Genomic DNA, 70,627 nt, shown 5'->3' with positions numbered 1-70,627 from the left:
GTTTGTGAGCAGCAGGTCAAGAAAAGCGCCCCCCCTAGTTGGCTCCTCTAGCACTTGCGCCAGGAAATTGTCCCCTACGCTTTCCAAAAACTTCCTGGATTGTCTATGCACCGCTGTATTGCTCTCCCAGCAGATATCAGGAAAATTAAAGTCACCCATGAGAATCAGGGCATGCGATCTAGTAGCTTCTGTGAGCTGCCGGAAGAAAGCCGCATCTACCTCATCCCCCTGGTCCGGTGGTCTATAGCAGACTCCCACCACTACATCACTCTTGTTGCACACACTTCTAAACTTAATTCAGAGACACTCAGGTTTTTCTGCAGTTTCGTACCGGAGCTCTGAACAGTCATACTGCTCCCTTACATACAGTGCTACTCCCCCACCTTTTCTGCCCTGCCTGTCCTTCCTGAACAGTTTATAACCATCCATGACAGTACTCCAGTCATGTGAGTTATCCCACCAAGTCTCTGTTATTCCGATCACGTCATAGTTCCTTGACATCACCAGGACCTCCAGTTCTCCCTGCTTGTTTCCAAGGCTTTTTGCATTTGTATATAAGCACTTGAGATAACCTTAGTCACAGACACATCCGCACTGGGCTGGGGAGCGCATCTGGGAAGCCTGACAACTCGGGGCCAGTGGCAAGTAGAGGAACTGGCTCTACATATCTACGTCAAATAACTCAGGGCGATCCGCCTCGCCTGCCAAGCTTTTCTGACTCGCTTGCAGGGCCACTACATAGCAGTGTTGATGGACAACACCATGGCTATATTTTATATAAACAAGCAAGGCAGAGCCCGCTCGTCTCCTCTCTGTCAGGAAGCCCTCCTGCTGTGGGATTTTTGCTTAGCCCACTCCATCCTTCTCCAGGCTTCACACCTGCTGGGCGTTCAGAACGTGCTGGCGGACAGTCTGAGCAGACACTTCCTCACACGAGTGGTCAATTCGCCCGGACATCATTCACTCAGTCTTCTGCAGTTGGAGGTTTCCCCACATCAACCTGTTCACCATGCGGGCCAACAGGAAGTGCCCAACCTTTTGCTCCTTCAGCAGTCACAGCCCAGGCTCAGTCGCAGGTGTATTCATGATTCCATGGTCCGGACAGCTGCTATATGCCTTCCCACCATTCCCGCTGATCCACAAAGTGCTTCTCAAAGTCCGCAGGAACAAGGCGGATGTCATTTTGGTGGCCCCAGCCTTTGTCGGTCCAGTGACAGATAAGGCTACCTCTCACTCCTGACCTCATTAAACGGGACCACGGTCGCCTTCTTCACCCAGACCTTCAGTCTCTCCACCTCATGCACTGGAGGACCCGTGGCTGAATCAGGCAGAGCTTGCCTGTTTGGATCCAGTGAGGCAGGTACTTCTGGAAAGCTACAAGCCGTCTACTAGGGCCACACACAGGGTGAAATGGAAGAGGTTCTCCAGCTGGTGCCTAAAGGACCAGCGTCTGGCATTTGGTTCCCTCAAGGTCCACCTTGTGGACATCTTGGCCTTTCACCCAGGCGATTCTGGGTGTTCCGTGTTTGTTCACCCCATTGGGGACGTTTCCTGAAAGGCCTGGAGAAGATACATCCCCCAGTGAAGCCCCCCCATCCTGGTCTGGGATGTTAACCTACTCCTCTCCCGCCTCATGGGCTCTCTCTTTGAGCCTTTAGCTTCTTGCTCACTCCTCTACCTGTCTTGGAAAGTAGCTTTTTTGGTGGCTATCACCTCAGCACGACGCGTGTCTGAGCTGAAGGCCCTCACCTCTGAGCCGCCGTACATGATCTTTCATAAAGACACGGTACAACTTAGACCTCATCCAGCTTTCCTTCCCAAGGTGGTGTCCCTCTTCCATATTAGCCAGGACATCTTCCTGCCAGTCTTTTATCCAAAGCCACACAACAGCCTTCAGGAACAACAGCTGCACTCACTGGATGTTAGGAGAGCATTCGCCTTCTATATCGAGCGCATAAAGCCATTCCGAAAGACAACCCAGTTGTTCATTACTATAGCAGAGCAGATGAAGGGATTGCCAGTCTCGTCCCAGTGTATCTCCTCCTGGATCACAGCTTGTATCCACACCTGTTAGGATTTGGTGAAGGTTCCTCCGCCTGCCATCACAGCTCACTCCACGAGGGCACAGGCCTTGTCGGCAGCCTTTCTAGCCCAAGTATGTCTCCAGGAAATCTGCAGGGCTGCGATGTGGTCTTCTGTGCATACTTTCACGTCACACTATGCCATCATCCACCAGTCTAGAAACGATGCGGCCTTCGGCAGAGCGGTACTTCAGTCGGTAATACCTTGACTCCGACCCCACCTTCTAGGTAAGGCTTGCAAGTCGCCTAACTGGAACTGATATGAGCAAGCACTCGAAGAAGAAAAAACAGTTACTCACCTTTTGTAACTTGTTCTTCGAGATGTGTTGCTCATATCTATTCCATCCCCCCCCACCTCCCTCTCTGTCGGAGTAGCCAGCAAGAAGGAACTGAAGGGGGGTCAGGCCGGCTGGGTCGTATATAGAGCGCCTACCAGCGCCACTCCAGGGAGCTCCACAGCCAGTCCGACGGGTAGCTGCTGGGGAAAAGTTTTCAGACAGTCACACACCTAATTGGAATAGGTATGAGCAACACATCTCAAAGAACAACAGTTACAAAAGGTGAGAAACTGTTTTTTACTGCTTCCTCTTTCTGGTTTTCTGGTGTGGTAGTGTTCTCAAGTATGGTGTTTATAATGTGCATTAAGTAACTTATTCACACATAGGACTGAGGGCTGCAACCACATTTGCTCTCCGGTCCATAACGAAAGCCATCTGGTTGGTAATGCTATGTAAAGCAAATCTTCTGAGTGCTTGAGTAACAGCTGAAGGAATATTCTCTGCAGTTTTTGGTTTCCTGCTCTCAAATTGAGCCACACAAAGCACCTGCTCCGCCATTCTGAACTGTTGTGGCTCTATGTAATGAACAGTTACTCCCAAATACTACTTTCTGTAGTCATCCCTCCACAGATTGAGGGTAACTCCCCCACCCACTGTGCCAAGAATGTTTTCAGCTCTGTGGAGATTTTTCTTTTTTCTTCTGTCACAAGTGCAGCATGCCAGGCTAATGTTGTGGAATGTGGTATTAGCACACATGTATCCATTTGACCATATTTGACACCCATGTTAGTGAAACATTGAGACTATGCAAGGAATCCCTCGCTGCTGACTATCTTGAAAGGTCTTATGTCTGTTTCTATAAACGTAATTAATTCCTGAGTCACAGTTGTCTTCGGGTCTTGTGTGACAGTGGCAGATTTCTTGGTGAATATCTTCAGAAAACTGAATCCTGACTCCGGTCTACGTTTTTATTTAAATAAGTTTGAAGCACCAGTTTTATAGCTAGTAAAAGCACAGACCTTTTTGCATGCAACAGATGAAACATATCCAGCCACAGTATCTCCGTTTTCATTCATAAGAAATCTGAATGTATTCCAAATGGATGATTTGCCTTTCTCCTTTCCCTTCAAACTGTATGCACCAACACTTAGTTTCTTTTGAATTTCTTTCTCTTTTGTCTTTTCAAATACAGAGTTTGGAATCTTTTCTGAGGGCAACTGGCAAGGCAGTGCACAGGAGTGACACAATGATTATTGGAATTTGTGCTGACGAACTGACACCACAATTAAAAAAAAATCAAACTTTCACCAGTATTAGCTGAATCTGAATAAATGGGGTGCATGGTATGTAACACAGGGTGAAAATTGCCATACAGGGTGCATGGTGCACAGTGCAGCATGCAAGTGAATTGCATAAAATGCGTTATACCATGGGGGTTAGGGAGCAGTATATATGGTACAAAGCTGTCTCATTCTCATTTCCCTTACGCAGAAGTGGTGTGGTTGCTGCATGAAATGGGTTTCTAGGTTGTATGTTCCCAGTTGCAGAGCTATGTTGAGATACAGCGAGCATCGCATAATGAGAGGTTTGTACTTCCACCTTCTCTGGAAGTAGGATCCCGAAGGCGGGGAAGCAGCTGGCTGAAGCTATGGCTTCCTGACTCTCTTTGCAGAAGCAGCTACCACCCTCTCCAACTGACCTGATCAGGCAATAATGACGTCTTTTGAGGAGAGGGAGGCAGATGCTTCTGCAGCTATGGCTTCCTGACTTACTTTGTCTCCCCTTTGTATATGGAGGGAGAGGGAGTATAGAGAAACGGGAGGTGATTGATCAAGACAGGCAGCAAAATTCCCCATGCTCCTATCGCCGCAGTTTGAGCAGCCAAGCAGTTTAGGAAACCTCTCCCAACTTCGTGCACCTTGGCTAAAAGTACAGGAATCTTATGTCCTCCTACTGCCAGAAGCTTCACTTCTTGGTCAAGTAACATGTCACTCTTTTGGACCACACTTCCCTTGACCAGAGAGATCTGTGCAAAGATTATTTACTCTGGCAGTTTTAATAAATTTCATATCTACTCCCACAGGGTCAGTCCTCACAAAACTTGTCAAGTGGACTGTAGGTACTGCTGGAGTTTGTGTGTTTAAGGACAGTTGTATTAATATGGGTTGGAGGGGGGTTACTTTCTTTTAGCTTAGGGTATGTCTACACTACGGAATAAGGTCGAATTTATAGAAGTCGGTTTTTTGGAAATCGGTTTTATATATTCGTGTGTGTGTGTCCCCACAGAAAATGCTCTAAGTGCATTAAGTGCATTAACTCGGCGGAGTGCTTCCACAGTACCGAGGCTAGAGTCAACTTCCGGAGCGTTGCACTGTGGATAGCTATCCCACAGTTCCCGCAGTCTCCGCTGCCCATTGGAATTCTGGGTTGAGATCCCAATGCCTGATGGGGCTAAAACATTGTCGCGGGTGGTTCTGGGTACATAACGTCAGGCCCCCGTTCCCTCCCTCCCTCCGTGAAAGCAAGGGCAGACAATCGTTTCGCTCCTTTTTTCCTGAGTTACCTGTGCAGACGCCATACCACGGCAAGCATGGAGCCCGCTCAGGTAACCATCACCGTATGTCTCCTGGGTGCTGGCAGATGCGGTATGGCTTTGCTACACAGTAGCAGCAACCCCTTGCCTTCTGGCAGCAGACGGTGCAGTACAACTGGTAGTCATCCTCGTCGTGTCCGAGGTGCTCCTGGCCACGTCGGCTGGGAGCGCCTGGGCAGACATGGGCGCAGGGACTAAATTTGGAGTGACTTGACCAGGTCATTCTCTTTAGTGCTGCAGTCAGTCCTATTGAACCGTCTTATGGTGAACAGGCAGGCGATACGGATTGCTAGCAGTTGTACTGTACCATCTTCTGCCAGGCAGGCAAGAGATGAGGATGGCTAGCAGTCGTACTGTACCATCTTCTGCCGAGCAGCCATGAGATGTGGATGGCATGCAGTCCTTCTGCACCGTCTGCTGCCAGCCAAAGATGTAAAAGATAGATGGAGTGGATCAAAACAAGAAATAGACCAGATTTGTTTTGTACGCATTTGCCTCCTCCCCTGTCTAGGGGACTCATTCCTCTAGGTCACACTGCAGTCACTCACAGAGAAGGTGCAGCGAGGTAAATCTAGCCATGTATCAATCAGAGGCCAGGCTAACCTCCTTGTTCCAATAAGAACAATAACTTAGGTGCACCATTTCTTATTGGAACCCTCCGTGAAGTCCTGCCTGAAATACTCCTTGATGTAAAGACACCCCCTTTGTTGATTTTAGCTCCCTGAAGCCAACCCTGTAAGCCGTGTCGTCAGTCGCCCCTCCCTCCGTCAGAGCAACGGCAGACAATCGTTCTGCGCCTTTTTTCTGTGTGGACGCCATACCAAGGCAAGCATGGAGGCCGCTCAGCTCACTTTGGCAATTAGGAGCACATTAAACACCACACGCATTATCCAGCAGTATATGCAGCACCAGAACCTCGCAAAGCGATACCGGGCGAGGAGGCGACATCAGCGCGGTCACGTGAGTGATCAGGACATGGACACAGATTTCTCTGAAAGCATGGGCCCTGCCAATGCATGCATCATGGTGCTAATGGGGCAGGTTCATGCTGTGGAACGCCGATTCTGGGCTCGGGAAACAAGCACAGACTGGTGGGACCACATAGTGTTGCAGGTCTGGGACGATTCCCAGTGGCTGCGAAACTTTCGCATGCGTAAGGGCACTTTCATGGAACTTTGTGACTTGCTTTCCCCTGTCCTGAAGTGCATGAATACCAAGATGAGAGCAGCCCTCACAGTTGAGAAGCGAGTGGCGATAGCCCTGTGGAAGCTTGCAATGCCAGACAGCTACCGGTCAGTTGGGAATCAATTTGGAGTGGGCAAATCTACTGTGGGGGCTGCTGTGATGCAAGTAGCCCACGCAATCAAAGATCTGCTGATATCAAGGGTAGTGACCCTGGGAAATGTGCAGGTCATAGTGGATGGCTTTGCTGCAATGGGATTCCCTAACTGTGGTGGGGCCATAGATGGAACCCATATCCCTATCTTGGCACCGGAGCACCAAGCCGCCGAGTACATAAACCGCAAGGGGTACTTTTCGATAGTGCTGCAAGCTCTGGTGGATCACAAGGGACGTTTCACCAACATCAACGTGGGATGGCCGGGAAAGGTACATGACGCTCGCATCTTCAGGAACTCTGGTCTGTTTCAAAAGCTGCAGGAAGGGACTTTATTCCCAGACCAGAAAATAACTGTTGGGGATGTTGAAATGCCTATATGTATCCTTGGGGACCCAGCCTACCCCTTAATGCCATGGCTCATGAAGCCGTACACAGGCAGCCTGGACAGTAGTCAGGAGCTGTTCAACTACAGGCTGAGCAAGTGCAGAATGGTGGTAGAATGTGCATTTGGACGTTTAAAGGCGCGCTGGCGCAGTTTACTGACTCGCTTAGACCTCAGCAAAACCAATATTCCCACTGTTATTACTGCTTGCTGTGTGCTCCACAATATCTGTGAGAGTAAGGGGGAGATGTTTATGGCGGGGTGGGAGGTTGAGGCAAATCGCCTGGCTGCTGGTTACGCGCAGCCAGACACCAGGGCGGTTAGAAGAGCACAGGAGGGCGCGGTACGCATCAGAGAAGCTTTGAAAACCAGTTTCATGACTGGCCAGGCTACGGTGTGAAAGTTCTGTTTGTTTCTCCTTGATGAAACCCCCAGCCTCTTGGTTCACTCTACTGTCCTGTAAGTAACCACCCGCCCCTCCTCCCTTCAATCACCGCTTGCAGAGGCAATAAAGTCATTGTTGCTTCACATTCATGCATTCTTTATTCATTCCTCACACAAATAGGGGGATGACTACCAAGGTAGCCCAGGAGGGGTGGTGGAGGAGGGAAGGAAAATGCCACACAGCACTTTAAGCACAGCACTTTAAAAGTTTACAACTTTAAAATTTATTGAATGACAGCCTTCTTTTTTTTGGGCAATCCTCTGTGGTGGAGTGGCTGGTTGGCCGGAGGCCCCCGCACCGCGTTCTTGGGCGTCTGGGTGTGGAGGCTATGGAACTTGGGGAGGAGGGCGGTTGGTTACAGAGGGGCTGCAGTGGCAGTCTGTGCTCCAGCTGCCTTTGCTGCAGCTCAACCATACACTGGAGCATACTGGTTTGGTCCTCCAGCAGCCTCAGCATTGAATCCTGCCTCCTCTCATCACGCTGCCGCCACATTTGAGCTTCAGCCCTCTCTTCAGCCCGCCACTTACTCTCTTCAGCCCACCACCTCTCCTCCTGGTCATTTTGTGCTTTCCTGCACTCTGACATTATTTGCCTCCACGCATTCGTCTGTGCTCTGTCAGTGTGGGAGGACAGCATGAGCTCAGAGAACATTTCATCGCGAGTGCGTTTTTTTTTCTTTCTAAGCTTCACTAGGCTCTGGGAAGGAGAAGATCCTGTGATCATTGAAACACATGCAGCTGGTGGAGAAAAAAAAAGGGACAGCGGTATTTAAAAAGACACATTTTATAAAACAGTGGCTACACTCTTTCAGGGTAAACCTTGCTGTTAACATTACATACATAGCACATGTGCTTTCGTTACAAGGTCGCATTTTGCCTCCCCCCACCGTGTGGCTACCCCCTCAACCTTCCCCCCTCCCTGTGGCTAACAGCGGGGAACATTTCTGTTTAGCCACAGGCAAACAGCCCAGCAGGAATGGGCTCCTCTGAATGTCCCCTGAAGAAAAACACTCTATTTCAACCAGGTGACCATGAATTATATCTCACTCTCCTGAGGATAACACAGAGAGATAAAGAACGGATGTTGTTTGAATGCCAGCAAACATACACTGCAATGCTTTGTTCTACAATGATTCCCGAGTACGTGTTACTGGCCTGGAGTGGTAAAGTGTCCTACCATGAAGGACGCAATAAGGCTGCCCTCCCCAGAAACCTTTTGCAAAGGCTTTAGGAGTACATCTAGGAGAACCGCGAATGCCAGGGCAAAGTAATCCTTTCACATGCTTGCTTTTAAACTATGGATAGTATTTTAAAAGGTACACTCACCAGAGGTCCCTTCTCCGCCTGCTGGGTCCAGGAGGCAGCCTTGGGTGGGTTCGGGGAGTACTGGCTCCAGGTCCAGGGTGAGAAACAGTTCCTGGCTGTCGGGAAAACCGGTTTCTCCGCTTGCTTGCTGTGAGCTATCTACAACCTCATCATCATCATCATCTTCTTCGTCCCCAAAACCTGCTTCTGTATTGCCTCCATCTCCATTGAAGGAGTCAAACAACACAGCTGGGGTAGTGGTGGCTGAACCCCCTAAAATGGCATGCAGCTCATCATAGAAGCGGCATGTTTGGGGCTCTGACCCGGAGCGGCCATTTGCCTCTCTGGTTTTCTGGTAGGCTTGCCTCAGCTCCTTCAGTTTCACGCGGCACTGCTTCGGGTCCCTGTTATGGCCTCTGTCCTTCATGCCCTGGGAGATTTTGACAAAGGTTTTGGCATTTCGAAAACTGGAACGGAGTTCTGATAGCACGGATTCCTCTCCCCAAACAGCGATCAGATCCCGTACCTCCCGTTCGGTCCATGCTGGAGCTCTTTTGCGATTCTGGGACTCCATCATGGTCACCTCTGCTGATGAGCTCTGCATGGTCACCTGCAGCTTGCCACGCTGGCCAAACAGGAAATGAGATTTAAAAGTTTGCGGTTCTTTTCCTGTCTACCTGGCCAGTGCATCTGAGTTGAGAGTGCTGTCCAGAGCGGTCACAATGGAGCACTCTGGGATAGCTCCCGGAGGCCAATACCGTCGAATTGTGTCCACAGTACCCCAAATTCGAGCCGGCAAGGTCGATTTAAGTGCTAATCCACTTGTCAGGGGTGGAGTAAGGAAATCGATTTTAAGAGCCCTTTAAGTCGAAATAAAGGGCTTCATTGTGTGGACGGGTGCAGGTTTACATCGATTTAACGCTGCTAAATTCGACCTAAAGTCCTAGTGTAGACCAGGGCCTAGAGCACTGATTTTTCAGGTAGTCAGTGACGTTACATTGGAAACACCTTCTTGGACCCGTCTCCTTTACAGGAAGTTTGTGATGGCGATTTCCAGGAGAGGAATGATTGGTTGGGGGGGGGGGCTGCCCAGGCTCCCAACCACCCTCCTTCCCAGGAATAAAACAGGATCCCCCCTTTACACTGGGTTTGTACCCCTCCTTGTGTGGCTTGCACTCATTGAACATCTGGGCTTGCACAAAGGTATCAGCCAGAACAGCCATAATTTGCACAGAATGTAAAGATTTATCCTATAATATATTCCTAACCACCGTCAAACCCCGTTACCCATTTTCTCATTAGGTCACACATAAGCATATTCACTATGACTTATGCCAGCACTTTCCTTGAGATTCCTAAGTCTCCACTCTGGGGAGATCCACACTGCTGCAATCAATGCAGCAGGGATTGATTTAGCGGGTCTAGTGAAGGCCTGCTAAATCAACGGCAGAGCACTTTCCGGTCAACCCCATATTTCAGCTCTCTGAGAAGAGTAAGGGAAGAGCATCTCCTGTCGATGCAGTACAGTGAAGACACCAGGATAAGTCAACCTAGGCTATGTCAACTCCAGCTATATTATTCATGTAGCTGGAGTAGCATAACTTAAGTCGACTTACCCCCGTGGTGAAGACAAGCTCTAAACTTTACCATACACAGTTCAAGAGTAATTTGAAACCTTTTCAAAACAGCTTTTTAAAATTCAGAATATCTCAAAGCTTCCTCCATCTGCATTTCATTGAACACATTCAAAGCTTTACCAGAGAGTTTTGCAATCAGTGCGGGGATGTCCTTAGAACCTCACATAGACTTTCAAAAGTGGCAAGGTTTTCAGTGGTGTTGCCGGCACCCGGTGCCGAGAGGCTGAACAACAGCTTGAGTGGTTCGTTACCCGGTGTGCTACACCCAATAATCACAATGGGGTGGAGAAGCAGAAAAGTTTATTTGCAGCTGCAAAAAGGTACAGGGAGAATAAAATCTCAAATCCTGCACAACGGAGCAGGAAGTTACACAGGCTTTTATACATCCTTTTTCCCAGCATACTTATCCAATAGCAAGCTGCCCCAAGTATCCATATAGCCAGCCAATCCAGTTCCCAGCTAGTTCCCTGATTCTCTGTATCATTTGTTAAACTATACATAAAGCTGCTTTATTCAGCATTGTTCTTCCATATCTCCCCTGTTTGGCCTTGCTTAGTTTCAGGCAGTCTGACTCTGCAACATATTGTTGCAGATTCTCAGCATAACTGCTGTGTGTGCCTCCAGGCGGGGGGGGCCAAGGACACTTGGGCCTAGTACGCAGAGCTGCTGCGAGTGCCTCCAGGCAGGAGGGGGGCCAAGGACACCTGGGCCTAGTGCGAGGAGGCTTCATCGACACTCGTGGTCTTCCATCCCCTCGAGTTACCTAGTGGCCATGCCCCAGTGTCCCCAACAGTGGTAACAGTCTTCAGTGCAGTCTGTTTCCTTGTATTCAGGGCACAACTTGTCCGAGCTGAGGGTTCCTTGAGTGGAGGGAGAGGCTGGTGATGGTGGGATCTGTCCATTTTTTGCCATCATGTCCAGATTATACTTCCTCTCCTCCTCCTTTACTAGGGTCTCTTTCTCTTTCAGCTCCATGGCTTATAGGTGGACAGCTTACTGCTGCTGCTCTTCTTCTTGCCTTTCTCTGGCTCTTAACTCTGTGTGCCACCTTAGGTGGTTTTCTTTGTCTCTCTTTCTTGTTTGTCCAACCTGCCCAACTGAAGCTTTGCAGTTGTTTTTCTGGGGCTCATATTCATGCCTTCTGCTTCTATTTCTGACCATAAGCAGCAGGTATAATAGGCCAGGGCAGGCTAAGCCTCCTCTGGTTTAGCTGCGGCCAATAGACACTGGTTGCAGGGTTTGCATGGGAAATTTTTGCTTATTTTTATGCCCCTATAGGTTCCAGGGTGGCTGAGGAGGCTGTATATGCTACTCAGCTTCTTGGGTTCATCAGTAATCTCCCTGGACTCAGGTTCTTCAGGAAGAGACGAGCTTTTCCCACAGGGTGGCTTGAGGTTTCAGGAGGGGGGGCACAGTGTGGCTGAGGTGGCTTCAGGATGGTGTAGGGCTTGGGGGTCCTCCGGCCACGAGGGTCTCAGGGCTCAGGTCAGGATGCGGGGGGGAAACTCGGGCAGAAGGGGTGGGGCTGGGGGGCTCCACCCGCCGCCCACGTTTCTGACACTGGTTAGTATGTGTCCACAGCATCCATGTATGCTTTTAGGTCATCTTTGAGCTCACAGATAATTGAATGCAATGCTGAGCTCCATGACAGAGTGTCTGCTACTACCAGATTTTTTCTAGGAATGTATTTATCAATTGGGTTAAATTGCATTAACTTTAGCAATAGACCTTGCCACTTCAGCAGTTGTTTGATCTAGATTTGTTCCACTGATGAGGATTACAAACAGTTGATGGTCTGTTATCGGTATAAACAAATCCAGTCCACACAGATATCCGTAAAAGATCTCACATGCCCGTGCTCTTGCCAGGCACTCCTCTTCCATCTGTGCACGTCGTTTTTCTGCTTCTGTGCAAGAGCAAAATGCAACTGGTTTCCACTCAGAGCCATGTTGTTGTTGTTTAACGAGGCGTTCGCTTGCCCTCGCAACAGATCAGCCAGAGGCCCCTTCTGAGTGCAATTTTTATTTTCAGTGTCAGCTCCCACCACCTTCTGTTTACAGTCTGCTCCAAACCAGCAACCTGGGTGATAGGTAGCTTCTCCAGCCAGCAGGGATGCACAGTCTTTGACTTGGCTCGGCTCGGCTCGGCTCGGCTCGGCTCGGCTCTTTCCTTTCCTTTCCTTTCCTTTCCTTTCCTTTCCTTTCCTTTCTCTCCCCCTCCCCCTTCACTTCCTGCCTGCCTGCCAGCGTTATATAGACCCCGGCTAATAAGGCCCGCAGGTGCTTGTCTTCTAGCAATTAGGTGTGGCATGCTCAGCCATCCCCAGTTAATGTTTCTTAATTGGAGCTGGGCTAAAGGGGCCTGGCTCAGGACCTCCTGGCCAGCACCCTGTTACATGCCTCCCACCTTAAGAACCGCAAGGTCCAGCCGACCTCGGCCCCTCCGCCCGGGGGGCTTCTCCGGGGAAGTTCCCCGCTCTTGGCCAGGCGATCCCCAGCATCCTCTCCTGGGGTTTTCTCCCTCCACCTCCCACAAAACGTACACTGCACGGGGAGTGGCTGCCCCCATAGTTCCGCCTCTGCCCGCAGGTCGTCACACCAGTCGCACCCCAGTAGGCGTCCCATCCCCTGTTCCCTCTTTACTTTTGGTAGGGGGTCAGGATCCATCCCACTGTCCTGTGGGGCCCTCTGAGCCTCAGTTTCCCCCACACCACCGGGGGTCCCATCCCTGGAGAGCGGTATTGTGGGGTGCTCCAATTGTCCCCTCTCCCCTTCCAAGGGGCTCAGGCTGGCTGGCTCGCCCGTACATCCTTCCCATGGGTCTGCTTGCTTTGAGCTCTGTTGTCTGGGGCTTCTCTTCTTTGCTGTTTCTGGGACTTTGCTCATCTTTCCCACTTGGGATCTTCGGTTTAGGGATATCTGCCCCCTCCTTCAGGGCACCCCTCCGCTTCTTTCTAGGTAGTGGGTCCCAGTTCCTACCTAACACCACAGGGTATGGTAGCCCCTCTAGCACCCCAACCTGCTTCCATTTGAAGCGGTCCCTCACTTTGAGGGGCACCTGGGCCACCGGGCAGGATCTCTTGTCCCCATGGATACACTCGAGGGCCATTCTTGCCCCTGCGATCAGCCAGTGCGGCTTTACCAGCCCCCTCTGTACAAGCGAACAGGCTGATGCAGTATCTATCAGCCCTGTTTGGGGGTTCCTCCCAATCCTCACTGGGATGGTGGACAGTTTCTGCCCACCTTTTCATCCCCCAACTTGAGTCCAGCCACAAAACTCAGCCCACCCACACTCCATATCAGGGCCATCACGTTTTGTGTGTCCAGGTCTCCCACACTGCCAGCAAACAAGTTTGGCGGGCCTCTCAGGTGCTCCTTGGGGCTCCCCCTTTCTCTCCGGGCCTTTCCCGGAAAACGGTTCCACCAGTTTCTTCCCTGACTCCTTGTCTTTCCGGGGTTGGTCCTCCCTCTGGGGACCCTCTGCCTCTATATATTCCTCGGTCAACTTGACAGCTGCCTCGAATGTGACAGGCTGGTGATGTTTCACCCAGACGTGTATGTTCTCGGGGAGGCTCTGCAACACTGGCTACCGAAACTACTCCTGCCTGGAAGGTGGCTCTCCTTGGTCTGTGGGGAGAGGAGGCTGTGGGAGACTCAGAGGCGATCATGGAGTCAAATCATTAATGCAGAATCATGCTCTCTCTAGCACTAGGACCACAGTGGCAGGCAGGCACGATGGGCTGCTGCTGGAGGGCAGGGGGTGGAAAAGAGACTTGTGAGGTGCTGTGCAGAGCCAGGGAGGGAGGTGGGGGCAGATGTCAGGTGTCCCCCTCCCCCTGCCATTGTACCGGTCTCTGCTGAGCTGGGGTGGAGGAGAGGGGGACACTAGTTGTCTGTGCACCAGCTTTTACCTCAGGATTGGTTGCTTCTGGCTGCTGTCTGAGCAATGTTCCCTCTAATTTTTTACATGCATGCACAGAATGAATTTTATGTGCACCAATATGGAGGTGATGTGTAGCAGGGGTGGGTCGAGGGGTTCCGAGTGGGGAGAGGGCTCAGGGCAGGGGTGGGCAGAGGATTGGGGTGAGGGCTCTGGCTGGGGGTGCGGGCTCTGGGGTGGGCCCAGAGATGAGAGGCTCAGGGCTGGGGCAGAGAGTTGGAATACGGGGCGTGATGGCTCCAACAGGGGGTGTGGGCTCTGGGGTGGGGCTGGAGATGAAGGGTTTGGGGTGCAGGCTGCCCCGGGGCTGCAGTGGGGAGAAAGGACTCTCCCCAGCCCCCTCTCTCTCTACAGCAGCCCAGGGCCAGAGGAGAGGCTCCTCTCCCCACCTGTTTAGAGGGAACTTAGGTCTGAACTTAGAGACAGCGTGTCGACACACTGACTCCTGGAACACACACTCACATACACCCCCCCATACGCTCTCTCACACTCCCCCAACACACACTGTCTCTGTCTGTCTCTCTCTCACACACACCACCTCTGTGGGGTTCTTGTGTTACTGTTCAGCAGCGTCAGTTTGGTCATGTTACCGAGTGCTACTTGAAAAAGCGATTTTAAATGGGTTATCTTTCACCCCACACATCAGCCCCCGGCTCTGCACAGCACAGCAGTCTCTCTCCCCGCTCTGCCTGCCAGTCTGTGGTTCTGTGTTTCCCTGCGAGTTCCCCCCCCCCACCCCCCACAGCCGCCTCAGCCTCAGCTCTGCGAGCTCTCCAGGCGGAGGAATGTCAAAGCCAGGCTGCCGCCCCTCCCCCCTTCACGTGCCCCTCCGCAGCAGCGCTCTGCTTGCCACTGTTCCCTAGAGCAGCGGAGAACAGGAGGATTCCACGTTCCTGATTTGCTCTTTGCTTCTGGAGCAGAGCAGCACGCTCAGCTGTCAGAAATTCCCCGAGCTGAGACCAAAACAGTGAACAGGCGGTCACGGCGGCATTGTGGAATACTGTCGGCATAACAAATGGCAGCGTCTACCCTGAGGCTTTGTTGCTTTAAGTCTGCCACAAAAAGGCTTTATACTTCTCACCGAGGTGGTTTTATTTTGTTGGCAAACCAGCAGAGTTTTGCCGCCAAACATAGCTTTGTAGTGTGTACGCCTCCCCCGTTTTGTCAGCAAAAGGCGGCTTTTACTGACAAAAATGAGTAGTGTAGACCAGGCCTCAGGGTTTTTGCAGGAACCCTAACTTTTGACTTACCTGGCTGGTGTGAGCTTAAATTCTTTGCATTCATAAAGATTTTGTACGTGTAACTCTAGCCAGGACCTCAGTGAGAGCTGAGCTGGTTTGATGTGCCGGAAGCTACATTCCTTGTTCTTCCTCGTGGTTTTGGTGATCTTTGTATTCCTGCTTTGGGATTGATATTGGAAATGAAAATCAAATGCTTTTCAGAAGCCCACTGTCAGCAAATCACTGGACAATACTTCGTATTTCTCTTTGTTGTACTATAACTGAAGTAAGCAGCAGTGAGGAGTATTCAACTGAATTCACTATCAAAGTTCCCTAGTACTGTATCCTATGTTCCTGCATCTGGGCCTGTGCACTGCTGCTTCACTCTAGGCATCCTGGCACGGTAGCGTAGCTAGGGGGGGAAACAGGGCAGCGGCCCTTCCCCCGTTGAGCACAAGTGGCGCCTTGTGAATGTCTTGGTGCCTTTTCAATTTTCCCCTGTTGAGGGAACGGAGGGAGCGATCCCTCTTACTCACCCGGCAGCGCTCCGGGTCTTCGGCGGCGGGACCTTCACTCACTCCGGGTCTTCGGCAGCACCTCGGCAGCGGGAAGACACCGAGAGTGAGTGAGGGCCTGCCTCCAGAGCGCCGCCAGGTGAGTAAACGCGCCGCAGAGGGTGGCGCCTTTTGTTTTTGGATCTCTCCCCCTGTTCTCTCCACCTGGCTACGTGGCTGTCCAGACATCTATCTCCTGCTCCAGCCCCTGTGCGATCTTCAAACCAGGGGAATATAGGTGTTTGCTTGCCGAGCTTGCAAGCGGGGCCTGATCCAGTAGCCAAGCTCAGAAGCCATCTACCAGATCGGGCCATGTTCAAAATGAAGATGATGGTGCTGCCACAACTGCTGCCATTATGACTTTTAGCCCAATGGTTGGAGCACTCTGCTAGGATGTGGGAGACCAAGGTTCAATTTCCCCCACCCAGCTTGAAGAAAGGATTTGAACATGCGTCTCCCACAGCTCAGGAGAGCGAACTAATGAGTGGGCTGGGGGATGGACTGATGTGAGGCTTCCTCTGTCTCTCCTGTTGAAGCTGTTCCACTCTTGATAAATACATAAATGGGCATTGGGCCAAACACAATGAGCAAGAATGACACTGCAGCCTGGTGGTTTGGGCAACCATCTGGGAGACCAATGACTCCCCGTGGGAGTTAGGCACCCTAGGTACTTTTGAAAATCCCACTAGGCATCTGTCTGCATCTTTAATTGCCTAAATACTGTTGTCCCTTTTTGACCCGAGTGCTAAGTCATAGACTGGGGCAATACAAACCGGTGCCAGTCAGGGATTCCTTTGATGCAGTTTTGTTTGCTCACAAGTAAGTGCAAAGTCTTGTGTCTCTGAACGCAGAGGAAATGAAATAGCAGGAAACAGCCTCTTTTGCCCAAAGCCCTGAGAGCCCTCTTTCCATCTGCACCTTTCACTCAAAAAAAATCTCTCCCCAGGTTTCTTTCAGGCTCAGCTACTGTGCTTTCAGCTGCTCCTCCCAGCTCTCTGTCTCTCCCCCTCTGGTCTTGTCCTCTGGTTCCCTCACTCCCTCCTACCCCCCAGAGGCCTGGTATACCCTACAAAGTTAGATCTAATTAATGTGCCTCGCGTCAGCCTAGTTGTGCACGTATCTACACTTACATTTGTCTCCCATCGATGCAAGCGCCGTGTTACAGTGGTGCAGTAACACTACTTCCCTGAACGGCATTTAGCCATAGCTGATGTACTGAGGTTGACACAGTGTGAGTGTAGACCTTGCGTTAAGCAGCTGTCTCACAATGCCTAGCACTGGCTGATCTTTTCACAGTTGCTAACTCCACTGCCCAGTGGTCGTGAAGACCGGAACTGCCTCCTCTTGAAAACCCCGCAAATTTTTGAAATGCCTTTCCCTGATTACCCAGCATAGTGACCTCACCTAGCAGGTCTCCATTGTTTTGTGCAACTACTCAGCCAACAAGGCTGGCTACAGGCTCAAGGTGCACTCTAGCCTGGAGCAGACAGGAGATATTGGCTCTCCTGGGCCTGGGGGGAGAAGAGGCTGTGCAAGCACAGACAGTTATGGACCAGCCATAGAAATGTGGACATCTATGAGCAGTTTGCACAGGGGAGGCAAGAGAAGGGGGAAGACTGGGACCAGCCGTAGTGCCACTTGAAAGCAAAGGAACTACATCAGGCATACTAGTAGGCCAGACATGCTACCAGTTGATCCAATGCTGAGCTACAGACCTGTCACTTTTACAATGAGCTGCATGCCATCCTCAGCGGAGACTCCACCATGCCCCTGCACACCACCATGGATACCACTGAGGAGTCTGAGTCACAGGCCCCTGGGATGAACTGAGAAGATGGAGGAGGGAGGAATAGGAGGAGGAGGGAGGGCATGCCAATGTAAGATCCATCTATGCTGCAAGCCAGGACCCACCACAGTCCGGTCCGTCCTAAGAGTTGAGCATAGACAAGCCCTATGCAGGGGAAGGAATCATAGAATATCAGGGTTGGAAGGGACCTCAGGAGGTCACCCAGTCCAACCCCCTGCTCAAAGCAGGACCAATCCCCTTCCCCAATCCCCCAAGGAACCTTGAGTAAGTATGTAAATTTACTTCCCATTACAGTGATGGAGCCTCCAAGTTAACAGGACACAGCTATCGACTTTGCATTAATTTACTCACACAGGAAGAGGTAGCGGTACAACTGAGGCCTGGTCTACACTGGAGAGGAGATCGATCTAAGTTACGCAACTTCAGGAAGTCGATGTACTTTGATCTACTTACCACGGTGTCTTCACTGTGGTAGGTTGACTGCTGGCGCTCCCCCATCGACTCCGCCTATGCTTCTCGCTCCGGTGGAGTTGACGGGAGAGCGCTCGGCGGTCAATGTATCGCATCTTCACTAGATGTGATAAATTGACCCCCGCTGGATTGATCCTTCCGGAGGTAAGTGTAGACATGCCCTAAGAGAGGTGGAGTTGCTATCTGGTTTGCATTTCCCTGTAGAATTAGGCAGAGGAGGACCATGCAGAGCAGTTTGTTTATGTACCTGTACATGTCCCTTGAATCCTCCTGAGAGATCTCAATGATCTGCAATCCTGTCTTGAAGGTTTCTAGGGATGGCAGCCTTATTTCTTCCGCCACAGTAGGACACTTTCCCACACCAGTTAGCGATAGGTAAGAGCCATTGCAGCACACAGGCTAGTAGAATATGGGCCTAGGCAGCTTTGAGATGCCAGCAGCAGCTTTGCTCTTTCTGCCTTTGTTACTGTGATAAATAAAGTGGTGGGGTAGCTCCCTTTGATGGACACCCAGCCAGCCAGTTAGCTGTAAAATCCCTCTTGGTAGCTGTTCTTTACTTGCTTTACCTGTAAAGGGATAAAAAATCCCCCAGGTAAAGAAAGAAAACAAACACACAAACCTTTGGGTCCAGGAAGGAGCACTTGGGTACCCTCAAGCCCTTTCACCCCAGGGAATAGCTGAGAAAAAAAACAAAGGAAATTAACTGTGGCTACCAGCTAATCAAACAACATGCACAAACCTCTTAGGACACCAAAAACACAATCCTGTTCTTAAAAAAAGGTAAATTTTATTAAAAGCAAAAAAGAAAAAAAATACATCTGGAACTTAGGCTTTTTGGTAGATCTTAAAAGAAACAATTGCAAAAAATTAAGCACCCAAAATAGCTTTCTTGGAGGTTCAGCTTAAAGGTTACAAGCAAACAAAAGCATCAGGAGTTAGCACAGAGGAGATCCACAAGCCAAAATAAGAACTAAACCTGATAGCGTCTAACTAAACATTCCCTATCCAAATTATTTCTTCTAGATATGGAAGATACTTTTTCATACCTGGTTCAAACCTTTACACAGCATTCCTGCTTATAGCATTGCTGCTCCATGTTCCTGCAGCCCAGAGACACACGGAAAGTTTCTTTTCTCATTTTAAAAAGTTCTAGCCTTCCCACTGGTTCCTTTAGTCAGGCGCCCACTTTTTTTTTCTTTACCTGGGGGACTTTTTAACCCTTTACAGGTAAAGCAAGTAAAGAACAGCTACCAAGCGGGATTTTACAGCTAACTGGCCGGCTGGGTGTCCATCAAAGGGAGCTACCCCACCACTTCATTTACCACAGTGTCAGTTACCTACCGCTAAAATCACCACTGTCTGTGGAAAATGGTTCCAGTATTCAGTGCCATTGGCCTATGCGCCATAGTTTCATGCAGATAAACAATTCCCTCCTCGTTTCCCTCACCCCTGGTGGGCCATGCTCAGCATGGCTGGTGCAGTGACTGGCACCATGCACAAACACTCCAAGGCAGAAGTGTCAATTAGCATGAGTGGTGCAAAACTTTAGGGGAGCAAGGGAAGGGAGTTCTGAACTTTAACTTCTGCTGTCCTTTGTGACTATAGTGACAATGGTACCTCTGTGTGTTTTTTCTGTACCTGCTGCCATTGTGATCTTGAGGGGTTCCACCTCCACACCCATGGAATACCTGAGCCAGATAAGGAGGAGAAAGAAGAGGACTTGGCATGACATGTTCCAGGAGATTGTGCAAGCCAGTGCTGCATCAGACTGTGAGCAGAGGGCCTGGAGGGTGAACATTGAACACAACCTGGAGAAGGAAAGAGCATACTGGAGCAAGGCCTAGGAGTCCCAGCAAGGAAAGGAGACAGAGATGGACAAGGACATAATGGGGCTTCTCCGGCAGCAAACACAGATGCTGAAGACTCTTGTTGACCTACAGGTTCAATGATACTGGGCTTGCCTCCCACTGCAGTCCATGGAGAACTGCACTGTAGCACCTCCCTACACCCCCCTCAACATTCCATGTGGCATCAGGAGCTGCATCCCTACCCCTGCCACTCCGCACCATGGGGAACTATGAGGACAACCACAGCTTCACACACATTGACCTGTCAGAGTCATGGTTGCTGTATGTGTAGCAAAAATGGACATGAATAATCTTTCCCCTTGTTAAGTTCTCTTCCATTCATTTGTTAAGTTTTAATGTATTTGCTTTTATATTGCAGCATATGTTGTGAACTAGTAAAGATGAGTTATGTTCCAGAAAATAGAACTTTATTGATTAACAAAACCAGAGCAAAAAAAAAAAAAAAAGTGTGCAGAGTTCCTAGTGGTATTGAAAGCACCCACTTACTTGTTATTGTGCACTGTAAAACAAGTCATAGGATCAGTGACAAACAGTGTAATAAACATAAATGTACAAGAAGCACCACACAGTTCCTAACAGGCCCCAAAACAGTAGGGTCAGGCAGAGCAAAGTACACCACAACATTACTGTGGCTCACTATTAAAGTGCTCTTTTAAGGTCTCCCTCACCCACATAACTCCATGTTGAGCTCTTTTAATAGCCCTTGTGTCCGGCTGTTCAAACTCAGCAGACAGCTGCTCCACCTCCACCCCAGCAGAAACTTTTCCCCCTTTGCCTCACAGATATTGTGCATGACACAGCAGGCATCTATAACCACTGGAATATTTTTCTCCCAGAGATCCAATCTTGTGAGTAAACAACACGATCGTCCCTTTAATCTACCAAAAGCATGTTCAAAACTGTCATTCTGCACCTGCTGAGCTGATAGTTGACTCTTTCCTTGCTGCTTTCAGGGTGGCCTGTGTACAGCTTCAGGGGCAAGGGGTAGGCTGGGTCCCCCAGGATCACTACTGGCATTTTGACATCACCATTGGTAATCCGCCAGCTGAGAGAGAAAGTTCCCGCTTGCAGTTTTCTGAACAGTCCTGTGTTCTTAAAGATGCGAGCATCATGCACCTTCCCAGATCAACCAACACTGATATTGGTGAAGCATCCCCAGTATCAACCAACATTTGCATAACCATAGAAAAATAGCCCCTTCTGTTGATGTACTCTGTGGCAAGGGGGTCTGGTGCCAAAATAGGGATATGTGTGCCATCTGTCAACCCACCACAGTGCAGGAACCCCTTTGCTGCAAATACATTTACTGTTTCCTGTACATGACTGAGAGTCACAGTCCTGTGTAGCAGGAAATAATTAATGGCTCTACACACTTGCATGACTGAGGATTTTCCAACTTTGAAATGATTTCCCATTGATGGTAGCAAGCTGGCATTGCAAGTTTCCACAGTCTGATCACCACTTGCTTCTTCACTGTCAGGGCAGCTCTCATTCTGGTGTCCCTGTGCTGGAGGGCTGGGGTAAGCTTGGCACATAGATCCAGGAATGTGGCCTTTTGCATCCAAAAGTTCTGTAGCCACTGCTTTTCATCTCAAACCTACATTATGAGGTGATCCCGTCAGTCAGTGCTTGTTTCTTGGGTCCAGAAATGGCAGCTGCTCCACAAACACCACCACCAATCTTGAACCGATTTTCACTGTATCCTACAGCAATCTGTCCTCCAAGAAATCGTCATGGTCCCTGCTGATTCATTTTTTCTTATGGCTCTGCAAATACCAGAGGATTGTGTGCCCTCTGCTTGCTATGTTCATGACAACAGTGGAGAGCTGTGTGGGTTCCATGCTTCCATCAGAGATGGACAATGAGGAGGGCCGCATGAGTACATGGGATTTTTTTAAAAAGGCACAAAAATTCCGGACTGTGGATGATATTACGGGGTGGAGAAAGTTGCATGCTGGAAAGTTGACCCCTTGCTCCTAGTCATCTCTGTGCACCTCATTGCTGCCCTACCACACACTGCCAAAACTTCCCAGAAAAGTGTGCAGCACACTGTGCCCTGACACAAGCGCTCCTGGTGAGTGTGTCCAGCACTGACGCAAGGAGCCAAGTGTACTCGGGCACCAGCTTTAGGGCATCTCTACACTTGCAGCAAGTGTGGTGAGGATGCTTTATGCCATAAAAACCCACCCCTGCGAACGGCATAAGCTATGTCGGCGGGAGAAGCTCTCCTGCCAACATAGCACTGTGCACACTAGCGCTTATGTCGGTGTAACTTATGTCACGCAGGGAGGTGGAATATTCACCCCTCTGAGCGACATAAGTTTTGCCGACACAGGCGGTCGTGTAGACATAGCCTTGTACTAGCTGTGGTGGCTTTATGCTGATGTACCTTGCAAAGCTTGTAGTGTAGACATGGCCACAGACACATAAGCTTACTCAAAACAACGCTCAGCCAAAACTACTAGGCGGGGTGACACAAACCCTTTGGCCTAGGTGGGGCTTACGTTTACAGTTATGTTAGCTGAAGGGTGAGTTCACACCTACCAATCTCCATGGGGTTTTAACTTAACCCATATCAAGATCGCTCCCAGCTCATAACAAGATCTTTAAATCTGGTGTTGAGCCACTTTTGAAGATGTTACTCTAAATCCTATTTTCAAAAGTCACTTAAGCACCTAAACCCCACTGATTTAGGGGCCACAGAGCCATCCAAGAGCTGGAGCACAGAGATGCTCTGGCCACCCCCATTTCCAAACCCAGCCATACCCCCTACCCAAGCGGCTGCAAGGTGGAGTGTCAATGCTCTTGTGTGAGCTCTGCTCTACACAAGGATTCCCCTGTGATGGGGGATGTCCAACAGGGCAGCTCCTCCAGGCTTGCAGCTCCTTTGTGCCAGCAGAGCAGTGCAAAGGGACCCGAAAGGCTCCAGAATCGGAAGGGCAGACCAAATAAGCAGTGATGTGTTTACTTCCTGTTTCAAACTCACAATTTTAAGCCAGCCTGATGATTTGGGAGTGGAGTGCAATTCACGACTTTGGAAGGCATGTGTTTGGTAACACCGCTTGTATGGCTCTCCCACACTGTCCTCACCACAATTCCCGCCTCTCTGCCCGCCCTTACCATGATGATCTGTGACACCCGTGGGCTGATGAGCTTCCCATGGTTTGTCACAGAACAGCTCTCCCTTGTGGCTAAACCAGTGGCGGATTACCATATGGGCCGACGGGGACCGTGCCCAGAGGCCGTAGCCAATTCGGGGGCCCCGCAGGAGTGGCTGGAACTCTGGCCCCACCCCCTGCTCCTCCTCTCTCCCCCTCCCCGCTCCTCCTCTTCTCCCTGAGGCCCCGCCTCCAGCCCAGCGGGAAGCCTGTGGAAGGGTGGTGAGCAATTCCCCCCACCCCCAGGCACAGCTGGCTGAAAGCTGCTATCTCAAGCCTGAGTGGCCTGAGTGCCCCCCATGCCGGACCAAGGGCTCCCCCTGCTCAGCATGGTGCAGCACTGGACCGAGGGGCCCCCCATGCGGGGCTGGAGCGAGCCCCTCTCCCCACCCCCAGCCCGTGCAGTACAGAGCTCACCTGAGCCCCTCTCTCTTTCCAACTCCCCTCCCCGGCGTGGAGCGGCTCTGAGACCCTTCTCCCTTTCCCCCTCCTCCCCCAAGCTCCTTTTTGGCAAAACAGGTCATTTGTCCCGTTTGCTCTTGATAACTGGTGGTAGCCGCCTCTAGCCTAAACTTGCACAGTTGTCAGCCCAGCAGCTGGCTCAGTAATGGAGCTCAGAGCTCTACTTGTCAGGAGAGTTTGCCTGCCAGTTTCCCCCTCTCCCTGCCCTCTCCTCCCCCCGATGTTTTAGGTGGGGGGGGGACGGGACAGGGAGAAGGGGAAAGTGGGAAGCACACTCCCCTGACAAGTGCTATGGGCATAGATGACCTGTTGATGATAGTGTGGGGGCATAACCCCAGAGCAGCTGGAGTCCTGCCCCCTCACCCTCCTGGCAGCCCTCCCCCTTCCAGAAAGCAGCTCCCCCCCCAGGAAAGCAGCGGCACCTCAGTCTAGCTCCCAGTTGTTCTTCTGCCTCTCCAGGCAAAGTTAAAGCTGGGTTGCCTCCCAGGTGCTCCTCCACCCCTGCCTCTCCTTGCCTGGGGCAGCTCACTGGCTCAGCTGCAGTGCAGGGAGTAGGCCCGGACGCACCATGTGATCGAGCAATCTGGGAGGGCGTGAGACCCTGATTTCCCTCCCCCCACCAGCATTGCCTCTGGCTATGGGAAATGCACAGCTAGGCCATTCAAACCACCTCAGCTCTGCCCTCTAGTCACTCAGTTGGATCATTAGAATGAGCCTGGCATTTCAGGGTTTGCAGTCCCAAAGCAGATTAAACTGATTTTTAAGAGTGATTCAAGGTTCCTTTTTCTTTCTCACCTTGTGTAACTACAGGGTAGAGTGAAGATTGTTTGGGGGCCCTAGCTGTGTCCTTCTGATCTAAATATGTTTGGTTTTCTTTTAAATGCAACCTTAACTCAGAATTGCTTGGCTTTATAATGCTTGTTTTTCGGATAATCACTCTATCCCTGTGAAGCTTTCCCCCTTAAATTATGCATACACACTTCCCTTTAGCATAACTAACTCTTAGCATAGCTTTTGTTTGAGACTATGACTCAGAGGTGCATTCATGGTGCCAATACCTGCTAGGGTAATCATTACCGGAGCTACCGATGTTCATGCTCAAGGCAGGAGCAGATTGCTAGCGAGGGGTCAGGGTGCATTATGGGGCTTTCTCTCCCCCTCTGAAGCATCCAGCACGGCTACTGTCAAGCATAGGGTACTCTACTAAACAGACCAATAGGCTGATCCAGTGTGTAAGCAAGTGGGAGACTACACTAGGTGGACCATTGCTCTAGGTCAGTGACCCATGTGCTGTGTGGGGATAGCTAAGCTGTAGTCCTGGGGAATTGGTTAATGTGTTACAGACTGTTAATGTGTGAAATTGTTGGCAGCTTCCGGTCTCCATCCCACCCTGTTACCCTCCCTCTGTGCCTGGGCAGGGAGGCAAAGGCCGGGTTATCTCTGAGAGGTGATTGCCCAACCTCTCTCTGGCCCCATTTGCCTGCATTAGGCCTGGAGAGGTCTGTGCGTGGGAGAGAGCAAGCAGATGTGTGGGGGTGGGATCTCTGAGGAAGGAAGGGGGCTCAACAGAGAGCCCCATTCTCAAACCAAGCAGGGACTGTTCTCACCCTCCTTATACAAATCGGGCTCAGGCCCATCCCCCATTGCTTCCCATAAAACATCTCGACCGCTGCACCCCCAATTTGAAGGAGCATCTTCCTCTTCCCACAGCACCTCGTCTAGCATTGGCTCTGGGTAAGTGGCCAGCCCCGCATGCTGAGCTCCATCAGAAAGGAGATTCTCATTGCCACTGCTCACTCTGCCATCTCCGCATTTCCCCCCACCTTCCTTTCTGTCCCCCTCCCCCATCAGACAGAGCCTACTTCACCCCCTTCCCCTAGTTTGTCAGGGACTGGCTAGATCCTTCTCTGTGCCCTGATTCAGAGCTGTTGGCTCTGGCTCCTCCTCACGTTCCTCTTCTCATTTCCCAGATGGTGATGGTCTTGGCCCTCTGCCCTTATCTTGCCCTCCGGGGGCTGTTTGCAGAGAGAGGTTTAAATGGGCGGACCCAATGGACAGCCCGGGTGCAGGGAGCCAGAGGACAAGGCTGTGTGTCTGCCTCACTCACCGTCCTCACTCTGCACCATGGGGAAGGACAGGCTGCCCGGAGGCCCGAACATCTTCCTCCTGCTCCTCTTCCTCCTCCCTGGAGACACGTCGCCCACCACCGAACCGTAAGCTGCACACGCAGAGAGGGCTCGTGCTGTTTTTGGGGAATCAGGAATCCTGGGTTTTATTCCTGGCTCTGCCACTGACTGACTCTATCACCTTGGGGAAGTCACTGCACCGTTCTGTGCTTCTGTCCTCCCATCACTAACATGGGGATGTATGTGTGAGGATGGGGGGGGGGGGGGGGGCTGAATTTGTTAATGCCTGTAAGGTGCTTTGAGATCCCTGGATGGCTGGCAGCAGGTCAGTGCATTATATTGTGTTTTCTCTCTCTCTCTCTCTCATTGCCCATGCATTCCCTCCCACTTGTTAATAGATAAAAGTGAGTGGTTCTGCCACAAGGGAGACTCTCACCTGGGGCTTTGACAATACTGCTCCCTCCCCTGGTGCAAGAAAATCACTGGGGGCAACTGCAAAGCAGCTGTCAGGTTTTAACAAACACGGATAAAGACGGCAGCTAGGCGGTCAGTGCTTCCTCTGTGCAAACAGATTGAAGGAGATAACAGTGCTGCTAGCACTGACCCCAGGTCCCTCTCAGATACATACAAGCCCCCCCTTTCCCCCCCCCCCCACATACCAGCCAGCAGAGAGATCTCTGAGGGCTAATGCTCTGTGCTGATATGCAAGGGCTCCATTCCTTGTCACTACTCTTGGGCTGGCAGTCACTGGGAGTACTGGGAAGGCTAAGCCTATTACTGCCCCCTGGAGATTAGTGCTCTCCATTGCCACGTGGGAGAGGCAGGGTTGATTCCCAGGCTCTCTCTGATGTATGTCTACATTACATCTGGGAAGGAGCCTCCCAGGCTGGGTCTACAGACTTGTGTTGTTAGCGTGAGCCCTGCTAGTTCACGAAAACTAGCAGTGTGGACATTGTGACTCAGGCTAGCACTTGGGCTCTCAAGGGTTTGAGCATTGTGGCACCTACTTGTTAACATGCTGCTCTGCCACATGGGAGACCTGGATTCAGGGCTTGTCTACACTTACCGAGCTGCAGCTTTTGCACCACTGTAGGACTTAGTGAAGACGCTACCTATGCCGACGGGAGAACTTCTCTCATTGGCGTTAAGTACTCCACCTCCCCAAGAAGCGGTAGCTATACTGATGGGAGAAACCTTCCCGTTGACATAGCGCTGTCTACACCGGGAGTTAGGTTGTTATAAGTGTGTTGCTCAGTAGTGGGATTTCCCACCCACCCCACTCCCTGAGTGACATAGTTATACTGACATAAGTTTGTAGTATAGACCAGGGCTCAGTGTTTGACCCTGGCAGAGTCCCAGAGCTCTGGCTGAGATGCAAAGAGGTGGGGGAGAAGGAAGAAATTTTGTCCCAGGGAAAACATGTAAAGTGCATTTGCTCTGGTCCTTTCTTAAGATCTATCACCACCTCGTGGCCATTTGCAGTAACTGTACTAAATAACGTGTACTATTTAGTACATAATCTCTGCCACATTGTTTCTAGTATCTATTGCCTTGAAGGTCACGTCTCAGGCTGTTCAAAAGAGCTCTGGACTTAACATTCTGTTATTGTTTACCAATTGGAAAGAGCATTTGTAAATCCTGATTACATTATCTAGCAAATGGGACAGCTGTGGTCATTTCTGGCACTTGTCACTCCTCTCTAATACCCACCCTGCAGTCAGGGTGTGGTGTGGAGTTGCCAATGCCACTGTTGGTGTACCAGGGTAGAGGCAGTGGATCAATGTCAGATGCTAGCATTAACAGCTGTCAGTCTTGTTCCACTTGTCACCTGGGCCCTTCCTCCGACACCAGCACCTCCCTTGGATAATACGTTAGAGACACAAGGGAAAAGTCCTCGTCATTTGGATAAAATATACAGCTCCCGTTGGAAGGCAAAGGCTGAGACCATCAAACTGGTTTGTTTGACCTGTGCCCTTCCCCTTCCCAGGCAGTACATGGTGCTAGTGCCCTTTCTGATCCACACCAACGTTCCTGAAAAGGTCTGTATCCAGCTGACCCACCTGAACGAGTCTGTGACGCTGAGCGCCACGCTGGAATACGCAGGGGCGAACAGGAGCCTGATCGCAGACGTGGTGTCGGAGAAGGACGTGTTCAAGTGCATCCCATTCACGGTGAGTCTCTAACCCCCCACAACGATTATTGTGTGTGTCAACAGTAAAGCAATAAGGATAGTAACCAGAGCGATTAACTCTTGGAGCTCTGGTTGTTTAGCAAGGTTAACTAAGTGGAGCTAGTCTGAGAATAGAGGAGGTTGCCTGGACTGGGGCCTGCCCTGCCGTGTGCTTGACCTGCCCAATTCCCACTCCATATGCAACTCCTTCCCCCACTGCTGGACACCCAGACCCCAAGATCCACCTCTCTGCTGCTGGAAACTTTCTCAGTCCTCCCTGCAAAGTCACTCCCCTTCTTATTCTTAGAAATTCTCTTCAATCCTTTGGAACACCTGGGACGAGATCTCTTGCTCAACACCAGCTGCTACTGCACTGTTGAATTACAGAACGATAGGGTTAGAAGGGACTGCAAGGGTCATCTATCTAACCCCCCACCAAGAGGCAGGATTTGTTGTGTCTAAACCATCCAAGACAGATGCTATCCAGATGACTACTGCAATGGTTTCTAGCCAGTGTGGACAGGAAGCTACAAGGGTTTCAGCGGCCCTGGGCCAGATGACTGTGTGAGTTGTACCCCACGGTGCAGTGCCTCATAAACAGTGGCCAGGCTCTCAGTGGCTCCTCATGTGATAGTTCTCAATGGTGAGAAAGAATCACTGACCTTTTCTCTTCAGGGTCCCACTGATCAGTGGCAGCAGGCATGTGAGGGAGGCAGAAGGACTTTCCGGGAGTGCGATGGTGGGAATGGGGGTACAGGAGGGAGTCGGGGCTGCTGGAGTAGGGGGTGCTATGGGAGAGGTGTGCAGTTCTGGGTGCATGAAAGGTGGACTTTTCTACCTGAAATGATCACTACACACATAGCCAGAGGAGTAGAGGGGAGTTTTGAACAGTGAAAAAACAATAAAAATCATGATTTGCTGTTTGGTTTTTTTGGTCTCACAATTTTGGAACCATCTTGTGATTTTTTGGGGTCTGACACTGATGGTTGATCTCTTGAGGTGGGCAATACTGTAATGCCAACTCAAATGAAAGGGTTATTTAGTAAGGTTGGCAGAAAGGATGCAAATGGCATCAGCATAGTCAGTTACAACCAAAGATGAATGCAGTAATCCTGTATCCTGCTGCCAGCAGCAGTCTGCTCTCTGCTGAATGCTCCTGAGCCTCTCTCAGCTGGCAGTGGCTGTTGCTGCATCCTCAGAAAGCAAGCTGCCTTCCAATCCCCTCATATTATTGGCCAGGAGAGGGGACTGGGTTTGCTCTACCACTCCTGCTGATCTATCTCACCCTTCGGTGGTAGCGGGCAGCCACTCAGCAGGTTCATCTCACTGTACTTACAGCAGCTGCAGTTAAGTACAAATGGCCCTTCAGATCGGACCTCAGATGCTTGGGAATAGCTTGTCTTGTGGGTGTAATAAATGGGTGTATTGTGTGTGATCATGACTCCGACTGGCTACCTCAGGGACTAACACCCTGCTACTAACTGAGAGCTAACAAGAGTACAGGAACATGGCCTTTGGGTCTGATGTTAAATCCCAGCTGATGAATACAGTGTACAGAGCCAGGGTTTGTCACACATGGACTGGAGATTGAGATTTAACGTGAGCGGGGAGTCAATATGTTTAATCTAGAAAAGACACTTCCACAGAGTCAGGATTGCAGTGGATGAATTCATTTAGGGGAACAGTATAACAGGAGGAAGGGGGTTTATTCCCAATCTCTGCGGATGGCAAGAAAAAAGGAAGATACATTTTGGGCTAAGACATGAAGGGGAAATTTGTCAGAGTCAGAGCGACTGGGGTGGAGGAAGCTGATGGAGGCCCTGTTGCTGCAAAGCACCCAGAGCAGCAGGTTAGAGGGGATGTTAGTGGAAGTGTGGAGATAGGGGAGGTCACCGTGGGTGCCCCTGCCCCCTGCTCTAATCCTTGTCACTGCTTTGGTTGGGCCTGTGATGGCTTCCCACAAAGCCCTCATCTCTCAAAGGCAGGTTCAATTAAAGAGGCTGTTGAGGGGAGTCTCTAAGGCAGCGGTTCTTTTACTGTTCTCTAGCTTCCCAAATCTAACAGCTCGGCAGCAGCGTTTCTCACGGTGCTGGTGAAGGGGCCGACGCTGGAGTTCAGGAGCCGGAAATCGGTGCTGGTCAAGAACTCAAAGAGCCTGGTCTTTGTACAGACAGACAAACCCATGTACAAACCGGGACAAACAGGTACAGGGAATCGGGTGGGGAATTGCATTCAGGAAATCCTTCAAAGCCCTTATAAGCCTTGGATCCATGTTGACCTGACATCTGCAGTGCACTGAAGGTGCCAGATCAATAGTCCCTGGAGAATGAAGAATGTTTTTATCCCTTGCATAGGTACAGCTTGGGGAGCACCAATGTAAGCCACACACAAGAGCACATTCTGCCTGCGTGCCTAGAGGGAGTTCAAACTCTGTGGCCTATGCAGTTTTCATCCTCATTACTGAGACCACCAAAGAGGAGATGTCACTCACTGCAATGATGTATTTTTATGACTTGGATACTTGTCCCACTATGAACTAGACCGAGGCCCAATCAACTCACTTCATACAGGTTTCAGAGTAGCAGCCATGTTAGTCTGTATTCGCAAAAAGAAAAGGAGTACTTGTGGCACCTTAGAAACTAACCAATTTATTTGAGCATAAGCTTTCGTGAGCTACAGCTCACTTCATCGGATGCATTCATTTCATACAGGCAATCAAATAGCCTTCAGGATGGAAACTGACTTTGCTCACTATAGATGTGGAGTAAGTGCCATAGAGGTGAAAGAATTCCATAAGTCATGTTGATTGTGCCATCCATCCCCATGACTTGGAGCTGAATTGGAACTGGTACCCTGAAGGTGGAAAACTCTGTACTATTTTCCTTGATCATCCTGAGCCAGTATTCTCAGCCTAAGAGTAATGGCTCAGGACGATCAATCTGGTGCTGGAATGGAGCTGATTTCCTAGGGATTGTCTTTTCTAACATGACCTCGTTATATAGAACGTGACCTTGAGGGACTGTGTTAATTAACATGATGTTACATACAATCAGTGTAGACATAAACAAGCCGTGTTTAACATTGTGTCAGCTGGTCCTGGTGAATCCTACAGTTCCAGGAGCATTTACCCATGACCAGTAGCCACCATGTGAAATATGACTTGTCCATGTCTACACTGACTGCAAAGCTGCTTTTCACATTGTGTTAATTGACATGATTCCTCAAGATCTTGTTCTAACATGACCAAATTTTCTAGTGAACCCAAGTCCATAGAGATGAAAGACTCTATATCCCATTTCCCATCATGCCATATGACGGACATTTCCTGATTTGGTGGCTGAATGTCTCATCATGGAAATCTCTCTGTCTGTCTGTCTGTCTGTCTCTCTCAGTCCTGTTTCGAGTTGTCTATCTGGATGAAAACTTCCATCCTCTGAATAGGCTGGTAAGTATGCTAGGCATTAAGTCATCAGGGTGGGGAAAGGGATGAGAGAAACATCCCTTCGAGAGGAGGTGTCCCCCAGATTAAGGTGGGGCTTTAGTGCCAGAGGTATCCCAGTGCTTTCTGATACTCCAGGACTCCTCCTTTAGGCTACTTCATAAAGTATTCTCATTACAATCTTGGAAAGATTTGGGAATGACGTGACACACAGACAACATCCCGTTAGCCACCTCAGCACTAAGCAAAACTCCCTTGTTACTTGGGTCGTAGGAGCTGCCCTTACCAGATCACTGCAATTGGACCATATATCCTGGTATTCCTCCTCCCTGCTATACCAGTTCACAACCTTGAGTCTACCATGCTGCTATCTTGCCTCCCTGCTAGAGCTGAACAGACCGATAGTCTATCTACTTCAATCCTGTCCTCTGTCTGACTGGGTCCAGTGCCACATGCCTCACAGGAAGCTTTAAAACTCTCACAATGCATCTCATTATGTAGTGCTGTCCCATGGAGGGATGTTTTTTCCAGGGTTTAGCTGGTGATTGGTTTATGCCTAAAGTACGATGATCCATAGCCCTGGTAATTTGTAGCCTAGCTGGTGTCACTCAAGATGCTGTTCTTATGTACATTAATGTCTCTGATCCTTTTCAACACTTGCTAACTTTTCCATCTGGGGTATGAATTCTAAACTCATTCTCCCTTTTGCACTTTTTTCCAGGTTCCACTGGCCTATATCGAGGTAAGTAGAGGAATTTATTTCATGTTCAGAACCATCACATCTCACCATGGGCAGCAATCAGCCCCTGGCTGCCTCAAGCTGCTTCTTGCTGATTTTATTTAGACCCATAATGCTAACTGGAAGAGGGATACGCTTTACCCCCCATAGCGCCAATAATGCATCCAAATACTGCCATGCAACCTTCCTGATATTCCAGTCCTGGGCTCCCCACACAACTCTGCCAATGCTTTTCATTTCTCACCGGCATCACCCTTTGCTGTCCAGATAATCTTGTGGTCTTGACATCTCTAGGACCCCCAGAGGAACCGCCTGTATCAGTGGCAAGAAGTTGAGTTAAAAGGGGGCTTCACCCAGTTCTCCTTCCCCCTCGCTTCCGAGCCCATCCAAGGGACCTACAAAGTGGTGGTGCAAAAGGGCTCTGGGGACAAGGTGCAACACCCCTTTACTGTGAAGGAATATGGTAAGGATGGCTGCTTTCATAGTGTCAAGCCAGTTGCTGGTAGCTGATCCAAGGTGTTGACAATGGAGAATGAAGGCTGGATTGAATGGGTCAGTTGATCTGATAAGCATTTTCTGTTCAGCTGGAATGGGGCAGGGAGGAGTCTGTACTCCCACAGGTTGGGTAGTGCCTTCTTCAGAGTTGTCCTTTACTGCCTATGTTGAGGGTCGAGTACCAGAGAACTCAGTGAATCCTCCACCCCAGCCCTGGATTTCAGGGTGTGAAACCCAGCACCATCAGTACAAGATCTTCACTGCTGGAGTGGTAGACGCCCTGTGATCAGGGTCCCAGTGGGGGCCAGGTGTGGTTACTCAATTAGGGTGAACTGCAAAGAATGGGGCAGACAATCCCCCAAAAGCTGGTGGATATTCCAATACTTAGATTTCCCAAGCCAGTATAAAACAGCTTCTTTATTACTTTACTGGTTACTCAGAAGTCCAAACAACACAGTTCCCTTAAAGTGATCCAGCCTCCGGCCTCCATCCAAGTACCTAAGCCAAATATGATGATTTCTGAAAATCTTATTTCATCATATAAAAGAAAAGGTTCTACCAATCCCAAAGGATCGGACACATTGCCTCCCAGGTTAATGAATGCCTCAGATCTTATCCAAATACATGGTTACAGTCAATTCTTATGAACAAAACTAAAATGTATTAAAAAACAAAAGAGAGAGACTATAGGTTAAAAGATCAATATACATACAGACATGAGTTCAGTTCATTGAGGTTCAGATTCATAGCAGAGATGGTGAGTTTTGTAGTTGCAAAGAGTTCTTTCAGAAATAGTTCATAGGTTATAGTCCAATGTCCAAATATCATATTCAGGGCATACCAGTGTAACTGGGACCTCAGTCTTGCCACTCAAACTTCCCCCAATGAAGTTTAAGCAGATCTGAGATGACAGAATCAGGACCCAAGGATTTTTTTATACAATTTCATGTCCTCTTTGGCAAGTTTGGAGTTGCTTTGGGAACAAAAGGTAATTAGGATGACTTTGAAGGAGGTCCATTACCAGTACTTGGCCATAGAATTAACATAGGGCAATTTGCTTGTTTCTTCACCATTCACACTACATTTCAAAGAGAGATGAATACTGAGATATCCCGTGTTTACAATTCATTTAAATGCTAGGATGTTCTTTTGACCTATGAATGATCAGATTACAGCATAGACAGGGACTGTTGATTACATTACATATGTAAATTCACAAAACCACACATATTATCTCCCCACGTGTCTTTTGAGGGTTATTTATTTTGCGGGATGGTTAACCCTTTCTAGCCATGTGTCACACAGCCACCTTAGAAAGGCTCCAATCAGACAGGGATATGCTGCTCCCCTTTGAGTCAGTGCTGACACCGGTGCAGCAGCCTGGAGCTAGTGGCACTGTGCTGCTGGAGTCCTGAGGTTTCAGATCTGCTATAAGGCCAAGGCCCTGACTCCTCCTGGTTAATAAAAGTCCTGAGGAACTTTCTGCGAGAGCAGGGGTGTTAACCCCATTACCCTGACCTCATTCCAGTTCCATTACCGTTCCACCTCCCTGAAACGCCTTCTGGCGGTCCCACCACAGAAACTGTTCATTGCTCCTCCTAGGACACTGCTGTGTAGTGTGGCTGGCTTGGTGTGTGTGATGCTGCCCTCTAGTGGCTGGCTCACAGTGAAGAAAAAAGGCTTTTTCCCTACCAGCAGCTAGGGGAGATCTCCTTTGGCTAGAGGCGTGTAATTCTGGAACTGAAGAAACCCGGGTTTAGTCTTAGCTCCCTCTGTGCACGTATGCATGTGTGTGATTTATTTAATGAAATATGTCTGTTGTCAGACACCATTGTGGGACAGACTGGCTGCCATGTTCCAGCTCTGAGGCAACTGTATTTTGGTGGCAGGTGAAGTAATCTCCATACTAATATGGCATTAGTTTAAACGGTGCTAAACAACCGTAGCTTCATTGACGTCAGTGGGAGTTGCAGGTGATCAGCACCTCAGAAAATCAGGCTAATGAGAAAGTGCTTTGGGTCTGCTTAAGAAAGAGGCCTTGGTGCAATAACCAGCTCTCCTTATCATGTTACCCCCTTTCCACTGAGTTTGTGGTTCCTTTTGGTCTCTTTTCTGCAGTGCTGCCCAAATTTGAAGTGCTGGTGAAGCTGCCCAAGATGGTCAGCATCCTGGAGGAGAAGTTGAAGGTGACAGTCTGTGGTCTGTGAGTATCATTCTTTCATTCACTCCATTTTTTTGGTGTGTCTCTCAGCCCAGTTGCTAATGAAGCCCTAGCTGGGAGCTGAGATCAATATGCTTTAAAATATTTCTTATTACAGTTTTTGGGACGTATACACAAAGGCCTCATGGCCCAGGACCAAGAAGTGAAATGCTTCCTGTAAGGCCCTGTTTATAATAGGCTCACAAGCTTTTCATCAACTGCTGCTTGGAGCATCTTGAGCTCCACCCCTTGTGGCCATAACACAAGAGCTATCCCAGGTGTTCGGCAGTTGTTGATTGCAATGACTGTGGTGAGGTGTTTGGCTCAGGTCCAGTAGGACTGGTGCTTTTAACAAAGGTTGCTCCATCATTGTTGATGAGGAAACTACAAGGCAACCCTGGTTCAGCTAGTTCACCTAGTGCTGCCCCTCAGTGCAGTGTCTCATGTTTGGCAATGTCCAGAGTTCATGGTGGGCGCTCTGAAATGCACGGCAGAATGCACTGCGCCATTGAATTGCAAGACGTTTGATGTGTAGTAGTTTTGTCAAAATGGACACTATGCAGCATGCAGACAAATGATTCAGCCAAGCATTTCCAGCAGTCGGCATTCTTGCAATGGGTTCTTCAAGACTGAGTTCTGCTCTCGACTATACAAGAAACATGGGAAATTACTTCAGTGACATTGGATGGGATTTACAGAGGGACAGCTGACAGCATTGTTTTGCCCCTCATATAGATGTACACCTTATCTGGCTTTGTTGAGGCCACTCCCAGAACAGTACTTTTATTTCTTGGGCACTCACTATCCAAGTAAAATGGAGGGGACTTAGAGAAGAGTAACACAAATAATGGAGGGGCTGAAAGGATTGACTCATGAGGAAAGACAAAAGAGCTAACAGGCTAAGTCAGCCTGATGTAGGTAGGGCTTACCCCATAGCTGAGTTTGAGACTAAATATGTTAACAAAGCTGTGGCCACCAAGGACTTCCCACTTATCACTAGGCTGCATCCTGGAGAATAAACAGTCCTGCCCTGATCCTTGTGGGGATGGACTAACCATCTCTCCATCTCTTCCATGTCACTAATGGCCTTGGTTTTCTTTTACCCCTCCCTGGTTATAGCTACACCTTTGGAAAGCCAGTCCCTGGCCTTGTGAACTTCCGTGTGTGCCGGAAATATAACCACCCAGGCACCTCCTGTTATGGCGAGGATGCAAAGGCAGTGTGTGAGGAATACTCTGGACAGGTGGGTCATTGCTACTCTGGTGCGTGGAGTGGTGTGAGGGGGCATGGATAATAAAACTATATATGCTATGGGTACAATCCTGCACTGACCGGGAGCTGGACTGGATAGGTTAATGGGGTTTTTTCGCTGAAAACACTGTGGGATACCAGACTAGATGTACCAGTAATAATGGATCTGGACTCCTTGCCATTTCAGTGGCCTGAGGCACTGGTGCACCCCAGTCCCTCTTATTCTCTGCCTGTGGCACATAATAGTCTAGTCTCCTAATTTTGGTTGTCGGGTGAGCATGCAGGTACTGGGTGGTGTTGGCAGCAATGTTGCTGTATATTTCAGAATGTTCATTGTCAGTTTATTTATGGGCTTTCCAAATCTGGGAAAAAAACCCTGAACAGTGAAAATGTGGTGTTTGCCAATTTCTTTTTTCTCAGTTCAGCGGGCAGGAATGGGTTTTCTGAGTATGGTAAACCTTACAAACAGGAGAATGAGAGACAAAGTCCTGAAGAATTTTGTTGTTCTTTGTCCATCAGGCAGACAGCCACGGCTGCATTTCTGAAGTGGTAAAGACCAAGATATTCCAGCTCAGGCGATCTGGGTATGAGGATAAAATCCACGTGGAAGCCAACATTAAAGAGGAGGAGACCGGTATGAATTTTATGGACTTGCTAGGGCTGTGTGGGGAGCCCAGGGCTGGAATAGCTGGGGGCTGAGGGGCATTGGCAGAGAAATGTGGGGAGTCCAGGGCTGGAATAGCAGTGGGCTGCAAGGCATGATTCAGATGTGTTAGTTCATGCCCCCTCTTTGTTTTCTTCTCTTGCAGGGGTGGAGTTAACTGGGACGGGCTCCTGCAAACTCACATCCATCATTAGCAAAGTCACCTTTGAGAAGGTGGACTCCCATTACAAACCTGGGGTCCCCTTCTTTGGGCAGGTAGGGAACCTCTGAAACCACAAGCAGCTAAATGACATGTGAGCATCAAATGAGTGTGCCACAGAATCTGCAGTCACAGGGCGGTGATATCTCCTCTCCTTCTCTGGGAGCTGCTGGATCAGAGCATTTTTAACACCCCGTGCCTTTGCTTCTTCATCACAAGTTCTGGCGCCAGCATCTCTGCAGCATAGGACCTGGGGTTCTGCAAAGCTGGTTATGCTCAAACTGAGCTAGAGTTTACCTATCTCTGTGAGACCCCAGCCACTCTCCCTGACTGTCCTGAGGGCCCAGAGGAAACGCTTGTGGTGGAATTTTCCCTCTGGCCCTTTGCCTACCCCTTTCTGTTCTGAGGATGCCTCCTGCTGGGTTGAGTCAAGGTGCTGCTTTTCTAACTCTCCAGCTGTTTGGGAGACTCGCAGCTCTGGGATGTGTGACCTCTGAGCCCACTGCGCACTCATCTGACCCACAGGGATGAGAAAGATACAGTGAAACTAGATTCTGAGATTGCATTTCCCGCTCTGGGCACAGGGTATATTGTCCTCACCGCAGACACTTTAGTATCCTCTGGCATATTCACTGCCACCTGCTTCCGAGAGTCCCTCAGCAGATTCCCCAACCACAATGTGTTTCACAGCAAGCGCCTTTCATGGTGATGGAGTAAACGGCCAGTAAGATTGTGGGCACCACCTTCCTTGCCTAGTGTAAATATGGAGCATTGGTGTATCTCCTTTAGGTGAAGCTGGTGGATGGGACCAATGCGCCAATCACCAATGAAACAGTCCAGATTTCTGTGGAAGAGAGCGACTATCAAGTCAACTACACGACGGATGATCAGGGGCGAGCACGGTTTGCCCTGGACACATCTAAGTTCAAGTTTGCCTCCATTGGGCTCAGAGTGAGTGGCTGGGGGAGGGTGGGGAGTTACTGATGGGGCTCCAAAGGGAGTATCTGTTAGGATATCTGTTTATATAGCTTTTCTGCTGAAAACAGATATCCCCTCACCCAGGGAGTGTGTGTATATATATCTATATCTCCTTCATATCTGTGAGGTGGCAATAGCCCTGCCATCAGTTGTGTAGCCAAATGTGATAATTGTATTTATCTTATACTTTTGACCATCTCACTCTGCCTGTCAGTCCCCATCCCCGTAGGACTGATTCCAACATTCAAAACCTTTGAGCTGCCATAAAAAAAAAATCAACCTGCCACACAAATGGTTTCTTTGCCCCAAATGTAGAGTTTCCTGCTGAGATTGCATTAGCCTGAGATGCAACATCAGAATAAACAAGGATTAATATGTGGCCTATCTTATTGTCCAAACATATAACAGGTGGAAAATAGACTAGTTCTCCACTATCTCACCCTCAAAGAGGGCACATTCTATGATGCTTGATTTTTTAATTCTCTTGTCCCAAATTAAAAACATTGAAAATGTCCACAATGTACCAGGGACATTTTTGAAATTTTCAGGGATTATAGGGAAAAATTTCAAGAATTTCAAATCAGATAGGGAAAAATAAAGAAAGGCAAGTATATGGGGCAAGCTCAAGGCATTAAACAACTTCCTCCTGCAAATACAAAGTAGTTCTCTCCTCTCTCGGACCAAAATTCTCTCATCTCCAAAACTGCTGTTCAGTTCAGATTTTAAACTCTGTGGGTACAAGGTAAATCTTTCGTAGTTGTCTGTAAAGTTCTTAGCACGCCTTTGGTGCTATACAAATAATATGTCATAAAAATAATGGACTAGCTTTCCCATTGATATCAATGGGAGCTCTGGCTGAGTAAGGCCTTTTGGATTTGTTCTACTACTAAATAAATAAATAATGTGTCTTGTTTCGTACAAGGCAAGGAACCCATGTCCTCTGTGGGTTTGATCCTATGAAATGCTGAGCACCCTGATTTCTTATTGACTCCCTGATGAACAAAGCGCCCCCGCACCTTCCAGAAGCAGGCCATTATTATCTCGCTCCTTTAAACACATGCTGTGAATTTCAATTTCATTTTTTAATGATTTATATAAATATTTTCTCTGTTACCAGGCAACTCATAAAACAGGCACCTACTGTTACGATCGTTCCTGGACCAGTCCTTCATACGAATTGGGCTATTTCAGAGCAAAGCGGTTTTACTCTTCGAGTAACAGCTTTCTCAAAATAGAGCTTGTGTCAGAGACGCTAAGCTGTGGCCATACTCAGGAAGTCCGGGTGCACTATATCCTGAAGCCAGAGGCCGTAGGGGAGCAGAAGGAAATCGTCTTTTACTATTTGGTAAACCTGGACATACTAATCTTTGTCTCCATACAGGTGACACCAACAGATAGGCCCAAGGGCTGCCAGACAATCAGCCTCTGGACAATAATTCTAGGTGGGGCCACAAATTGTGTGTGGCCTGGGGTAAGGACTTGTACCTATGTTACCCATAACCCTTCACACTCTTTTCCTTGGGCTGATGCTCTTTGCTCAGCCCCAATATTGGATACCAATATTTTATGAGGAGAAGAGGAGGAAGTGGGTTCTATTGCCCCTGATTAAACACAAAGAATTCTGCTAGCAGAGATCAACAGAGCAGCTCTGCTGGCTCCAGTCGCCTGAGACCCAAAATTCCTGAAATTCCTCTCACAGGTTCCCCCCTTCTAAGGTCTCTCCTACTCATAATACCCATAACAGGAAGGTTTCTTCTTTCATGCAGGTGATGGCCAAAGGAGGCATTGTGCGAGCAGGGACTCAGGCTCTGGCTGTGGAGCATGGTGATGGTGAGCTCTCACCACCCCTTCCCTTATCTTTGTTCCGGGAGGCTAGGCCACTGTGACTGAAACATAGGCTGCTTCCATATGCAGTGAGAGGATCATCATGTGCCATCCCCTGAGATGGGGGAAAAAAGTGGGGGAGAACGAATTTCTTTCCTCTATAGCCATTCTAGCTCTGCAGCTCTGGCCAAGCTCTAATCACCCCAGCTCCTCACATCTCCTGACTGATATATTCTTTGTCACTCATGTCAGTCGCAGGAGACTCTCATCTTGAGTAATCCAGGCTGGATTTGCTTTAACCCTTGGGTAGAAATCCCATCCACTCTGCATCCTTCCCTCAGCCACCAGGCTCTTACAAAATCCTCCCTTTTATTTTCCAGGGCATGCGGGGCTTCTGGGTTCCTAAGGGACACAGTTAATGATGAAGGTCTAGAAACTAGATTGAGTCTCACCAAACTCATGTGTCCAGTTTGTGCCAAAGCAGGATTTGAATCCAGATTTTGGCAGTAAGAGCTGATGTTCTCATCAGTAAATCAAGATCCATTCCCTATTTTTCCATGTGGTTGGAATCCCAGCTGTAACAAGTTTGGCATGGAGGGAAGCCTAGAGACTCTAGAGAGGTGTGTGGCCCTGGCCTGGAGCCAACTTCCTGTAACTTAGCCTTTCTCTCTTGTTTTATTTGCCAGTTAATGGGACTTTCTCACTGATGCTCCCCGTGGAGTCTGATATTGCTCCCCTTGCACAGATGCTCATATACACCACTTCACCCAGTCAGGAGCCGATTGCTGATTCAGTCAAATTCCAGGTCGAAAATTGCTTTGCCAATAAGGTGGGTGTCTTGATTGAGAAACCCCAATTCACTCCTTGAAGTCACTGATTAGAGAGCAGCAGCAGTTTGTATTTTTTTATTTAGGTTTACGAACATTAAAACAGTCACTTATCAAATGCTCTTGGTGATTTTACCATATATTAAAAATAGCCCTAAGATTAAATGATTTGTGGTATTTCGGACGAGGTGAGGAAGTGGAATAGATTTCATAGCCAAAGGGTCCTCCCAGACAACACACTACCAAGAGCCCCTCCTTGCAAAACAGACAGGGCTCCAGCTCTAGTACCTCCACTGATCTCCACGGTGGCACTGTGGGTGGTGAGGGAGGTGGGTTTGTCAGGTAACCAGGTCATAATCTAGTTACCTTACTACCATCACCTTAAACGCAGCCCAGTAACTGATAGGGAACCAGTGCAGATCATGAAGGACAGGTAACAGCCATACAGCCTCCATTCAGGGGACAGATCTAATTTTTGTTTTATCTTCTGGCTGCTTCCCTCCATCCTACCAGCATCACTTGCATCTCCTCCGTAGTGAGCTCCAGCCAGCCTACCCTTATCCAGGCCACACGCTATATCAAGCAATCAGTAAAGCATTCAGTAGCACTGACTAGATCGGATGAGACAGAGGAGAGCTTGGTGTCCTCAGCCCATTGAAAGACCATAGTCCATGTCCTCCTAATGACCCCATATACTCTTTGAAGAAGAGAGAGGACAAGATGTGCCCTGTGCAACCCCACATGGGAGAGCCCTCAGAGCAGAAGAGCAATTGCCCAAAACTACCCTTGGGGACCCGTCTGAGAGACAGGCATCAAGCCACTGAAGGGCAGCCCCTCCTCTCCTAGGGTTCACAGGAAAATTAATGCCTCTTTGAGATCAGTGGTATCAAAGGTGGTTGATAATATCCGCTTGGACACCTGTACCCAGATCAAAGGTATTTAGGTGCCTAACTTCCATTAATTTCAATAGAAGTTAGGGGTCTAAATACCTTTGAGGATCTGGGCCCTGATCTTTATTCATCATCTGGAGATCATCTACCTAAGCAGTTAGTGCAGTCACTATACCAGATCTAGGTCTGTACCCAGGTTGGCCAGTGTCAAGGGGAGCCAAGGCATCTGGATACTGTGAGAGCTTCTTTCACCACAACCTTCTCAATAATCTTAACCAAAAATGGAAGAATAGGTACTGGCCTCCAGTCAGCCAGATTGTCAGCATCAAGTGACAAGTGAAAGCCACACAGTAGCTTCCTTAAGAGAAGCTGACAGCCTGGGACTGGTTGACAGTTTCCACCAGGCCCCAGCTGTGGCCCCAGTCCTTGCCCTCTGGCCTTCATCAGCCAATGAAGACACGGGTCCATAGCACTGCCTGTGTGCCTCAGTGTATTCCCAATACCTCTAGAATCTCAGTGAGGGTCACTGGCCTAAACTCAGCAAGGGCAGGGCTTAGTGTTTGTCAGGTGATAGAATGAGGAGTGGGCCTTGTTGGAGTGCTCTGGCAATCTCCAGCTGGTGGATGGCTTCTTGGGAGCCATTACCCATCTGCAGCATTCAGGTCCTAGGCTGTTCTTCATTTTACCAGGGCTGCAGTAAAATCAGCTCCCTGATGGCCCACAATCCCTCCTGGTATATCCAGGATGCAGCATAGGCTCTGGGACCAGAGCACAGGTGTGTCCACTGTACAAGCTGAGCCAGCAACTACTTGGGGTAGTGTCATGGTGTTCATGGTAGCCATAAAATCATGAACTGAGTCATCAATGGGAACGGAGAATTTACCAAGCACTGATTGCTCCACTGCCACCTTAGAGAGTAACTGAATGTCAGTAGATAATAATGTATATCTGTGTGGGGAGCCCAGGACTGGAATAGCAGGGGACTGCAGAGCAGAGTTGAGGGGGATTAGCAGAGCTGGGTGAGGTGGTTCCAGGACTGAGCTGTGCTGCGGGGCAGCATGTGAAGGTATCTGAAGAAGTAGCTCCTCTAACACCTTTCCTGGGGTTGCAGGTCAACTTGCATTTCTCACCAGCCGAGGGCCTCCCCGCCTCCGACACTCACCTCCGGGTCGGAGCCTCCCCGGGCTCCCTGTGCGCCGTCCGTGCTGTGGACAAGAGCGTCCTCCTCATGAAGCCAGAAGCTGAGCTCTCGCCCAGCTCTGTAAGTGCCAGCCTGGTCTGTTGATCAGCAGGTGCAAGAGCTGGTCTTCTCTTAGGGGCCATGTAAGAAGAAAATGATGCAGCCTGGTCCAATCAAGACCAGCTCGGTGCTGAGGAGTGGCATCTACTGGAAAAAAAAATCCCTTCTGTCAGTGCAGATATCTTAATGCTGTCCTGCCCTTATCTTATCTTCTTTCAGTTAGGTGAGAAGCAGAGAACTGGGCACCATTTAGACCCCAGGAACTTTTTCAACTCCTTTGGGATGCTGTTATGTCTGGAAACAGCCCTGGTCAATGGGGCTGCAGATTTTCTCCTGTTCAGGGCCTATTCATCCATTTATTTATTTATTTATTTACTGATATTGGTGTAGCGCTTACAGGCCTAGACCAGGTTGTTCCCCATTGTCTCAGGCACTTTATAATTAACAGTCCCTGGCTAAGAAAGAAGGACCATTGATATGAGCACGAGCACCTTTAGCAGATACTTTGATATAGTTGATCATAATAGCCAGGGCAACAAACTGCCCTCAGCCAAAGAAGCAGCTTCCCACATCCCTCTTTCCTGCTCCCTGCTCTGTAGTGTATTTACCGCTCTTGGTTTATTTTCTATCACTTCCACCTTCTCTCTATATATCTGTCTGTCTGTCTGCCTCTGCCTGTCTGTCTCCCCCAGCAGTGTTTCTCAGCACTGATGAGGCCAAGTGACACAGTTCTGTTTGCCCAGGTGTATAACCTGCTGCCAGTGAAGGAACTTCAGGGATATCATCATGGCACAGACGTGCTGCCGATGGATCCCCAGGAGGAGTGCATTGCCGCAGAGAAGATAATTGTGAATGGAGTCACCTATGCTCCAGTGTCAGAGCCAGATGAAGAGGACACTTATAGCATCTTGAAGGTAAAGTCTCCTCATCCTGTCCTTGTGGCTGTGGGGAGATGAGGACATTTAAACCTGCTGTGAGTGGCATGTGGGGCAGGGCTAGCTGCTCTGGAGTGCTGATCACTGATCTATATCTGGAGCAAGTACAATGGTGGTGCAAACTTCCACCATGCACTGTCCCTCATCAATGTGCTTCAGGTCTGACCTGGAAAGATCAGGTATGAGCACCTCTACGGTGAGGCAAATGCTGTCTTCATGGGCATTTCAATCCTTGACCTCTCTTCTGAGGCTGCTAACAGGGGGCGTATTAGTGCTTATGGTGAAGGTGTTCTTTGTGATGTGGGTACCTGCGCCACTAAGAACTGGCCTAATACGCACCAGCTCATTTCACATAACCCAACAAATGACCAGTATATAGGAACGTCTTGGATTCAGGGCTGATTTGAGACTAGACTGGAACTGGTGAACTAGAAGTAAAATAATCCATGTGCCCTTACCATCCCCCAAGACTAACGAATGCCCTCTGAGCTGGAGCTAGATTGGAACCACACATCTAGAGATCAGACTCTGTATTCCATTCCCTGGTTCACCCAGGCCTCAGACCTGGAGTTGGATTGGAAATTGGAACCAGTGCCCTAGAGATAAAAGGACCCTGTATCCTATTCCCTTATCTTTTTGAGCCATCCAGTCCCTCAGACCTGAGACTGTCACCCTGGGCTCTATGGGTAAGGCTAAGATTCCGTAACAGTTATTTTTAATAAAAGACACGGACAGATCACGGGCAATAAAGAAAAATTCACAGAGCCCATGACCTGTCCGTGACTTTACTAAAAATAACCGGTGGGGAGGCAGGGCTAGGTGGGAGGGGGAATGGAGTCCCAGCGACTGCAGTGGGGGTGCAGCCATGGGGGGCACACAGCCCCGCTCTGGAGCTGGCAGCAGCTGCGGGACAGGGGTGCGCAGCTTCTACTGCAGCTCCCACCAAGCCCTGGCTGCAGCGGGGGCATGGAGCGCATGGCCCTGGAAAGCTGCAAGGGGGGTACATGGCCCCTGTTGCAGCCGCCGGGCAGGGGTGCGTGGCCCCGGCTGCAGCCCCCACCAAGCCCGGGACGCCGCAGGGCTGGGGCTGCAGGGTCCTGGTTCCAGCCAGCCCCAGTTGCAGGGCAGGGTCGCACAGTCCCGCCTCCACCTCCTGAAGTGTAGAAATCATGGAGGTCCGGTGAAGTCGTGGAATCCGTGATTGCTGTGACCTCCGTGACTAAATCGTAGCCTTATCTATGCGTGATAGGCTCCATATCCCATCAAGGAAAAGTGTCAAAGTTTCCCCCTTGCTCATTAAACCCCTAGTACTGGTGTATGCTGTGGTGTTATAGCCATGTCGGTTCCAGACCAGGTGAGTAAGGTAATATCTTTTATTGGGCCAACTGGTGTAAGCTCAGAAGCTCGTCTCTCTCTCACCATCAGAAGCTGGTCCAATAAAAGATATCACCTCACCCACCTTGTCTCCCTAATACTGGTGTCAGTTCTGGAATTTCAACCTCAACAAAAATAAATAACAAAATGTATGTTGGGTTTTTCCCTACAGGAAATGGGTTTAAAGGTCTTCACAAACTCCAAGGTGAGAAAGCCACATTACTGCCTCCATTTCCCTCAAGTTGCTTGGGATTACAGAAGTGCTGAAGGACTTAGCAGTGAAATCAGGACACCAGCACAAGGACTCAGGAGAACTGGTAAAGGCCAAAGGCCACGCAAGCATTCTGTTCTGAGCAGAGAGAGCATCTGTGTTTTGGGGTGAACGCTGTTGCTGATCGCTGGCCGCAGGCTAGCTCTAGTGTTGGGACTGGGGTTGTGGATTGAGCATTTGGAAGTTTTTCCCACATCATGAGATGACCATTCCCTCCTGAAGTTTGAGGTTGGGGCACACTTCTCCTGACAGAGTGAGGGGCCTGCTTTGATACCCTCGCCTGGGAGATTAATGGAACCAAATTGTTTCTGGGGGCTCTGAGGGAGAATATTATGCTGCTGGCAGACAAATCTGTGAGTAGCTCGCAGACAATGATCTTCCGTCCTCAGGCATCAGTAGAGGTGTTCCCCAAGCACAGCCTTCTACAGAGTCACCGTTGTCACGCTGTCTGGAGCGGCTCACAACCATCACTGTCTACCTTAAGGCAGATTGTCAGAAAACAGAGCAACATGCCAAACTGTTGGTGTGCTCTATAATTAAATTTCATCAAGCCAGTGACAAATGTGAACTCGTGGATCACTGTACCAGTCTTACCATGGAGTCACAGACAGTCCCCTTAGAGTCTCCAGTTTATCTTGCCACCCAGACAAACTGAACTTTGTGATAAAAAGTCACTTATACCAAAAATCACCTCACATTTTAGGTGGCTTTCAGTCCCAAAAGACCAGTCACTTATCCCTAGATCTTACGTCAAAGATAATGCTGGTAGCCAATTCTATAGTATGCTAACTGAAGGTTTATTGGCTAACAAAAGGAAATGAGAGTTATTGAGAGGTTGAAGCAGATAAAATATATGCATAGGTGAGTCAGTCTGTAATTCCAAATGGTGGCAGTGATGTAATAAACTGCCAGTTTCCCAAGTCTTTTCAGGATCCCCAGATTGTCTCTGGGGATCTCCGCTTCGCATCTGGTACACTTCCCTGTAAGAGTCCAAACAGTCCAGAGATGCAGGATCTTTCCCTGAATCCATACTAACAGCTTCTTCTCACCAAGAACAAGCTGGGAGGGTCACTACCCACGTGGGGTTTTCCTTTGATGACAGAGTGAGGAATGCATTTAGAGTGTTTGCCTCTGATCATCACACACAATGCCCACTTGCTTTGAAACCTGCACTTTTCTGTTAAAGTTCTTCATTTGCATTGCACAAGGCTTCTTTTTTGTTTGATGGGTTATTTAGTTACAGGGTACACATAATGTAAATGTTTGCTATTGCATTATAACGGATGCAGATAAGTGAAAACAAAGCAAGTGACATCCCACTCATTTTCATGAAGTTGAAACACCACATACACTCTGATACATTTAAAAATCGCTTTGTTCTATACGAACACACAAGTGAATTGGCCGGGGGCTCTGGCATGAGCTGGCACCTGGTCTGTCAGGATCACAACCAGGGTTTACGGACGATTAGGGACAATTGAAGTGGGAGGGGAAAATCTTGATGATGGAATTAGTCAGCTTCAGCCTGGGGCTTCTGCCACTGTCTCTTTATGGCACCAATAGCCCTCAGGTTGTAAGACCCTGATAGTGAACCCAGGTCTTTAGGTGGTATCCTTAGCTGCTACCCCTGACCAACAGCTCTAGTGCTAAAGGCCTATAGACCCACAGCAGCCATGCCCTGGTCCTCTGATTGGATGGACAGACAGCACTCCCAGTGAGTACCTGGGCTATTAAAAGCCCCAACAGGTAGAGGAAGCTGTCTGAGCAACAGATCATTGTCTGCTGATTGCTGCCTAGACAGCCTTGCCTGACCCTGCCTGCTGCCTTGCCTGGTCTGGCCTCCCTGATGCACTGACCTGACCCCTTGGATTGGACCTTCCAGCTACTGACCCTTGAGAGAACTCTGACCACTGCCCCAGGCTGCCTCTGATACTGATCAACCTCCCAGCTGCCCCATCATCTGCTCACATTTGACCACTGCTCTGGACTGCCTCCGCCACCAGACATTAGAGAGGTTGAAGCTGACCAATTCCAATATAAAGTTTTTCTTAACTCTTATGCCATAGCTGTACAGGGGGCAAAAAAGAGATTGTTTGCCACTACCATAGAGTCAGTGTTTTTTTTTGGAGTGGTGGGTAGTCTGGAAACATCTGGGCTCTTGTTGCTTGGTGACTGATTTGAACATTTCTCACCAGCAGGAGAGATTGTTAATTGGTGTATATCTGATTTTCAGAAGTGCATTTTCAATTTATGGCAAAGAGCCTAGAGCACTGGATTGGTGGGGTTTTGTGTGTATTATAAATCCAAATAAATAAATAGCGGTGAGGTACCAATAGATCTGTCTAGTTAAACATATTGTAGGCAGAAACTCTGATGCCTCTGCTATTCCAATTCTGGGCTCCCCACACCGCTCTGCCAATGCCTCTCAGTCCTGCCTTGCAGCCCCCCTGCCATTCCGGTCCCCGGCTCCCCACGCAGCTCTGCCAATGCCCCTCAGTCCTGCCCTGAAGCCCCTTGCTAGTCCAGTCCTGTTCAAATGGTAATAGTGGCTTCTATGATAAGCAATATCTATATGACCTTTAGGGCTAGCCCAGGCCAAGCATTGGGGATCTTTTGCTTATGTGATCCTTGCCCCTCAGAATCCAAGCAGCATAAAAAATACAGTTCCTCCTTTTTATCCCTTTGCCCCTTCTGCTTTGAGTTGCAAATTCAGCCATTGGAAGGAATTCAGTGGGCTGTCTCCTCTTCTTGGTGGAGGGGGAGCAATCAGCTGATGTTCCACAATGGTTTGTCTGGTGTTGATGGGCCTTCTTTTGTGGCAGACTGGTATTACACACTCGTTAATGCTTCTTTTCTGTCTGGTGATTCACAGTTACAGATCAAACATGAAATATTACCTTAGAACAGTGGTTCTTAACCTTTACTGCAGCCTGCACCCCTTTGGTTCTCAAAATATGTTCTCGCACCCCTTATCAAAAATCGTTGAAGTAGGTCAGTTCTTTAAACCTAGATATATCATAACTATAGAATGAAAAAGAGATAATTATATACATATAAACATAGGTTTGATGAAACAAAGTAGTTATACTTACATGCCTGTGCTTAATTTTTGTTTTCGATGATTTACCTTCTAAAAAAATCTGGCATGTCTCGCACCCCCAGAAAGGGCATCTCGCACCCCCACGGTGGTGCGTGCACCTCAGGTTAAGAACCACTGCCTCAGAACATGGGATACAGATACTATAAGTGAGATTAATGCCTGCAGCCACTCACAAGGATTGCATAAAGTCTAAACACTGAACACATTGTTATAACTCTAATGCCTAGTTTAACAATACCAATACACAGGTGAGCAAAAAATGGCTGTTATTTTCCACACACACAAAAATAAGGGACAATGGGGAAATCATTTTTTAAAACATATTTTTTGGGTTTTTTTAAATTTTCATTCAAAATAAAAAGTCTCCCCCCCGCCCCGTCCCAGTTTTTCAACAACCCCGCCCCCCAGAAACTGTTGATGGAAACAGAAATTTTTGTATGAGAATTTCCATTGAGTCAAAAAGCTGGGTTTTTTCCAAAATAAAATCTTTGAGAAAATTGTCGTGACCAGTTCTAAGGCCGATCCTTTGAAAGGCTTTGCAGTGATGGTGGAGCAGAAAATGACATGCTGGAGTCCTGATGACCCCTCAAACATGCTTCAGACATGGAACTTTCCATTCCCACCCTGCCCACCACAACAGATTTGGGTGTCTGACTGCATCAGTGTAGCTGGAGGGGAAAGTGTCCAGGGTGTGTCTAAATTGCAGTGGGAGGTGTAATTTCCAGCATGGGAGCCAGGTTTGTATAATTTTTGGTGGTGCCCAGAACGGGTCCAAGCAGAGCTGTCCCTTCCATGAGATGGACCAGGGGCAACCGCCCCAGGCCACATGCTTTGGGGGGCTCCACACTTCAGGAGGATGCAGGGTCCAGGGCAACCTGGGAGGTTAGCGGGGGGCCTGGTGCCAGCAGCAGCAAGCAACTCAGCCCCAGCCCACCCCGCCGGTTCCCAGCATCACTCAGTGAAGGGGGCGGAAGCCGGAAAGAGGCAAAGGTGGGGGCTTGGGGGAGGGGGTGGAATGGGGGTGGGGCGGGGAAGGGGTGGGAAGAGGTGGGGCAGGGGCTGGGGGAAGGGGTGGAGTGGGGGTGAAACAGGGTGGGCTGGGGCAAGGTTGTTTTCTGGTGCTGTCGCCAGGCCCCCCGCTAACCCTCCAGGCTGCCCTGGACCCCACATCCCCCTGAAGCATGAGGCCCCTCCAAAGCACAGGGCCTGGGGGCGGTTTCCCCAGTCTATCCTATGGATGGGACGGCTCTGAGACTATAAGCCCAAACCTTGGTGGAGCTGGGCCCAAGATCCTGAATATTGGTGGAGTTCGAGCACCACGGGCCCATATAACTCGCCGCCTGTGATTTCCAGGCCTGACAGACATACAGGTGCTAGCTTTGATCAAGAGCTAGTGCGCTAAAAAGAGAAGCGTAGTTATTGCAGCACAGATGGCTGGTTGGGCTAATCACCCCCAGCGCGATCCCGCTTGGGACCCAACGTATGTACTTGGGAGGCTAGCCTGTCATGCCCTCACTCCTACACTTCTATTTTTAGCACACTAGCTTGATCACAGGTAGTGTAGTGTAGGTACATCTACCCAAGCTGGAAATTACGCCTCCAGCTGCAGCGTTGACCTACCCTCAGCGGTGGAAGCATCAGGCTGGTTTTGATGCATTATATCTGTGCTAATCAGTTGTACTCACACCACCCAGGACATTCAAAGCTCGTTTTCTCAGGTTACCCTGCCATGGCTGAGACCCTTCCAACAGAGGCGGAGACAATTCGAAAGTATTTCCCGGAGACATGGATTTGGGATTTAGTGTCTGTGAAGTGAGTAGCTGGCTGTTGCTGTTCTAACATTCCATTATTTTTTGTGATGATAATATGAATTCCTGATGGTTACTGAGCCTCTTTCATCAGCCCAACGTGCTTTTCAAACTCTGTGTATGCAGGATTCACTCAGTCACCCGCGGGCTGTTCCCCATTGGCAGGTGTTTACAGTGCAGAACAACACTGCACAAGCTTCTAGAAAGGAAAGTGAAGAAGAGCCCCATTTCCAATTGAAATTGCAGGGGGAATCTAAGCATTTGGATTGTAATGACCCAGGGATTAATGGGGTGAGCCCCCCTCTTCTTGTTAAAAGGGTTGTGGAGTCTTTAATGATCACAAGTTGTCAAAATATCAGCTGTGTTATCTGAATGACAGAACCTCCCATGGCACATGACCTCCCAGCACAATGGGCTCAGTGCTAACTCAGAGGGGAGAGCGCTCCCTACTGAGTCCCCACATCACTCCCTGCAGCACAGCGTCATACTGGAGCATTGTGCTCAGTGTGGACTCAGAGGGGAGAGCGTTACCTACTGAGTTCTCCACACCACTCCCCGCGTCACAGCACTCTGTAGCACCACACTGGAGCATTGGGGTCAGTGCTGATTCAGAGGGGAGAGGACTCCCTACTGAGTTCCCCACATCACTCCCTGGAATACTTGGGTTTTCCTTCAGTGTCTGACCAGGCTGTGATCATGATCCTATCTCTCTTTTTGTCACCAGCTCCAACGGAAGTGCTGAATTGCCCTTGACAATCCCCGATACCATCACAGAATGGAAAGCCAACATGTTCTGCACCTCGAGTGACACTGGCTTTGGCCTGTCCCCAACCGTGTCCCTCAGAGCCTTCCAGCCCTTCTTTGTGGAGCTCAGCCTGCCCTACTCCGTGGTGCGTGGCGAGGCCTTCACGCTAAAGGCCACTGTCTTCAACTACCTGACCCGCTGCATCAGGGTAAGGGACACTCACACCATCACCATGCAACCAAACCCACAGGCCATACCTCTCTGCGTCACAAACTCCTGTGTCTGTAGCTCTCTTTAGCCCTCGGTCTCTCTGCAGTCCCTGTCCTCCCCAAACACCTGTACACCCAAGCTTCAATGCTCCTGTAACTCCCATGCCACCCCAAACCCCTGTAACTCCAAATCTCTACATCCCTGTAACCATCTACATTTCTAAACCCATGTGTTCCCTCAACCCCCTCTGTCCCATATAGTACCACAAACCCTGTTCTGCCCAGTTCTCTGCACATCCCATCTGCTGTACTGTCTGCATCTCTAGTTACTCCCAATTTCCCTAGCCCCCTCCCTGATGACACGTCTCTGGACAATTGACAGGTCAACATCTCACTGGCTCCATCTGCTGACTTCCGAGCTACCCCTGTGGAGAAGGAAGAGGACTCTTATTGTCTCTGTGCGAATGGAAGAAAAACCGTGTCCTGGGCTGTGACCCCAAAATCTCTGGGTAAGAAGCATTATAGCTCTGATATCTTTGGGGGCTGGATGGAGTGGCACAGAAACCTCAGGGGGCAGGGACCTGGTAGCTCAAAAATCTCTTGGTAGGGGATTCAACTTCCCCAAGACACTTCTTTGGGGTGTTTTACTTCTGTCCTTGGTTGGGGAGTGATAAAGCTCCTCCTCAGACAAGACAGAGAACCCTAAATGGTTTTCAGCTGTTGGACCCCTCCATTCAAAAGACACTTGTCTGTTCAGTGAGGACCTCCACCAACATACTCCTCTCTAACACACCAGTAAAAGATGAGAGCTGGCTGGATCTCTTCTTTCAGCAAGAAAAGCAGGTTATAGTCCTTGGTTCTCACATGGGCCAGGACAGTCATCCAGAATGAGGGTGATTTGTGCTGAGACTGGAAGCCTGAAATACAGTTATCACCCATCTGCTTCACCCCTGCCCATATCACATAGTGGAGAAACCACTTAGTTGAGACACCCCATAGAAAACTTAAAGTGCTGGTTAAATGGCCATCCTTACTAAGAGAAGAGCCCATCTGAAAGTACTTAAATTGTTGTAAAATCCTGTGCTGATTTAGAGAAGGGCATGAAGCCAATCCACTGATCCAAAAGAGCTTTGAACTCTGAGGTATCTGAAATCCAGTTCAGATCTGGATTCAGCTTTGTGGTTTGAGCTCATCTCTCCACTGAATACAAATACAAGTGTGACAATGAGATTTGTTACCTTTCTCCTTTATTTGATCTTTGTTTCTTCTTTCATTCTTCATTTGGCAGCTTTGTTAGTAATGAATCAAAGCTTAGCATTTCTCAAAGCCTCCCTGAGGTGTCTAGCTCCCCACTGAGCTCTTATTATAGCCCTAGTATCTGGCTGCTCAAAATCAGCAGACAGCCATTCCACCTCCACCCTCCATCCCAGTGGAAATATCTCCCTCTTTGCTTCACAGATATGAAGTGCACAGCAATCACCTACAACTATGGGGATATTTTTTTCACTGAGGTCTAAACTCTTGAGTAGACAGCGCCAGCAGCCTTTCAGGTGGCCAAAGGCACATTCAACTATCATTCTGCACCTGCTGAGCCTGTGATTGAAGCACTCCTTGCTGCTGTTGGGGTAGCCAGTGTATGGCTTTGTGAGCCAGGGGAGTAAAGTGTAGGCTGGATTTCCCAGGATCACTATTGGCATTTCAAAATCCCCATTGGTAATCCTCTGTTCTGGAAAGAAAGTCCTTGCTTGCAGCTTTCTGCATGTGTCCTGCACCTTCCCTGACCATCCCATGTTGATGTTAGTAAAACATTCCTAGTGATCCACGACAACTTGTATTACCATAGAAAAGTAGCCCTTTCTTTTGGTGTACTCTGGCAAGGTGGTCTGGTGCCAAAATAGGGATATGTGTACCATCTGTTGTCTCACTGCAGATCAGGAACCCTATTGCTGCAAAACCATCCACTGTGTCCGGCACACCGCTGAGAGTCATAGTCTTGTGTAGCAGGAAACAATTAATGGCCCTGCACACTTGCATGACAGCAACTTCCCATGGTGGATTTCCCAACTCCAAATTGATTCCCAACTGATAGGTAGCAATCTAGTGTTGCAAGCTTCCACACAGTGATCACCACTCTGTGCAGCTCTCATTTTGGTGTCAATGTGCTGGAGAGCTGGGGCGAGCTCTGCACACAGTTCCAGGAAAGTGGCCTTGCACATCCACAAGTTCTGCAGCCATTGCTCGTCATGCCATACCTACAAAATGTTGTGTTCCCACCAGTCAGTGCTTGTTTCTCAGGCCCAGAAACAGTGCTCCACCATCTGCAGCTGCTCCATGACTGCCAACAACAACCTTGAATTGTTTCTTTCCATGGTTCACAACAAGCTAGCCTGCAAGGAATCGTCATATTCCCCAATGCTCCTCTTGAGGCTCCGGAAATGCTGCAGGATCAGGCGTGTTGTGTTCACAATGCTCATCACAATAGTGCAGAGCTCTGCAGGATCCATGCTTCTCACAGAGATGGCGGATGCGCAGGTTTGCGGTGTTTTTGAAAAGAGGCGCAAAACATTATGGGATGCAGATATTATTATGGGATGGAGAAAATTGCATCATGGGATGTTGAAACCATGTTTCTAATCACTCCTGCATGACTTTTTTGCCCCCATGATGCATTGCAAACCCTTCCCAAAATACCCTGTGCTAGATGGTTGTGAGTTGTACAGTGGAATACTTACCCAGGGTGCACTGCTTGCTGCCCTCAATTCAGGCGCTGTTAGTGAGGATGTGCACTGCCGATACAAGGAGCATAGTGTGGACATTCAAAACGGATTTAATTACTGCCGTGGCTGCATGTTGACCTAATTTAGGTCTACTTAATTTTGTAGTGTAGACATGCCCTTAATAAACTCCTGACTACTCTCCACTTAACTCCTTGGTACTAGCCAATTGCATCCCCAAGGAGCAGAATTTTTTTAAATACTATCCTGATTCAGCAGCTGTCATTGCCATTCACTGTTATTAGGCTAAGACCATTTCCTGGGAAACATCTCAGGTGAGCACATCTGGAATAAGTGTGCTGACCCTGTTAAGTAATTTGTGGATCTGATGGAGAATTTAATTATTTCTTCCCCTCATGGCCCTGATGGGCTAAATGGGAGCATCAACTGTTTGCTTAACTCAGCCAAGGCTCTATGGATAGAATCATAGATTCATAGATTCTAAGGCCTGAAGGGGCTATAATGACCCTTTAGTCCTGTGTAACAGAGGCCATTGTCCTCAGCCAGAAATCAGATCCATTACTCCCTGCACTCCTATCCATCTTGCCCAATTCCTGCCAGGACTGGGAAGGCTGCTGCAGAGTGATCCTCATGTCTTTTCTGCACTGTTTTTCTGTTTTTTTCACGATTGTAGCTTCATTGATGTAGCAGCACCAGAACAAACTCTTAGTGTAGACATACTATCTGGTGTAACCTGTGACTTGCACTAGTGCCACATGCCCTGGTTTGAAATGAGAGTGTCAGAGTAGCCACCAGCAAGAGTTGGTGGCTGTACTCTGAGGCCACCAAAAATTTTGTTGTGAGAATCCTTGTCAGACCATGCCTGCACTGCATGTGTTTTTCACACAGATGTAGCTGCACCAGAGCAAACCCTTAGAACAGTCCTTCTTCACTGGGGTGAGTCACTTTTCACACCAGGGAAACAGGGCTGTTCTCAGGGTTTGCTTTGGTGCAGCTATATCTGTGTGAAAAACCCAGTGGAGGCATGGTCTAAGATACTACTACCATGTCTACACTACAAACTTATGTTGACTCAAGTTACATCGGCATACAGCTGCCACAGTTAGCACATTACTTGTATGCATGCATACCTGGCTCCTTGTGTCAGAGATGCGTGTACTTCCCAGGTGTGCTTGTATCGATGCAGAGTGTGGTGCCCCATGGATAGGTATTCCACTGCCACTTGTCAAAATGAGAGTTACATTAACAATGGAGAAGCAAGTGATGATCGCAATGTAGAAACGAGCTATGCCAAATTGCTATCAGTCAGTTGAGAATCACTTTGGAGTCAAGAAATTCACTGCAGGGGCTGTTGTCATGCAAGTATGAAAGGCCATTGATCGCCCCCTGCTATGCAGGACTGTGATTCTCAGCAATGTGCAGGACATAGTGGATGGATTTGCAGCAATGGGGTTCCCAAACTGCGGTGGGGTGACAGATGGCACACACATCCCACTTTTGGCACCAGACCACCTTGCCTCAGAGTACATCAACAAAAGAGGCTACTTTTCTGTGGTTATTCAGGTGTTGGTGGATCACTGACATCAGTCAGGGAAGGTGCATGACGTTCGCATCTTTAAGAACACAGAACTGTTCAGAAAGCTGCAAGCAGGGACTTTCTTTCCTGACTGGCGGATTACAAGTGGCAATGTTGAAATGCCAGTTGTGATCCTGGGCAACACAACCTAACCCTTGCTCCCTTGTCTCATGAAGCCATACACCGGCCACCTCGACAGCACCAAGGAATATTTCAGCGAGAGGCTCAGCAGGTGCAGAATGACAGTTGAATGTCCTTTTGGTCATTGGAAGGGGCACTGGCATTGTTCACTCACAGATGGGACCTCAGTGAGGAAAATAGCCCAATGCTGTGTCTTGCATAATGTCTGCTCATAGATATCCATGTTCCTATGCCTGGTCCATAGCTGTGCCTGTACAGCCTCTTCTCCCCCCAGGCCCAGGAGAGCTGATCTCTCCTGTCTGTTCCAGGCAGGAGCATGTCTGAAGTGCATAGCTGGCATGGTCAGCTGGGCAGTTGCACTCGACAAGGGAGAGTTGCTAGGTGTGCCCACTAAGCCGGGCACCCAGGAAAAGGAATTTCAAAAATTTGCAGGGCTTCAAAGAGTGTGTGTGTGTTGTGGGGGGGGGAGGCTTCTGGTTTCTGTGACCCCTGGCCAGCAGAGTTCACAATGGTGACCAGAGCAGTCAGCGTGGGGCATTGTGGGACAGCTGCTGGAGGACAGTAACTGTCAACATAAGTAATGGAGTGTTTGCACTATCACTGCGTTGACCTAAGCACATCGAACTTGGCTCTATGTCTCTCGGGGTGGCGATGTTATTAGGTCGGTGTAACCGGGCACTTACGTCGGTAGGAACCAAACTGAAATGTAGACACATGCACAACTAGGTTGACATAAGCTGCCTTACCTCAACCTAAGTTTGTAGTGGAGACCAGGCCTACATAAGATATGACATGAGCTCTCCCTCTACAGAGAGACTTCCATGTAATCAATGGTGCTGAAGAGTCGAGCACCATGGAAATGACATTGACACCCCTGTAGCTGCAGTGCCTGGCAGAACCCTTATCCCTCTTTGTTTCAGGTAATGTGAATTTCTCGGTGAGTGCAGAAGCCCTGGAGACGGAGCTGTCCTGTGGGAACGAGGTAGCAGTGCTCCCTGAGACAGGACGGAAGGATACAGTGATCAAACAGCTGTTAGTGGAGGTATGTGGGCTGCTTACTCCCTGCGGTATAGAGAAGTGGTAAGTTTTCACACAGTGTGATGTAGGCAAAAAGCCGTGCTATAATGCTCTGTGTAGATTAGGAAAACGGTAATAACTTACAGAGTTGTGACACTATAACTGTCCATGCCTCCTCTGTTATAGGACTTCAGGGCCCATCAAGAACTCTTAAAGAGGGTGGCAGCAAGCCTCCACCTCCAGGCAGAGGAGATGGAGGAGCCCTCAGACTCACTGTTTAACATGCTGTCCCTGTCGGCATCGGGTAGCTGTGACAACTTGCTACATAGCCTAACAGAAGCACATGGGTGGGAGATTGAAAGCACCTAGGGGAATTAGGTGTGCTTTGGAAAATCCCACCCACTATAAGATACAATACTGTATATTCTCTTACAGAAAAAACATTGCATAGTGTGCCAAATAAGCATAACATGGTAACATTGCATAACCTCTCTCTTTCTAGGGCAGCAATGGTTGCTGACATTACACAGTGAAATGAAATAGCACAGGGTAATGCTGCATACCCTCACCTTTGCAGGAAAGCAATAGCTCATTATACAGCACCTATAATCAGTAAGAAATGATACATAAAGCTGCATAGCCTCTCCGTGTGTCATGAAAAAGCAACGATAACTAATGACATTTCATGATACCAACAGTAACATCAGTTATAATAATGTGTAATATTGTCCCTTCCTATTATCCATGTACCCTATTGCTGTCCTTAAATGGAGAGAGAAAATCTGCAGCATTACAGTGAGTAGAATTGCTGATATTCCACTATGTAGTAAGTTGTCTTTAACTTATTGCATCACCTGATGTTAGCAATGACACATAGTGCATGTCCTCTCTGTTATAGGGGCATTAAGGTACCATCTTGCACAGTGTGCTACAGGTAACGAGTAACCCATGCGATAGAGCTGCACTATTCTTCCCCTGGGTGTGAAGAGACAATAACTTATTTGTAGCTGGTTTTTATTTTATTATAACAGATTATTATTTTATGAGTCTACAAGCATCAGTCCATGGAAATTTGCAAATCTCGCTCTTTCTCTAATTCACCCACTTGGCCCTTTACATTTCTCTCTGTCTTCATTCATTGTCCATTTTTGTTGAACTCTCTCTTCTCCCCACCTCTCCTGCTGCCTCTCTGTCCCTTTCTGAAGTTTCCCCACCCTGTCCCCACACAAACTTTGTTCCTGATGCCAGATGTTCAGTCTATCTGCAGCTTCTCACCTTTCTTATTTTCCTTCCCTTCCCAAGCCCGAAGGGATTGAGACGGAAGCAACCTTCAACTCTCTGCTCTGTGCAAATGGTAAGGACCTTTCTGCTGCTTCTTCATCTATGCCCTTTGCCAGTGGATGAAGAGTGACAGCTCCAAGGAGGGAGTGGGATTGTTTGGGAGGCTCTGAGGGTGAGGTGAGAACTTGGGGTGTCAGGATAGAGACTAAGCAATGGTGGGGATGTTTCTGTGTGGCGAGTCAAGACACATTTCCTAATCATGAGGACATTGCTTGAAACATTGAGATCTAGAGCTTGAAAAAGCCCAGGAGAATAGACTGCATGAGCAATCCTGGCCCAAGTCCCCGGGGGATGGGCTTAAAGGGGTTTTAATAGGACTTTTCCATCTCTAATCTCTTATTCTATGGAATGAAATTACAAACTGGATTCTACCATCTGCTAATTGCCAGCAAACAGGAAAGGCCAAAGAACTGGAGATGGCAGTTTCCCATCTGGCCATATGGTGGCACCTCACTCCATAGAAAGAGCTGAGTTTTCCCCATGGGTCAGAGAACTCCAAGCCAGAGGGTACAGTTGGGGATCTTATTGTCCAGTTAGGAGGAATGGAGCTGTTGAAAGCAGGGATTCCCCACGCAGGGGACGGGTGGAAGGTGGCGTTCCAGGTTCTGCTCTGGGACCCATTCACTGCTGAGCATGGGGGCATTTTATTTTATCCTATCTGTCTGATCTTTTCCCTCAGGAAATTCAGAAGCAGGGAAGATTTCCCTGAAGCTTCCACCGAACGTGGTGCAGGGCTCTGCCAGAGCCTATGTGACAGTGCTGGGTGAGTGCAGCAACTCAGAAAGGACCTCCCTTGGCAGCTGCGGCCACTGCTCCTTGTCTGCCTGCCGTGCCAGCCTTTCCACCTGGTCAGCTACTCACTCCCTTCATCAGTGTCCCCATCATCTCTCCATTCATCTCTTCTTGTCTCTTTTCCTGTTCCTGTTCTCCTTTCCCTGACCTCCCTTTATCAGTCTCCCTGTGTGTTGGCCTTTCTGTCTAAGTATCCCTATTCCTATACCAGCCATCCTCCTACCCTTCCTTCTCCCCATTCTCTCACTCTGTGTTTCCTCTTTCAGGATATGGCTCTGCCCTGTTTTTCCCTCTGTCCTTCTCTCTCACCTGTTACTGCCTGTGCTCTGTGGTGCACTCTGCCTCCGCAGGCCACCTCTGTGCGACACTCACTCCCTGTGTCTCCACCTCCAGGCGATATCCTGGGCACAGCCATGCAGAACCTGCAGCAGCTTCTCCAGATGCCCTTCGGCTGCGGGGAGCAGAACATGGTCCTGTTTGCCCCCAACATCTACGTCCTGGACTATCTGAATAAGACGGGGCAGCTGAGCGAGGAGACCAAATCCAAGGCCATCGGATACTTAGTCAGCGGTGAGGAGGGACGGGGCTTTTGTTTCTTCACTTGCTCCCTTCCAAGGTTGTGCTGGGAGCTTTCTGCTTCTGCCTGACTGGCAGAGAGAGCTTCCCTCAGCTGAGGACAGATGGACTGGGTTGTGTATCTGGGGTCCCCATTTGACACGCTCTTGGCTCACTATTGTCAGTTGTCTGAGCACTGTTGTTATGCGCACCCATTGCCCCACGAGAGCTACTGGCCGCTGTGTCCATCCTATGAATCACCCCTATAGTGTGGAAACACTGCACACAGTAGCCAGGTGAAATGGCTTCTCATCCTGGATGCTCTAGCTAACCAGAATGTGGGGTACTCCCTCTACTGGAGTGCGATGGTGCTGCCCATGTGTTGTATGTCAGTTCCCTCTGCTGACTAGCTTGTGGGATGGAGACGTGTATGTTTGTGTACAGGTGCTGGCTGGTACACATCAGGTCTACTCCTGTACCTAGCAGCCCCTTTACTGGCTGAGCTGGTGAGTTGCTCTCTCAACCCCTACGGTGTTTTTTCTGATGTATAAATCCTGCTTTAACTCTCCATTTCAGGTTATCAGAGGCAGCTGAATTACAAGCACCTGGATGGCTCTTACAGCACATTTGGGGAGCATTTCAGGCAGCCGGGGAATACCTGGTGAGATGTCTTGCCAGTCACGCCTCCCCTAAACCTCCTCTGGTATATAGTTATGAAGGAAATGTTAAATGTTAGTCAACTGGTGATGCTGTTAAAGGCTTGAGGGCTCGCTGGATCTTTCACAGTCCCTTGGCATAGATCACACCAAAGGGAATCGGCTTCATCAGCCTGCTGTGTATAAAAAGCACCTGTTCCCACTGGGCCTGAGGAGAGAGAGAACTGAAGAGGCAAAGGGGATGGGATGGTTTCAGATCATTTTTGAAAAAAAGATGGAGAGATCCAGGGGAGGCTGTTCCAGAGAGGGAGCTGCAGAGGAGCAGACTCTCATACCCATAGTGGTGGAACTGGGTTAGAGGTAGAGAACATCCTGGTGCTAGAGAGAACCATAGGAATTGCTATGCCATCGATTGCCCATTATCAAGATCATTAATAGGTATATTGAACAACACCAGTCCTAGTTCTGAACCTTGCAGCACCCCACTGTTAGCCTTGTGCTGTGATGAAATTGATCATTTAATCCTAATCTTTGTTTTCTATCCCTGAACCAATTTCTGATCCATGACAACACTTTGACTCTCATCCCATGATTATTCAATTCATTTAGACTTTACAAAAGGCATTTGAGAAGGTCTTTCATAAGAGACTACTAAAGAAATTATGTCAATCAGTTCTCTTTCATTCAGTGCTTTATTGACATGTTCAGGGAATTCTAAGAGATTAGTAAGACACAATTTTCCTTTGCAGAAGCCATGCTGGTTAGACCCCATCAGATCATAATCTTCTGAGTCTTTTATTATTCTATTTTTAATTGTCATTTTGACTAGTTTACCAAGTACAGGCAAACTGGTGTATAATTCCTTGGATCTCTCATGGAGCCCTGTTTAAATATAGATTCAACATTTGCAACCCTGCGACCCTCTACTATAAGAGCTGTATTTAGCATGAAGAGGGCCCATAAGTTTGAGAGACTGGTTGTGTCCAGGGAGGGTTTTATAAACAGGAAGAGAGAGCTTGAACTGGAACCTGAAATCAGTGTGAAGGAGACTGTGGAGATGTATGAAGGTGGAGGCAATGTATTCATGCTCTCTGTCCCATGGCCACCAGCTCTCTGGGCCCTGTTGCTTCCCCTCAGGCTGGTGATGCCCCAGGGCCCTGTCTCCTCCAGCGAGCACAGGGCATGGGAGGGAGCTCTCACTGCTGCCCGCTCTCTGTTGCAGGCTGACGGCCTTCGTGCTCAAGTCCTTTGCGCAGGCCCGCTCTCATGTCTTCATCGAGGAGAAGCACATCCAGGATGCTCTGGCCTGGCTCGCTGGCAAGCAGAAGGACAATGGCTGTTTCCGCAGCTCTGGGATGCTCCTTAACAATGCCATAAAGGTGATGTATCCACCCAGCCGGCTTCCCATGGGCCTCATACAGGATTCCAGTGCCATGGAGAGAGCTGCAACTTCGCATGGGAACAGTTCAGACACTTCAGCACATGGGACCAGGGTGGGAGGAAAAGGGGATGACATGGGCCTGGGAGCTACCATGGAGATACGGATGGGCAGATACTGTACTGTACGTGGGACCTACTATGGGGAGGAGAAAGGAGAGGGCAGATCCATGGTAACTACCATGGGAGGTAAATGGGGACAGAAACACAGAGTGTGTCTACACGGCAGCTGGGAGTGGACTTCCCACCACAGTAGACAGACACGAAAATAGCAGTGTGGCCATGTGTGGCCATGACAGCTCAGGCTAGTTGCCCAAATACATAGTCCAAGCTTGAGCATGACTGTATTTGGGCAGCCAGACAGAGCTGCCGCCCGTGGCCACACTGCTTTTGTTAGTGTGCCAGCCTGGCCGGGGCTAGTGTGTGCATGTTTGCCTTGCTAGGAAGCACGTTCTCAGCTGCAGTGTGGACATACCCATTTGGGAGAGCTATCATGGGGCATGGCAAAAGTGGGCAGATAAAGGGGATGAGGATGTAGTATGTAGAGAGCTCCTGTGGTGCAGGGCCCAGAGGAGGAAAGGCTTTGGGTGCTGCATGGGGTTAATGTCTCTCTCTCTGGTTCCCTGCAGGGCGGGGTGGACGATGAGGTCACGCTCTCTGCCTACATCACCATCGCACTGCTGGAGATTCCTCTGCCCATCACTGTACGTACTCACACGCACGAAGTCCCCTTCATGAGTTCCCCTGGGTCAGCGGCCTCCCCTCTCCCACATTCCCTATATCCAGCCGAGTCCTGATAGTGGCAGCCTGCTGCCCTGATAAAGGGACCTCTAAGGAAAGGAGGGAAAAAAACAGTTTGGAAAGGCTTTGGCTCTGGCTCTGGTACATATTAAAAAAAAATAAAGAATCCAGAAGTCATGTCACAAAAGCTGTAGCGCTCAGTCGCTGTCTCCTGTGTGTCTGGCTGCAGCTCAGATGGGTCTGACTGATGGAAGCTTTCCAGCCTGGCAGCGTGGCTACTCCCTTCTTCATTATTCCTGTTCGTTTTATATAGTCTCTGTAAACATACTAGGGGTCTAGTCATGCTTTCCACTGGATGAATGACTAGGAGGGATTGTAGACTAGTTGACAGCTGTTGGCCCATTGCTATCCATGGCAGAGTCTGTTTCATTTGCCTTCCACATATTTTCTTGGTTAAAATTCAATAAATAGCCCTAGACACCTCAGATGACCTTAATTTCTCCAAGTTGTGAAGGCCTCGTATCTAACATGGCTACCCCATGGAAGGCAGGAATGTGATTTTTGTAACTGCTGAGGCAGTCTCAGCTAGACACATTAAAGCCACATTCTGTGCTCGGTGGCCCTCAGTGATGGGGTGACCAAATTACTACAAGAGTCTGAGTTCACTGGGACCATGCAAGTGACGGGTGTCAAACAGTCACTCATCCCATTGCCAGCATCTGTGTTATGTTAGATCCATTGCACCTCTTATTTAAATCCAGCTGTGCTCTGTGGCCATGAGATGACAGCCTGCATAGGCAGTTCCCAAAGCCTAGCTCGTATTATCACATTGCAAACACTGATTGTTTCCCCACTATGCTCCCTGCAGCACTCTGTGGTCCGTAGTGCTTTATTCTGCCTGGAGACGGCCACAGACCAGGGAGGAAAGCATGTGTACACGAAGGCACTGATGGCCTACGCCTTCACCCTGGCAAGGAAGGAGGAGAAGCGCAGGGCACTGTTGGACTCACTTGACAAGGAAGCTGTGAAAGAGGGTGAGAGCTGTTTATTGGCCCTTCTTCTGCATCCCGGCCCACTGGCCTTACGCAGCCTGGCAGGAGAAGGGTTAGATTGTTATTGCTATAACCTTCAGTCTGTACTGCGGCAGGTCGGGATTATTTAGCCTCTTCACACATTTTAGATCAATGAGCCTTAAAAACCCTGGCACTGACCATTCTTGGGATCTGACTTCATAAAATGTGGGAGACACAGGCACAGGTGCAGCAATCTAATTAGTCACTGAGAGTTTCCACACCAGGAATGTATCAACCCACTAGAGGGATTATTAATATCTTTATGCTTTGTATTGACATGCCCAGCAAGGGTTGGGACTCCATTCTCCATCCTCAGTGATGGTATGTCAGTAACCCTCTTGGCAACAGCCAGATATTTGGTAATAAACACTTCCTTTTCTCCTCCCTCTCCCTTCTCCCACTGCAGATGGCTCCGTTCACTGGCAGAGGCCCGGAAAGCAGCCAGAGGCCGATCTCCCCTTCTATCACCCCCGTGCTCCCTCCGCTGAGGTGGAGATGACGTCCTACGTGCTCCTTGCTTACCTCACCGCACAGCCGGCACCATCCCAAGGAGACCTGTCATTAGCAGCTCAAATTGCAAAGTGGATCAGCAAGCAGCAGAATCCCAACGGGGGCTTCTCCTCCACCCAGGTGAGCGGTTCCTCTTGCCAGCCTCAGACACCCAGGGCAGGAGGGGGAGGCAGGAGATATATATATCAGGTTGCCAGAGAAGGACAAATAACCCAGCACTGGAAAGGAGACAGACGTCTCCTGGGGAGGGGGATGGGGCGACAGTGCCCTCGCTGCAGGGTTTAGAAAACCTCTGTTTCTGAGGGGTTTAGATCATGGGATAGTCACAGCATGGAGTATGGCTACATCGGATTCCCACAGGCCTTAGCAGGCTAATGAGGCAGGAGACTGGACAAGTGATGCTCTTGTGTACAGAGGGCAGACTTGTCGCCCTGAGCATCTATGAGCTTTCCCCAGCTCCCCCCAGCACTGACCCCATCCAGCCCGGCCAATCCAGCTTGGGAGCTGAGGCCTTCCCAGAGAAGCAGCAGCAGCCAGTCACTGCCAGACACACCTTGGTGGGGTGGGGGCACCATCCCAAGTGATGTAGAACCAGAAAGTGCCACCTGATTAAAGGCAGCCCAAAACATATCCCTCTTGAAGACAGTGCACAAAGTGTTGCCCTCTGGAAGACTACTTCATGGAGGGATTTTGTTAACACAGTAGGGTTGTAATTCTGGTTTCCTGCTGCTGAGGCATGTGGGTGCATCTGCCTCTGTTATCTGTCTGCCCTCAGTTGTCCCTTCAGGTTGGTCCTTCACAGGAGGGTGGGTGGCTTCTTCCTTCAGCTCCCTGTGGTGGAGTGTCAGAAATCCCAAGGCCTACATTCCGAAAGGTACTTAGACACTTGGCTGCTTTCAGTGGGAGAAAGGTGCTTAAATACCTTTGAGGATCTGGGCCCAGGGAATAGGTGAATGGCTTCTGGGAGTGATGGGTGGAAATGGGAAAAGCCGACCTTTCTGAGCAGGGCAGTGCTGTGTGGGAGGAGCCGGTGTGGTAGGGGCTCCAGGCCCATAGAAATGGCTCATTCATTCCCTTGGGCACCTTGGCCTATCTCTTGTCTGTCAGGACACAGTGGTGGCACTCCAGGCCCTGTCCCGATACGGAGCCTCTACTTACACCCAGAGCGGAGGAGCGTCCACAGTGACCCTGCAGTCCACAGGGAACTTCCAGGCCCAGTTCCAGGTGGATCACACGAACCGTCTGCTGCTCCAGCGTATGGCACTGCCAGAGGTGCCAGGGGACTACAGCATGGGGGTGACAGGAGAAGGATGTGTCTACGTGCAGGTATGGGGCTCTGGGGCAGGTGGAGAGGGAGAGGCTGCTGCTGAGGGAAGCCCATCTCATTCCTATTGGAGATAGCAGGGTGAGGTGAGATGGGTAGGGGAGGGAAGGGAGAAAGAGACGGGGATGAGGATGAGAAAATAGGAAAAGGTGTGAGGAGAGAGAACGGCCAGAGTTAGGGAATGGGGAGTGTCAAGGTTCCTTCCCCACTCTGAACTCTAGGGTACAGATGTGGGGACCTGCATGAAAGACCCCCTAAGCTTATTCTAACCAGCTTAGGTTAAAAACTTCCCCAAGGTACAAACTTTGGCTTGTCTTTGAACCATATGCTGCCACCACCAAGCGTCTTACACAAAGACCAGGGAAAGAGCCCACTTGGAGACGTCTTCCCCAAAAATATTCCCCCAAGCCCTACACCCCCTTTCCTGAGGAAGGCTTGATAAGAATCCTCACCAATTTGTACAGGTGAACACAGACCCAAACCCTTGGATCTTAAGAACAATGAAAAATCAATCAGGTTCTTAAAAGAAGAATTTTAATTAAAGAAAAGGTAAAAGAATCACCTCTGTAAAATCAGGATGGTAAATACCTTAGAGGGTAATCAGATTCAAAACAGAGAGAATCCCTCTAGGCAAAACCTTAAGTTACAAAAAGACACAAAAACAGGAATATACATTCCATCCAGCACAGCTTATTTTACCAGCCATTAAACAAAAGGAAATCTAACGCATTTCTAGCTAGATTACTTATTAACTTAACAGGAGTTGTGAGGCTGCATTCCTGATCTGTTCCCGGCAAAAGCATCACACAGACAGACCAACCCTTTGTCCCCCCCCTCCAGATTTGAAAGTATCTTGTTTCCTCATTGGTCATTTTGGTCAGGTGCCAGTGAGGTTACCTTAGCTTCTTAACCCTTTACAGGTGAAAGGGTTTTGCCTCTGGCCAGGAGGGATTTTATAGCACTGTATGCAGAAAGGTGGTTACCCTTCCCTTTATATTTATGACAGGGAGCTAGTGAGAGGAGGAAGGAGAGAGAGAGAAGACAAAGGAGGGAATGAGATGGACCGGGGGAAGGAGGCAGAGGAGATAATCAGAGAGGAGATACGCACAGGCCCACATAGAATGGTGTATTCTCTTCCAGACCAGCCTGAGGTACAATGTGCTCCCCAAGCCAGAAGAGGCACCATTCGCGCTGGAGGTGCACGCGGTCCCCGAGACGTGTGACAGCCCCCAGGTCTACAGGACTTTTAGCATCACCATAAACATCAGGTAACTCCCCTCAAAGGCCCAGGCCTTCCGGAGCAGCCCTAGCTTTGATGCCGACTTTCTAATGTGCCAGGGGGTGCTCCTCCCCCAGGCTCTGCCCCCATTCCACCCCTTCCCTGAAGGCCCCACCACCACCTGGCCTCTTCCCACCCCCATCACGCCCCCCGCCCCACCTCTTCCCACCCCATTCCACCCCCTCCCCAAGCGCGCCCCACCCTTGCTCCACATGCTCCCTCAAGCTCCTCCTGCATGCTTCAGAACAGCTAATTGAGGCTGGCAGGAGGTGCTGGGGGAGGGAGAGGCACTGGGGGGGGGGGGCTGCTGGTGGGTGCTAAGCACCCATCACTTTTTTTCTGGGGGTGCTCCAGCCCTGGAGATCCCATGGAGTCAGTGCCTTTGAGCCCTAGGGATGGGGATGAGTCACTCCAGGAGATTGCAGGTGGACAAGCAGGTGGGGTGGGAGATGCTACATGTTGGGGGAGTGTCAATCTGTGCCAATCAGAGTTGAGGTGTATCAACTCTGTTCTGAGATGTATTAAACCTTGTTTCATTTCCCGCTTGGTCTCCCAGCTACACAGGGAAACGCCCTGTCTCCAACATGGTCATTGTTGACGTTAAGATGCTGTCAGGATTCATCCCTGTGAAGTCATCAGTGAGGAAGGTAATAGCCCATTCTGTGTATGGGCAATAGCTTCCCCCCCCCCCCCGAGCTCCTTGCCTTCAGCCCCACCTGAGGGGTATCTGGTCCCCAGTGGGCTCCAGTTCCTGACCCCTCATATTATGGGTGCAGCCTGGTCTCATCTCCAGCAGTCGGGCCCCCCATGTCTTCTGTCTCTCGGAGCCCATCTCCTCTTTTCCACTGGAATCCTGGAGGATCTGAGAGCCCCCACTCCACTTCTATCACAGGGGCCAGTTCAGATCAGTCTTTCACCTGCAGATTTCCCAGCTGCAAGATCGTGTAGGCAGCAGCTCCTTCCATGTCTGACTCCAGCCTGGGGCTTATGGAGACCTTGTGCAGTGACCCCTGGCATTGCAAACAGTGTTAGCCAGTCTAAGATGGAGAGAATGACGAAGAACTATTAGGTCTGTTTGACTGAGGTTGAGTATACTGGAATTGGTGCTGCCTTTGATTGGGGTCCGGCCCCTCAAGTGCACTTTACACCTCAGTCCACCAGCTGGGTGGGGACACATACTCTGCCTTTACATCACCAGGAGAAAGAGATCCCGATGATTCTCCATCACTGACCATTTTTAAATCGAGATTGAATGTTTGTCTAAAAGATCTGCTCTAGGAATTCTTTTGGGGAAGTTCTCTGGCCTGTGTTACACACATAGGCGTAGTTTGACTTCTGTATTAGAGGGGGAGGGGCAGCTCCAGTCCGGGCAACGGGGTTGCACATGTTGCAGGGGGCAAATTCCACACCTGCCTAAGGATTGCAGTTTGGTGGGGCAACACTCCCCAATGTACCCAAACTACACCCATGGTTATATTGGTCAGACTAGATGATCTAATGGTCCCTTCTGGCCTTGGACTCTATGCATTTGTGAAAGAATCCCATTCCTTAGGGCTCTGGGGTAGTTTGAAGGGGAGCTCAGTAACACCCTGCTTCTCTCCCTTGGCTGCTGGCAGCTGGAAGGACGTCACCACATCCACCGCACAGAACTGAGCACCAACCACGTGCTGCTCTACATGGAGCAGGTGAGCAGCCACACGGGGCCAGGATGGGCCAGGAAGAGTCACCCCCATGTACCGCAATAGAAGTGCCCGGGGGGAGGGGATCTCCCAAGCCTCAGCTGGGAAAGATAAACCTATGTATCCCCCCACCAGCAGCTGCTGTTCCCCAGCATTTCCCTTCAGCACTTCCTGCTCCCACAACACTGTCAAAGTTTGACTCAGACTCACAATTTATCAGACCACTCTGTTTTATTAGCAAAGCTGCTCTGCTAATACATTTAGAAGTGAGCCCCCCGAGTGGGGCTTGTGTCTCTTAATTTATACAGTTTTTTGGAGAACAAGTTACAGAGAAGTTACAGACAAAAGAAGAAAAGGATTTTAGTCACCACCCTTCGAGATCCCTGAGACCAGTCACATATCTTCAATTACCTGCCAGCCTTAACAATCTCCTTTAACAGCTTCCAGTTAACTTAACTAATTGCCCTTCACACCTTCCATTCTGATGCCTGCTTCTTAGACCTGCTGGCTCTGTCTTAATTGCTTCTCCATTCAAAAGCTAACTGTCCCTACGTGTGCTCCCTCAGATACTTTGTAACATGTTTTGGCATGCCCTCTCATATACAATGTATCCAGCATGTCCCCTTATACAATGTTATACTTATACAATGTTATACTTCCACAACACAGAGCCAGGGCCCTCATACCTACAAGTACCAGGGGGTCGGGCAGGGCTCATCCCACCTCCCTCAGGGCCTGAATCCCTGCCAGCCCCTGCAGCCAAGGGGGGCAGATGCTGGACCTGCAGGATCATGGGCGGCACTAATGGGGGGAAGAGATGTGGAAGGAGGGGGTGAAGTAGCTCAGAGCCTCCTGTGGCTTGTCTGTTTCCCTCTCAGGTGAGCAACGTGACTCAGAGTTTCTCCTTCGCGGTGGAGCAGGACTTCCCCGTGCAGAGCCTGAAGCCGGCGGTGGTGAAAGTCTATGATTACTATGAGACGGGTGCGTGTGCGGGTGGGGCTGGCAGCAGTGGAGGCTGTGGGCCTATCATAGGGGGGAGAAGGTGCATTCAGAGTCACAGTGAACCTGCTGGGATATGGGATTGAGCGTTTACCTGCTCCAGGATAAGAATGTGGGGCACACAGAGTTTACATGCTAGGGATCATCCTGCACTGACATCATGCTCGCACCATGGGAGTCTCTGAGGCCCCAGACCCCTCACGTACTGTAAAGGGAAGATGCTAATCCAGGTAGGTTAGAGCCAAAGGGATCTGGGAGGGTCCTGGATTCAGATCCTGCCCTGAGATCCTAGCTCTGGGGGTGACCCAGAGGAGGCAAATTCATGCATCTGTTCCCAGCTAGGAAATTGAGGTGACAAAACCAGAGCCCAGCAGCAACCCCGGCGGTCGTGTGTCAGGCGAGGTGCAAACGGACATAGGGCACCTGGCACAGACCCTCTGGAGATGCCTGTTGCGCTGTAGCCTTGGGGTAACCGTTGCCTTCCTCCCATGGAGCCCAGCAAGGTTCCCCCAGTGCCCCTGGAGAGAGGGCTCCCTCCCCTCCTCCCTGAGATCTCTGGTGCGGTGCCAGCTCTCTGCCGCGGGCCTGGTGGAAGTGTGAGGAGTCCTGGTTGGGTCTCACACAGCCCTGATCACATCTCCCTTCCCTTGTGCCTTCCAGATGAATTTGCCATCGCCGAGTACAGTGCCCCCTGCAGCAAAGGTAGCGTATGAAGAGATGACTGTGAGGTTTTCAGACTGCCCAGTGCTGCTGAGGTAGAACAGAGCAGAAATCAAGCCTGAGTCTTCTCAGCCTGTCTGGAGGGTTGTAAAAGTTGCTGTTCTCTTTTGCCCCATGTCCTGGGGTAGTCTGCCAGCTCCCTTCAGTGCTCAGGGGAAAGGGGAACGCCAACTCCCCAGCATTGTCAAGTTCCAGATTCAGGCCTTGAGTCTGATGCAGCAGGCTTGGTTAGTCCCAAGATTACGTCCTCCCACTCAGTCAAAACAAGTCTCTGCTTTCTGTACCTGTCTCTGGGACAGAGCAAGAGCAAGTCCTTCCAAAACCCACGCTTGGCATCCCTCTTCTCATCAGGGCTGTTTTTAAACAGGCTGCAAAGCAAAACAGATTAATGAAAAACCATCTTCCAGGGTTGGGATGACTCAACACTGCTGGGAAGGGGGTCAGGGCTGAAGCCCTGAATATTCTAGGGATACGTCCGGCCACTGTGGCAGAGAAATCCTAGCCTGGGCAGGGCAGTGTCTCTGCAGCTTCTATGCTCAGAATGAGGTGACCTACAAGAGGAAAAGCTGCCCCTCTGTGAGTCATTGATTCCTCTGTAACTCTCTCACACTCTCTTTTCCCCATCATAGTTGAGCAGGAAAATGCGTGAGTGACGGAGCTGTATTCTGGGCCCTACTGGATCCTCTCTGCTCATCTCTTCATGCAGCAATTCCCCCTGGCAAAGTGGTTTGATATAGTGCTGAGGAAAACCCCTCAGCACCATATAATTAATGTTATAAATAAATTGTCATGATTCTGATCACATGCTTGTGGCCTCTTTCCTGGTTACTAAGGCTTATCCCTTCTCCCCTGTTGGGATCAGATTGCAGAATAGTCTCAACCTTAAAACAGATTCAGAGCCGTCCCCAGCCATCGGTGCCAAGGAGGGGTTGACAGGACATCAGAAATGACTTAAGACAGAGGGTCTCTCTGGGAACAGCCCTGGTGCCTGTGATCTGTGAAGATCTGTGCATCACGTGGGCTTGTTTAG

At 49.5% G+C, this 70,627-nt stretch overlaps 2 protein-coding genes across 2 annotated transcripts; one reads left to right on the top strand and one right to left on the bottom strand.

Moving 5' to 3' along the window:
* Positions 1-7,212: 7,212 nt before the first annotated feature.
* Positions 7,213-9,587, bottom strand: LOC125630283 (uncharacterized). The gene is made up of 2 exons (XM_048835993.2): positions 8,444-9,587; positions 7,213-7,855 (listed from the first exon to the last, which is right to left on the bottom strand). The coding sequence occupies exons 1-2, from the start codon at positions 9,024-9,026 to the stop codon at positions 7,335-7,337; spliced, it is 1,104 nt and encodes a 367-aa protein (XP_048691950.1). The 5' UTR covers positions 9,027-9,587; the 3' UTR covers positions 7,213-7,334.
* A 15,357-nt stretch (positions 9,588-24,944) lies between these two features.
* LOC125623341 (alpha-2-macroglobulin) lies at positions 24,945-70,396 on the top strand. Its single transcript, XM_048822493.2, has 37 exons — positions 24,945-25,272; positions 25,509-25,751; positions 27,652-27,835; positions 29,882-30,038; positions 31,227-31,279; positions 31,995-32,015; positions 32,307-32,475; positions 34,626-34,710; positions 35,827-35,950; positions 36,478-36,592; positions 36,768-36,877; positions 37,611-37,772; positions 38,917-39,144; positions 39,566-39,629; positions 40,310-40,452; positions 42,452-42,601; positions 43,324-43,494; positions 45,062-45,206; positions 49,979-50,072; positions 50,793-51,021; positions 51,405-51,531; positions 56,395-56,516; positions 57,794-57,845; positions 58,512-58,595; positions 59,018-59,194; positions 59,756-59,840; positions 61,058-61,214; positions 61,902-61,976; positions 62,882-63,047; positions 63,493-63,716; positions 64,704-64,922; positions 66,061-66,188; positions 66,756-66,846; positions 67,816-67,884; positions 68,757-68,859; positions 69,538-69,579; positions 70,227-70,396. Exons 2-37 carry the CDS (start codon positions 25,576-25,578, stop codon positions 70,244-70,246), a joined length of 4,521 nt encoding a protein of 1,506 aa, XP_048678450.1. The 5' UTR covers positions 24,945-25,272; positions 25,509-25,575; the 3' UTR covers positions 70,247-70,396.
* The last annotated feature ends 231 nt before the right edge of the window (positions 70,397-70,627 follow it).

The sequence above is a fragment of the Caretta caretta genome, chromosome 1, assembly GCF_965140235.1.
Source record: "Caretta caretta isolate rCarCar2 chromosome 1, rCarCar1.hap1, whole genome shotgun sequence".
Classification (NCBI taxonomy): domain Eukaryota; kingdom Metazoa; phylum Chordata; order Testudines; family Cheloniidae; genus Caretta; species Caretta caretta.
Note: the sequence above shows the minus strand (reverse complement) of the source record. Positions and strands in the feature narration are given on the sequence as shown.

Coding starts and splice junctions, on each gene's coding strand:
- LOC125630283 (XM_048835993.2), bottom strand. CDS start 9,026: ATGCAGAGCTCATCAGCAGAGGTGACCATGATGGAGTCCCAGAATCGC. Junction 7,856..8,443: donor AGGCGGAGAAGGGACCTCTG/GTGAGTGTACCT, acceptor TTTCTCCACCAG/CTGCATGTGTTTCAATGATC.
- LOC125623341 (XM_048822493.2), top strand. CDS start 25,576: ATGGGCGGACCCAATGGACAGCCCGGGTGCAGGGAGCCAGAGGACAAG. Junction 31,280..31,994: donor TCCATCCTCTGAATAGGCTG/GTAAGTATGCTA, acceptor ACTTTTTTCCAG/GTTCCACTGGCCTATATCGA. Junction 61,977..62,881: donor AGATTCCTCTGCCCATCACT/GTACGTACTCAC, acceptor TGCTCCCTGCAG/CACTCTGTGGTCCGTAGTGC.